Here is a 72,089-nt window from a genome sequence, read left to right on the forward strand (position 1 = left end):
GGTCCAGCGGCAGCACCGCTCCACACCGATCCAGTCCAAGAGTCGCAGGAACGTCTTGGGAATAGTAAGCCTTTACAGCGAGTCTGCCGAGGACATTCTAACGGGGACTGACTTCCAAAGCCCAAATTGTGGAAAGGGCAAATGGATGTCATCAATTCAAGACACTTTCCTCTAATAGATCATTACAGGGAAGTGATTTTTTTAGCACAGCTCCAAAAGAAAATCCACTCAATGATAATGCCTCCAAAACCAATGATGTTTACTTTTGTAATTTAGAATTTTGGAAGGGCCATGTTTTGTAATATAGCTTCTAGCAAGCACACCTCTGTCAACATTGTGACCTTTAATGGTTTGGTGTTAATTTGATTATGTTGTTATTTTATTTATTTATTTTCTCTATGTAAACATGCCTTACACCAGTTTTTTTCAACCTTGGGGTCAGGACCCCATGTGGGGTCGCCTGGAATTCAATTGGGGTCACCTGAAATTTCTAGTAATTGATAAAAAAAAAAAAGTAATAAAAAATATATGGTGAGTTGAGAGAGACAATCCCAATCCATAAAATGACAAACTCTGAAGCTGAAACTGTAGCACTGTGATACTGTTTATCTGTTATCAGTTTCAGATGCTGCAGCTCTTTCATAATTCATAGTTTGAGTTATTGTTTGTTCAGTATTAATTTACAGCCTTGTAAATACAAGCTAAATAATAATAATAAAATTCTCACTTTGTGCAGTAATCTACACCTGGCTTTTCTTCCTCCGTCCATAATAATATACATTATATAGACTAAATGTCGTCTAAAATTAACATTTATTTGCAACATAGTATAGCAAACTATTACGTGATCATAGACAAATTAATTTTAGCAAAAAAAAAAATTCTCCATTTTGAACATGTGGGGTCGCCAGAAATTTGTGATGTTAAAATGGGGTCACGAGCCAAAAAAGGTTGGGAACGACTAACCTGTGGGGAGCAGCCAGAAGAGACACGTTGTTGTTTCCAGGTGATCAGTGCAAGTAAACAAGCGTCAGTCAGTGAGCAAGACTGAGTGGAAAGCACATTTTCACATGATCAAAAACAAATTAATTTTAGCAACCAAAAAAAAGACTCCGTTTTGAATGTCTGGGGTCGCCAGAAATTTGTGATGTTAAAATAGGATCATGAGCCAAAAAAAGGTTGGGAACCACTGCCTTACACTATGCTACACAATTTTTGGGCATGAACATGTGTGTATGTATATATGTCATGTTGCGCTTCATATGTATGTGTGTATACATTTGTATGTATATGTATGTATGTATGTACTAGAGCTGTCAAAATTAACGCACTAACGCAGATTAATCCATCATCATGATCTGATTCAAAATTTTAACGCAATTAACCCATCTACTGACTGAACGACTGAATGACTGAACGTCTCTGGCAACGCATTTTGGGGCAGTTTGTCAAAGTAGAGTTAGCAAATGGGCAGTTGATCCAGTAGTGACAGGCAGAAGAACCAGCCCATAAAGATGGAAGACACTAAACAGTACGTTGGCCCTCTGGATGGAAATATGATCCAATCCAACTTTATTTATAAAGCACTTTAAAACAACTGCAGTGGACCAAAGTGCTGTACAGAAGAATAATTCAAACCAAAATAGAAGAATGAAAATGCAGAATACATTTAAAGACACAGAAACTGTACAAAAAAGAAAAAAAGTGTTATACAGTTGAATAAAGAAAACCCAAATAAAAGAATAAAATACAAGATAGATTAAAAAGCCATACAATTAAAAACAACAAAATAAATAAATAAATAGATAAAATAGAAAAATAAGAACAATAAACCACTATTAAATAAAACAACAGAATAAAGATAGCACCTTCAAACATCTCACATGGTTTCAAAAGCCAAGGAGAAACGATGGGTTTTAAGATGAAGACAAAAACCCAAAAAGGAATAGTTGACGAACATAAAGTATTACACACACCCTACAGGAAGGAGTTTTCTTTTCACCAAAGTACTTCCAGTTTAAAATACCATATTAACGTAAAGCATACGATAGTCGGGGATTCTGCTAGCGCTTCAGGTAACGCTTTGTCCAGCTTGTGACAAACACGTTAAGTGCATTCTTGAGTCTGTTTGCGCATGCAAAATGAAACGTGGTCAATATAGATTAAAAATTAATCATATTTAATCATGATTAATCGAAATTAATCCCCAGCAACCCTGTGATTAATCTGATTAAAAATTTGAATAATTTGACAGCACTAATATATATACATATATATATACTTTTTTTTCCCTGTTCGTGATATTTTGTACCTATGTTTAAGTGTAAGTTTGCGCTTTACGAATTGTCAGTTACATTTGTCCATGGTGATAGGTGGCTTGTTTTTTTTTTTTTTTTTTTTTACCTCCGCCAAGGAGGTTATGTTTTTGTTGGCGTTGGTTTGTCTGTCTGTTTGTCTGTCTGTCTGTGTGCAAGATAACTCAAAACGTTATGTACGGATTTTGATGAAAATTTCAGGAAATGTTGATACTGGCACAAGAAACAAATGATTAAATTTTGGTGGTGATCGGGGGAGGGGGGGCACTGATCTGCCTTGGCCGAGGTCTGCGCTCTACGAGTGCATTTCTGGAAAAGAGAGCGCTGACCTCGGCCAAGGCAGATCAGTGCCCCCCCCCCCCAATCACCACCAAAATTTAATCATTTGTTCCTTGTGCCAGTATCAGCATTTCCTGAAATTTTCATCCAAATCCGTCCATAACTTTTTGAGTTATCTTGCACACAGACAGACAAATAGACAGAGAAACATTGGGGGGGGGGGGGGGGGGTGATCTGCCTTGGCGGAGGTCTGTGCTGTCATAGTGCTTGTAGTATCTTTTTTTTTTTTTTTTGCTGTGTTCTGTTCTGCATAAAAACAACAATTCCTATTGTTTAGGCCTTTTTTTTTGCCACTATTGCAGTCAAAAACTCAATAGAAAATAACCTTGGAAAAAAAGAATATTTTCACCACTGCTCTAATTGTACCCTTTATTTTTTTATATTTATTTATTTTTTGGCTGTGCTCTGACATGTTTAAAGAAAAAAAAAAAAAGCAGAGCAGGCCAAGTGTTGCATCAGTCTAACATCAACACCCTAAAGATAGCACACTGGCACAATGGGAGGATGAGCAAAAAAAGAGAGTATGATCAAAACGCATGTGTAAAAAATATAAGGGAATGGGTGAGAAACATCAAATCTTCTACAAAATAGTTGAAACTCACTGAAGAGTTGCATTGATATGTACAATTTAGCCTTATTTGAGGTATGTTCAAGGTTATATTAACCCATAAAGACCCAAACGGCCACTAGTAACCAAACCCATCTACTGATTTAAAATGTTTAATAACTTCTGAACCACAAAACCTATTAATACATGGAAATAATTGGTGTAAAATACAGTTTTTCATCTTTTCATGTTCATCAGATATGACCCATTTGGACGTTCAGAGGCTCTGTAGTTACCATGGAAACACCATCATCTTCTACAACATTGATTCACCAGTAAAACCCATGGAGTTGGATCAATGGCAGTGGATAGACACACTTGTTTTTACATTCAGTTATTGATATATTTGCTGAGAAAGTCAATTTTTCCTGAGTTTTCTCTGAAAAAATGCCAATTTTGCTCTTTGTTTTAGTGTAAAAAGAAAGTGAAATTAAACAAAAATGTTAACATTTACAGATTAGCCTTTAACAAAAAATGTAAATAACCGGAACAAATATGAACAACCTGAAATATCTTAAGAGAAATAAGTGTAATTTTAACAATATTCTGCCTGTTACTAAATGTTTTGTGTAGTTGTTGATCTGTAAGTTGTGATACACATGTATAAATGATAAATGAAGGCCTAATATTGTTAAAAATGCGTTTATTTTTTTAAGAATGTTCAGGTTGTTCATATTTGTTCATGTTGTGTTCAAGTACAGTTCGTAGATGTAAACATTTTCATTACAAATTGGAAAAAGACAAAAATCCAGGCACTTACTTGGGTAAAAAATTTAAAAAGGCTTTATTTCATGAAGGCCTGGAGTAAAACATTAGGACTGGGCAAGTTAATGCATTATTACCACGTCAACGCATTCATTAAATAACACAGTTTTTTAAAAATCTCACATTAATGCTGTTTTATTATAACTCCTATTCTTCTGCTCCTGCTTGTGCGCGTGTAGTGATTAGCTTGGCAGATAGACAACAGGTTTCCCAAGAAAGGACGGACGCCAAAAACTTCTCTCCAAATTTTTTACTTGAGACTCACTGTAAAACTACAACATACATACAAAATATGTCTCAGTTCTGTTCACAGCTTTAGTACATTTACATGGCATTATACATTTAAATGAATGGGAAAAAGATCACTAGCTCGATGCTAACTTGAATGGGAAAATCCATAGACACGCTAACGATTAGCGTTTACAGATTAATTTAAGATTTACGTCTTTTTATCCAGTAACAAAGGTTCACATCAGAGATATTTATACTATTCATTCTTACAACTGAACATAAAATACTCACAGGCAAACGTTTCTGGGGCCATACAAACAGAGTGAAAGAAACGTGTCTGTTAGTTCCTTCTTATGTCCGAACTGACTACGGGAACACCGCAAGTACAAAAGATACGTTAGTGCAACTTATTCCGACCACTAGAGGGCCTCCTTTGCTTGCTGTGAACAACTGAACATCACATATTATTTTGAAAGTCCGTTGCTCTCGCTCTGTGAATACATGTAAGTAAACCATGGGTCACAGGTAGGGGGGATGTTGATCAGGGTTGGTTTGCCAGTCAGCGTCATCATGCGTTTCAACCAGTGACAGCATTTGGGGTGGGCTTAAGACTCCTGTCAATCACTCAAAACCGGAAATAAACTGGTGGGGACATAAACATAGAGAAAGTACCGGTCTTTTCCATGGACATTTTTATTTTAAATGTCTTCACATGGTGGGGTTGAGAAGGACAAAGTTGTTTGTAAACACTGCAATGTGGAATTATTTTTTTATCACCGGAGTACTTCCAGTCTGAAATATCACTTAACCCTCCGGTATCCCGTCCACCAAGGCCCTTACAAAGCACCAAGTGTGCCTTTTTGGCACACTTGTGGAATAATGTCAAAAAATTTTTTCATACAGTTTGTTTTTAATTCTCTTACACTTTTTTCTATTTCATCAACTTTAGCCATAAATAAAAATACCAACTACTCAATAACTGTCACATTTTTTAACCCTTCAAATGCCGTGTTTGTAATGTAAACAAACCAAATTTTTTTTTGGATGCAAAAAACACAATTAATTTTTTTTTTTCAATATATTACATAAAAAGTGGATCACATATTATTTGATTTTTTCATCCTGACATATGTCAATGATTAACTCGAACATTGGTTAATTTGCATTATTATTTTTGGCGCTAGGTCAAATGTTCAAAAATACTAGCATCTGTCACCAAGTGTGCGTAAAATGCACACCTATAAATCAACCTATTAAATATTATATATTGATTAATTTTTCTGCTCTAATTTGATTTTATTTTTGTAAATCAAGGTCAGCCCTAATCATACATTTCAAGTGGAAGAAATAGTGCGTTTTAGGCACACTTGAGAGACAGATGCTAGTCTTGTAATTTTCTTTTCTTGACAATGTGCAAATTTTAGTTGGTGGCCAGAATTTTAAAGATCATGCAAAAATGAACAACTTTTGAATTCTAACCTTATTTAAATTGTGAAAAATATGAAGTTTTTTAAAACGAAGTGCAAAGTGTGCCTAAAAGGCGCACCTGAATACCGGAGGGTTAAAGGCAATACACGCTGTTGATGCCGGCAACCCCCCCTGCATATAACTATCCGATTAATCATGATTAATCACAGAAATCCACGCGATTAATTGTGATGAAGAATTTCAATTGTTGCCCAGCACTATAAAAAATACATCAACACGGGTCAGCATGCGCCTTCTTCAGGGTCATTTTCATTACGGAATTTTACATTTTTCCCTCAAAAACATAGAGAAAACTTTGGAGTTGACATTATTTATATGGTTTCACTTTATATCATATGAGGCTGTATGTGGCCCCAGAACTAAAATGAGTTTGACATTTGTGTTTTAGATATTCATGATAGATGATGAAACAGTAATGATGTTTTTGGTTTACAGTAGTACCTTCGTGGTTTGAGCAGAAGGTATTTTAGCTGCTGTCACAGAGCAGCTGAGAATGTGCAGGCAGTAGATGAGAGGGGGAGATTGGGATTGTCTTGAAATGAGTTTTTGCTCCAAAACAGAGTATTGGTCATTTTGTGCAGCTGGAGGAAAAAAAAAAAAAAAAAAGGATCCTACTTTCTGAGTGAAAAGTACGTTTTGAAGAAATGCTGATTCTTAAATATACAATTACCTTAAAAATGTATGATTGCGATCTGCCATTATTTTTTAGGAACATCTATTTCCCTCCAGGTTCTGCAGGGAGTATCTGACGCAACAAAACCGCCTTCCTTGATTTACTCCTCCTTCATTTTCCCTCCAGTAATGGTCGACTGGTCCTCATGTCCTCAATAGGACGCTATTGAACATATGACCCATTCATAGAGGTTATTGGATCCTCTTGCACAACAAACTCCAGTAGGGATAATTTGTCCCTCTTCCTGCACCAAAGCCACTGCAATTTATCTTAGAGGAACATTTTTTTTGAAACCTCATTACTGTGTGTTTTGAAATGAGGATCAATAGGGATTTAGTCTTTGTTTTATTCATATAGGTGTGAAGTGGAAACTGACCCGCTGTTGATTTCACGTACTTTTTTGTCATCCCTTTTTTTCTGCACATCTAGTATGTAATCAATGTGACACAGGTCAATTGCCGCATCACAAGAATCCGACAAATTGATATAACCGCGTCCACATACAATGAAGTTAGGAACCGAAAGGTCAGCTCGAAATGGGACAAAGCCCAAAGGAGTTATTTTAAGGGCTAGCAGAATTTAATACGCATCCATCACTTTTTATCATCTAATTAGTCCGCAGCGTGGCAGCCTGGTCAACATTGGAGCGAAGAAGAATTATTGATTAAGTAAAGGATAGTATCTATCATTTCACCTCAGCATCGACACTCCAGCCTTTTGAAACAGGGGGAGACAATAAAGCTGCAGCAAACTGCGATGGGGATCTAGAATGCCATTCAAAACAATGGCCGTTTGTTTGTTTTCCTCAGTTAGGACATCGACTAATAGGCTCGTACTGACTTTGCAGTGCAACAACTACAACTGCAGAGGCGTAGAAAAATGTCATCCGCATTTGGAGTTCGGATTTAAACTGGAACTTCACAGCCAAAATTAATGGTCTCAGGCACAACAAACCCCGCCCCTCGCACGTATTGTATCTTATTTTAGCATCGATCCAGCTGATGTCATCATGTATATGCGTGTTTTGATGTCTGCATATCAATTGCCTCTACATATATGCCAAGTTTGAAGTAAATTGAAACAAAATTGATGTTCTTTATAGACATTTGAAATTTTGCCCATTATAAGTAAATTAAAAAATAAATAAATAAATAAAATTTCATAAAAAATTTTAGCTTTGACCTATTTTTCCCAAAATGTAACCACGTCTATTGTGGGTCACTGGTAATCTATAAACCCAACTTGGTATGAATTCAACCAATAGTTTTGCTACTACAGACATTGGAAATTTCGGCCATTATAAGTAAATGGGAGAAAAAAAAATTCAAAATTCATAAAAACTGGAACTTTGACTTACTTTTCCCAAAATGTTACCACATCTATTCTGGGTCACTGCCAGTCTGTAAACCCAGTTTGGTATGAATTCAACCAATAGTTTTGCTGCTACAGACATTTGAAATTTCAGCCATTATAAGTAAATGGGGGGAAGAAAGATTTTAAAAATTCATAAAAATTTGAACTTTGACCCACTGTTCCCAAAATGTTACCACATCTATTCTTGGTCACTAGCAATCTATAAACCCAATTTGGTATGAATTTAACCAGTAGTTTTGCTGCTACTGACATTTGAAATCTCACCCATTATAAGTGAATGAGAAAAAAAAAGATCTAAAATAATTCATAAAAAATCTAAAGTTTGACCTACTTTTCCCACAGTGTAAAAACGTTTATTTTTGGTCACTGGTAATCTATAAACCAATATGGTATGAATTCAACCAATAGTTTTGCTGCTAGAGTGTTGACAAACAACGAAACAAACAAGTGGTGCCAGGCTCAACAAACCCCACCCCTCGCACATATTGTAGCTTATTTTGGCATCGATCCAGCTGATGTCATCATCAAATTGATGTTTTTATAGATATTTGAAATTTCGACCATTTTAAGTAAATGGGAAAAATATAAAAATTCATAAAAATGTTGCACTTTGACCTACTTTTCCCAAAACATAACCACATGTATTCTGGGTCACTTGTAATCTATAAACCAATTTGGTGTGAATTCAACCAATAGTTTTGCTGCTAAAGTGTTAACAAACAAATAAATAAAACAGGGGGTCCAGGCACAACAAACCCCGCCCCTAACACGTATTGTAGCTTATTTTAGCATCGATCCAGCTGATGTCATCATGTATATGCATGTTTTGATGTCTGCATATCAATTGCCTCTACATATGTGCCAAGTTTGAAGTAAATTGAAACAAAATTGATGTTCTTTATAGACATTTAAAATTTTGCCCATTATAAGTAAATAGGGAAAAAAAAAAAAAAATTCAAAAAATTTTAGCTTTGACCATTTTTCCCAAAATGTACTCATGTCTATTGTGGGTCACTGGCAATCTATAAACCCAATTTGGTATGAATTCAACCAACAGTTTTGCTACTACAGACATTGGAAATTTTGGCCATTATAAGTAAATGGGAGAAAAAAAAATTCAAAATTCATAAAAATTGGAACTTTGACCTACTTTTCTCAAAATGTTACCACATCTATACTGGGTCATTAGCAATCTATAAACCCAGTTTGGTATGAATTCAACCAATAGTTTAGCTGCTGCTGACCTTTGAAATCTCATCCATTATAAGTGAATGAGAAAAAAAAAAGATGTAAAAAAATTCATAAAAAATCTGAAGTTTGACCTACTTTTCCCAAAATGTAATTAGATCTATACTGGGTCACTGGCAATCTATAAACCAAATTTGGTATGAATTCAACCAATATTTTTGCTGCTAAAGTGTTAACAAACAAAGAAACAAACAAGTGGTTCCAGGCACAACAAACCCCGCCCCTCGCAAATATTGTAGTTTATTTTAGCATCAATCCAGCTGATGTCATCATATCTATGCATGTAGTGATGTCAGCGTATCAGTTGCTTCAATATATGTGCCAAGTTTGAAGTAAATTGAAACAAAATTGATATTTTTATAGACATTTTAAATTTCACCCATTTTAAGTAAATGGAAAAAAAAAAAAAGATTTTAAAAATTCATAAAAAATTTGAAGTTTGACCTACTTGTTCCAAAATGTAATGATATCTATTCTGGGTCACTGGCAATTTATTAACCAAATTTGGTGTGAACTCAACCAATAGTTTTGCTGCTAGAGTGTTAACAAACCAAGACACAAACAAACACTCTAACAGCAAAACTATTGGTTGAATTCATACCAAATTGGATTATAAATTGCCAGTGACCCAGAATAGATCTGGTTACATTTTGGGAAAAGTAGGTCAAATTTTAATTTTTTTTATGAATTTTTAAAATCTTTTTATTTTCTCCAATTTACTTATAATGTGCGAAATTTCAAATGTCTCTAAAAACATCCATTTTGTTTCAATTTACTTCAGACTTGGCACATATATAGAGGCAGCTGATATGCTGACATCAGCGCATGTATAGACATGATGACATCAGCTGGATCGATGCCAACATAAACTACAATACATGTGAGGGGCGGGGTTTGTTGTGCCTGGCACCACTTGTTTATACAATAGTAATTTCAAGCTATTATGTTATATTATATTATGATAAGTTTTTATATTTCAAGAATTTTCATTTGTCATTACTAGAGGTGTTACATAGGTAGTACTTGCTAATAATTGCATTATGCTATTACTACATTATTATCTCTTCATTATCAAACAGTATTCCATGATTATATTAATGTTTATTATATTTATTAGAAGCAGAAATAATGCTAAAGGTCTCAGGTGTAATAGGCATGCATATCATAATGAGGCGTTTCTACAGTTCTTTTAATGGTAGAACATGTTTACAGTATAAAAGGGCTCATTTTAAAGTGAACAAGTAAATATTAAAAAAAAAAAAAAAAAGCTGGTTATTTTTTTTTTTTATCTAACATGAATTTAATTGTCACTTGCAACTGTGCATTCTCTCAAAACTAGAAGCAAACAAAAACAAAAAGATGAGAAAATTGGGTAAATATACTATGTAATTTTATTATCTATTAAATATTTGCAGTAGGAAAAGACCAGTGATTTGTTCATGGTGATGAACATGAAAATTCTATATGTTTGTATGTTTGTAATGTATTAATTTGAAGCTATTATGTTATATTATATTATGATACATTTTTATATTCCAAGAATTTTCACTAGTCAGTACTAGAGATATTACATAGGTAGTGCTTGCTAATAATGATAATAACAATGATTATATCAATGTTTATTAGAAGCAGAAATAATGCTAAATGTCTAAGGTGTAATAGGCGTTCATATAATTATAGGGCGTTTCTAGTTGTTTTAATGGTAGAATATGTTTGTAGTAGAAAACAGTTCATTTTAAACTGAACCACTCGTAAATATATTTTTAAAAAATAGCTGGTTATTTTTTTTTATCTAAAATGAATTTATTGTCACTTGCAGCTGCACACTCTCAAAACTAGAAGCAAACAAAAACAAAAAAGATGAGAAAATTGGGTAAATATACTATGTAATGTTATTATCTATTAAATATTTGCAGTAGGAAAAGACCAGTGATTTGTTCATGGTGATGAACATGAAAATTCTATATGTTTGTATGTTTGTAATGTATTAATTTGAAGCTATTATGTTATATTATATTATGATACATTTTTATATTCCAAGAATTTTCACTAGTCAGTACTAGAGATATTACATAGGTAGTGCTTGCTAATAATGATGATAACAATGATTTTATTAATGTGTATTAGAAGCAGAAATAATGCTAAACGTCTAAGGTGTAATAGGCGTTCATATAATTATAGGGCGTTTCTAGTTGTTTTAATGGTAGAATATGTTTGTAGTAGAAAACAGCTCATTTTAAACTGAACCGCTAGTAAATATATTTAAAAAAAAAAAAAATAGCTGGTTATTTTTTTTTTATCTAAAATGAATTTATTGTCACTTGCAGCTGCACACTCTCAAAACTAGGAGCAAACAGAAACAAAAACATGAGAAAATTGGGTAAATACACAGTCTAATGTTATTATCTATTAAATATTTGCTGTAGGAAAAGACCAGTGATTTGATCACTGTGATGAACATGAAAATTCTATATTGCTTTTGCAGCCATATTTATAGAGGATGAGACCAGATGAGACCGTAAGCTGTTTCCAAATTCCCGGCCAACAAATCTGTCTCCTCTGCAGAGCTGAAGGTTTGTGGGCTACATCTGTTCCAAAATCTAAGGTCGGACTTTAACGTCGCCACAAATCCATGTTAAATACGACATATACTAAATATTTCCGGGTTTTATAAGGACGGCCTTGATGCACATTTTAACACCTGACTGGAGTTTCTGGACGTTGATTATTGCAAAAGAACTGTCCTTCAAGTAGAAAATAAATAAATAAATCAAAATTTGGACTGTTTTTTGGAAAAAATGGGACAGTCCTTGTCAACATGTGATGATATATTTGGTCTTGAAATGTGAACTTTGAAGGAGGCAGCTCCTGATCTGGGCCACAGTTACAATCATCTCCATTGAGGTTTGTAATGCTGGAACAAACAAATCAATATTGTCAATCCCAGCATCAATTAGTCATTGTGACAGTTGACCCTGCTGAGTTGTGCCAGCAAGTTCAGCAATTCAAAAACAGCTTTCTACAACAGTAATAGGCTAAAGTGACACATAACTTATCTGGTTTCAAACAGCCCACTCAGGAATTCACACTTTTTGCAGCTAGGCAAGAATCACAACAAGAGGACAGTGTACAAACTATCCAGTCCGGGTGATGTAATATGTGCATGTTCTGCAGAAAACGTTTTCCCAGAACCAGATAATGTGGGGGTTTAGGGAATTGTCAACATGCCAATTATGAAGGTATTTGAGCAATGACCAATGAACGTCTAAAAATAAAACAACTAACAATGATCCAGGCGATAAATCATGTGAAACTGCACATTCCTAATCAACAATACCTGCAAATTTGGCGTTAACCCTTTATCGGGCAAGTGACTATTTTTGGTGATTTTCAACAGACGGTGACAGTAGAGGACGGTGTGTCAACAGTCTCAGGTCCAATGTGGTCTCCAGGGTCTGTAAGGTCCACCTCTGCATGAACAGTGAGTGGACCTGCTTTGTTAGGTACCATGAAGTAATGGTACTAATGTAAGGAATGATGTTCAGAGGAAGAATGTGGATGGATCAGCACTTATGTTGGTCTAATGTTCTAAAATACATGTTCCTTTCAACTTACATGTGTGTTTCTTGTATTTTTTACATATACTTTTTGGATTTTTTTGGTTTTTTCCCCACTATGGGTAAGGAACCAAATATGGTAACTTCATGAACTCTTTAAAGGGCACTCATAGAAGTACTCTGAAATTCACATTTTCAACCGTAGTGTGTTATTGGAGGACATGACAAGACTTTATTATTTTTATGGCATTAAAAAAAAATTGTAGTGTTATGTTAAAAATCCCGGTCAATGACATGACCGTATTTGGTTTCTTACCGGTACGTCGCAAAAATAAATAAATTAAAAGTGATACTGTGGATGTTGACAGGTGTCTGGATCAGCACTTACGTTGTTCTAATGTTCTAAAGCACATATTCCTAGCACCTTACATGTGTTTTTTCTTGTATTTTTTCTATATACCTATTGGAATTTTTTTTTTTTTTTTTTTTTTTTTTTTTTTTGCCACATACAGGCACAGAACCAAATAGGTACCTTCATTGATCTTGATTTTCTACATGACTATAAAAAACATAATGTTCTAAAATATATTTTCCTAGCACCTTACTTGTGTTTTTCTTGTACTTTTATATATATTTCTTGGATTTTGTTTTCCCCAATTGTGGGAAGGAAACCAAATATGGTAACTTCATTGACCTTGATTTTCTACATAACAATAAAAATGTTTAAAAATTTTCATAAAAGTAATAGTCTTATTAGTGCACTGCAAAAAAAAAAAAAAAATCTAAAAAAGTGAAAAAAAAGCCTTATTTCTAGAACATTTGTCTTATTTTTCATCTAAATAGGGAAAAAAGCTTGCCAAGACATTTTTACATAAGAAAAATATTCTTATTAAAAAAGATTAATAAGATTTTCCAGCTAGTATCAAAGTGATTTTATGTCTTGTACTGAGCACTGTTTGCTAAAATTCTAGCATTTTTGTCTAGTGTTAAGAAACATTATGTTTTTGTAGTTGATAGACTTTTTTGCTTGCTTTAAGAATTGTAGCCAATAATTTTTTTTCTAGCCCCACTGGCAGAATTTTTTGCTCAATATAAGGCAATTTGACCAGATTTAGGAATATTAGGCTTATTTCTAGCAGGGCATTTTTTACAGTGTGATAATATGTATGTTGACAGATGTCACTTAAGTTGTTCTAATTTTCTAAAATATATGTTCTTTTCACATCACATGTTTTTCTTTTCCTTTTTTTTTTTAATGTACTTGTTGGAATTTATTTTCCCCCACTTTCAGGTAAGGAACCAAATATGGTAACTTCATTGGCCTTGATTTTCTACATAACAATAAAAATGTTTTAAAAATGTCATAAAAGTAATAATGTCTCATTAGTGCACTGCAAAAAATTATTTCTAAAAAAGTGAAAAACAGCCTTATTTCTAGAACATTTGTCTTATTTTTCATCTAAATATGGAAAAAAGCTTGCCAAGACATTTTTACACAAGAAAAATATTCTTATTAAAAAAAAAAACAAAAACTAACTTTTTCTTAATAAGATTTTCCAGCTAGTATCAAAGTGATTTTATGTCTTGTACTGAGCATTGTTTGCTAAAATTCTAGCATTTTTTGTCTAGTGTTAAGAAACATCATGTTTTTTTAGTTGATAGACTTTTTTTCTTGTTTTAAGAATTGTAGACTAGAATTTTTTTTTTCTTGCCCCACATGCAGAATTTTTTGCTCAATATAAGGCAATTTGACCAGATTTAGGAATATTAGGCTTATTTCTAGCAGGGCATTTTTTACAGTGTGATAATATGTATGTTGACAGATGTCACTTAAGTTGTTCTAATGTTCTAAAATATATGTTCCTTTCACATCACATGTTTTTTTTTTCCTTTTTTTTTTTTTTTAATGTACTTGTCGGAATTTTTTTTCCCCCACTTGCAGGTAAGGAACCAAATATGGTAACTTCATTGACCTTGACCTCTTTGTGACAATAGCAAAAAAAGAAAAATTTCCTAAAAGTAACACAGTCTTTTATATCCTCCAATAACACGCTAAGGTTCTAATGTTGAATTTAAGAGTATTTCTGAGTGAACTATAAAGCATTAATTATATACCTGTATTTCTACTGATACATAATACAGTTTATCTAAAAAAATGTGTAAAAAGTCACCATAATGACATATTAATGAACATACAGTATTCTAAATGTATCAGTTATTTCAATAATAAATTTGTCACCCTGTAAATTAAATACTTTTTCTCTAAAACCTAAAAACAGAGTAATAAAAGTCCACTTTTTTTCCTAATCATTACCATTGTTGCAACATGTTTAAAACCACTGTAGCTCATATTTAGAAATTTAAGATAAAAAAAAAAAAAGAAGTCGTAGTACTAGGTGTAGAATACTATTGACTTCATGTAGGAATAGCGACAAAACAGGCGATGCATCATTAATTGACGCTGAATATAAAACACGTCACAAGAGACATGAGGAGAAAACACAAGCCCTGGCAACTAACAGTGTTTTCGTATCACTTACAGTATTTTGTTCCAAATCTGTAAAGGGAAGGAAAAAAAAAAACCTGTCTTGCCTAGTTTGTATTTCTTTAAATGAGCGTCTCACATCTTGCAACAGCATCTTTGCAAAATACTGTCAGCGTGATGGTTTCGGTGGAAATTTTGCACAAATTGAAGTGAGTGTTGGTATAAAAAAACAAAACAAAATAAGGCTTTTGTTCTTTCAAGCAGTAAAAGACCTTGAAATGATGACATGCAAATAGTGAAAGGGAAGAGAACGCCAACGGAAAGAGTCGCCAAAGAAGAGAATAATCTACAGAAAATGAAGAAAAATGACTTGCACATAGGGGTCTGATGGGTTAGGAGCTGTCACATAGCAGAGAAAAGAAATCCACACACCTTCTGCTAAAGCTAAGACACATTTGCACCATGAGTTCTGACATGAGTCACCATTTTAAACATCTATAATCACTGAGAATCAGTATCATTATCATTAGTAAAAACCTCTGGACTCACAAATTATCTGACATAAATGCATGATTTCAATAGTTAGTGTTTATCATAGGGTTTAGGCTGAGGAGCGTTATATAATATAGATTTATATTATTTATATAGTGTTTTTGTGATTCTAGAAATCTATTTGGACGCACTGTTTACCAATAAGTCACAGATTACACATGTAATATATACAGTAGTAATTAGAGGCTATTATGTTGTTATGTTATATTACGTTGTGTTAAGTTACGTCACATCACATTATATTATGTTACGTCACGTTATATTACGTTATGTTTTGTTATGTCACACCACGTTATATTGGGTTATGTTAAATTATGTTATGTTATATTATGTTATGTCACGTCATATTATATTACATTATGTTATGTTCCGTTATATTATGTTATGTTACATCACATCACATTATATTACGTTATGTTATATTTTGTTATGTTACGTCACGTTATATTACGTTGTGCTACGTTACATCACATCACGTTATATTATGTTATGTCACATTATATTATGTTATGTTACATCATGTTATGTTATGTTTTGTTACGTCACCATGTTACGTTACGTTGTTACATTACGTTATGTTATGTCACGTCATATCACGTTACATTATGTTATGTTATGTTATGTTACGTCACATTATATTATGTTATGTTTTGTTACGTCACACCACATTTTATTACATTACGTTATATTATGTTATATTACGTTAAGTTATATTACGTTATGTTACGTCATATCACGTTATGTTACGTTATGTTACGTCACGTCACGTTATGTTTTGTTACGTCGCACCACATTTTATTACGTTACGTTTAATTGTTATATTATGCTACGTCATGTTATATTACGTTACGTTATGTTACGTTATGTTACGTCACATCACATTATATTATGTTATGTTACGTCACGTTATATTACGTTATGTTTTGTTATGTCACACCACGTTATATTAGGTTATGTTAAATTATGTTATGTTATATTTTGTTATGTTACGTCACATTATATTACGTTGTGCTACGTTACGTCATCATGTTATGTTATGTTTTGTTACATCACCATGTTATGTTACGTTATGCTACATTATGTTATGTTATGTTATGTTATGTTACGTCATATCACATTACATTACATTATGTTATGTTATATTATGTTATGTTACGTCACGTTATATTATGTTTTGTTACGTCACACCACATTTTATTACATTACGTTAAATTATGTTATGTTATATTATGTTACGTTACGTTATGTTACGTTATGTTATGTTACGTTATGTTATGTTACGTTATGTTACATTATGTCACGACATATCATGTTATGTTATGTCACGTCACGTCACGTTATGTTTTGTTACGTCACACCACATTTTATTACGTTACGTTTAATTATGTTATGTTATATTATGTTACGTCATGTTATATCACGTTATGTTATTACCTTTGCCAAGGAGGTTATGTTTTTGCCAGGGTTTGTTTGTTTGTCTGTCCGTTAGTGTGCAACATAACTCAAAAAGTTATGGAGAGATTTTGATGAAATTTTCAGGGTTTGTTGGAAATGGGATAAGGAAGAAATGATTAACTTTTGGGGGTGATCGGGGGTGATCGGGGGTGATCGGGGGTGGGGGGGGCCACGGGGGGGCCCACTGGTCAGCCTTGGCGGACGTCTCTGAGTGCTTCTAGTGTTATGTTATGTTATGTTACATCACATCACATTATGAAGCTCCATCCAGTTTAGTGTTGGAAGAAGAACAGCAATCAGCAGACGCCACAGCATCTAGCATTAACCCTTTATAGATTAGTCATTGAAATACTGTGAAATTCAGCATTATTACATAACAAGACTATATTACTGTTGTGAATTTTTCAAATTTTTTAATTGTCCTGTAGAAAATCTAAAATTGGATGTAAGTATATAGGTGAATGAATAGGCTAATGCCCCTGTGATCATCCTATGTTTATTTCTTTTTTGTTAATGTTTTTGTTTGTTTATGTCATCATTAGGTGTATTTTTTAATTTTTAATTTACAGTGAACAAGTGCTGTATTAATGTTGGCTATTTTATGTCTTGATCTGTCACCTGCCCAGGGACTGCAGAAGAAAAGTAGTTTTTTTTAACTAATTCTGGCATATTCACATAGGTGTATTTTTAATACAACAATGTTCATAAATATGCACGGTCGGTATTCAGTAAACAAACAAAAAAATCAAGGTCAGTGGGGGGAAAAAAAAAAAATATATATATATATATATTTATATATATATATAAAAACACAAGAAGTAGATGTATAAAAAATATAAGAAAAGCATGTTATGTAAAAAGAACATGTCTTGGAACACTGTTGTGTAATGACTGCAGAAATGACCAAAAATAGTCACTTGCCTGATAAAGGGTTAAGCCATATTGCAGTATGTTATTGTAGGACATAACAAGACTTTATTACTTTTGTGATTTTTTTCAAAATTTGTATTATGTAGAAAATCAAGGTCAATGAAAATACCATATTTGGTTCCTTGCCCATATATGGCAAAAAAAAAAATCTAAGAGGTGTGTGTGTGTATGTGTGTATATATATATATATATATATATATATATATATATATATATATATATAAAATACAAGAAAAACACATATAAGGTGAAAGGAACATATATTTTAGAACATTAGAACAACATAAGTGCTCATAAATCCACATTCTCCCTTTGAACATCATTCCTTACATTAGTACCATTACTTCATGGTACCTAACAAAGCAGGTCCACTCACTGTTCATGCAGAGGTGGACCTTACAGACCCTGTAGACCACATTGGACCTGAGATTGTTGACTCACTGGAACTGTTGCTGTCACTGTCTTGTAATGTGTGTGGAAATTACCAAAAAGTCACTTGGCCGATAAAGGAATGACCTTGATTTTTCTCCAGGACAATAAAAAACACTGATAAATTCCACAACAGTAATACAGTCTTGTTCTGTCCTCTAATACAGTTTCAGAGTATTTCTATGAGCGTCCTCTAAAGGGTTAAGTAACAGTACTACGGCCAGAACAGCAAAACCCACTGAGATGGTTTATCTGGCTGGGCCTGGACAGGAGATTACTCAAGCGACAAGAATCTGGCTGAATTTTCCCTTCATCACACATTTAATATCATTTATCAAGATTTATATGAAGCTGAAATTACCTTTTTTGGCTTTAAATTTTAATTAAACACTAATGATGTTATATTGTGTTTCACATCTAATGCATAAACATGGAAACACTGTCATGTAAAATAACTTGCATCTAGTAATACTCCACAGTCTTTGTTGTCTGCATTTAATGAAGATACCAAAATTCATGAGAAAAAATGCCTTGAAGTCATTCTTGCAGGCATTTCTTCATGAATTTATTTGATGAATCTTTGTGCGTGCAACACAGAAAAACAACAATTTCTCATAATATAGCAAAGAAAGGGGGGATATTGTTAAAACTGTTTATAAGATTATATGTTAAAACATTTATGCCAGGCAACCCTGTAGGGCACGGAATGTCAAACTAATGAGTAAAAAAAACAAGGGATTTGTAACCAGCTCACAAACGGAAAAGCCACATTTATTGCAATAAACCACCTTTACATTTGCCCTGTGAGAGATGTTTGACTCCCATGCTTTATTTTAGGGCCTGGCAAATGCATTTGGATCAGTATCACACAAACCTCTGTGGGAAGCATTTGGTTTCGTTAGCATACCAAATATAATCAGGAAAAACTGGTTAACGCATATGCGAAACTGAAAAACAAAACATGCCAAGCAAAGACATGCACTCCATGCATCCAGGGACCTGAAGCCCGAGGCCTCGCATATAAACAAAAACCTGGGATGTATAAACACATACACAAAGCGCAAATATGGGTTCCACTCCACAGCTAGTGGTACTGCATTGGTATGTACTATATCACAGGTGTTAAACATGAGGCCCGGGGGCCAAAACCGGCCCAGCCCACCAAAGGTTCCAATCTGGCCCGCAAGATGAATTTACAAAGTGAAAAATGCAAAAAATTACCCTGAAGATATTAACAGTCAAGGGCATTAAACTCAAAAATAATAGCATAACCTAGAAATTATGACTCCAAATTTTCTTCTTGGTTTAATGTGAGAAAAATAATATGATGTTATGTCTATAAATAATGACAACACTAATTTTTTGTCTTTGATTTATTGCAAAGAACATTAAATTCTGATATCCTTTAACAATAAAATGTCAATAACCTGAACAAATATGAATAACCTGAAATGTCTAAAGAAAAATAAGTGCAATTTTAACATTATTCTGCCTGTTTTGTGTCTTGGTAGGTCTGATTCATAATGCAAATGTATGAATCATAATTTGAGGCATAATATTGATAAAATTGTACTTGTTTTTCCTTCAGATTTTTTTTTTTTTTCGAACATGCAACAACAAAAAAAAAAAAATTTAAAAAAAATTAAAAAAATAAAACAAAATAAAACGTTCAAATGGACATAATCTATCTCCAAGCACATAGAAGTCTGAATTTTGCATGGTCGAAAAGGAGTAGGAAGAAGTATAAACTTATTTAATCCTACCCCTCAGTGCTTTTACACCTTTATCACTAACTTGATACAAGAGTCAAACAATACTATTTTCCTAATTTTAACATCAAACCACAACAAATCCATAATGCAGTAACTGAATTGTTCACAACAATATGATCGTGGCAGTACAGTCATACAAACAGACTCAACAATTCAACCATTTCCTTCAATAATTACAGCAGATTTATCAATACAACATCATCCATAAACAAAAAGGCCTCTGTCATTCTCAAATACTGTACCTCTCAAGAATCTTTTTAAAAAATATATATTTATATCTTTTTTTAAACTGAATTATGTTAGATATTTGTTTTATCTCCACACACAGTTTGTTCCACAGTTTCACTCCACAGATGATGATACAGAAACTTTTAACGTAGTGCATACTTTATGAATCTTTAAATTTAACTTTCCCCTTAAATCATATCCTCCCTCTCTTTCACAAAACATTTCTTGAATATTGCCCGACAGTAAGTTATTCTTTGCTTTATACATTATTTGAATAGTTTTGAATTCTACCAGGTCAATGAGTTTTAAAGTTTTAGATTGGAAAAATAGTTGATTTCTAGTTCTTCACAACTTTTTTTGTTTTGGATAGAAGTAGTTTCATCATTTAATGTTATTTTTTGCACTAAAAAATTTGGAGTTGTCATTATTTATCGGTTATTATGCTTTTATTTTACTGGTTCCGGCCCACTGGAGATCAAACTGGACTGAATGTGGAACCTGAAAGAAAATGAGTTTGACACCCCTGTACTATATATTTAGATGGGATTTCAGGTGAAACTGACAGAATAAAATATGCAAACGTAAACATGCTCATTAATGATAGTATGCTCAATGGGAAAAAAAAAAAAAACACAACATGGGAGTGCAGTAGCAGTAGGAACAGTCAGTGCTCGGAGACCTTAGAGGGAAGTCACAAACATGGATTAAGCTATTTGCTGAGGTCATCACCCTGTTGAAGCACCACTGACAACATGTGGAAAAGGCTTTTGGTACTGTGAAACACTTTTTTTTCTACCGTTGTCGTTGCTATTTTTGACATCAGACATTTCCTGTAACATTGAAAAAAAAAGAAAAAAGAATGCATGCCCACAGCTGAGACAGAAGCACAAATCCACTCTAAGAGAAGTAACGTTTTCATTAACCCTTTCATGCATAGTGGTCACTACAGTGGACAGCTATTCAAGGCTGTTATCTTATACAGACCTGATCAAAATCTTTAGACCAGTTGAAAAATAGCTAGAATTTACCTTTTGCACATTTGGATCTTAATGAGGTTTTAAGTAGAGCTATAATATACAAAAGCAAGGAGGGGGAGTGAGACAAGAAGCACTTTGAAAAAGTAATTTGTTGAAAACAACAAGTAAACTGAAATAGGCTGTTTATCAGCTGATCAAAAGTTTAAGACCGCAGGCTATAAAAGCCCAAATCTGCTCTAAATTCTCATTTTCTATCGGGCATTCACACGGTCATGCCCTCCTGATGGCTAAAGCTCAGAAGCTTTCTCTTCTTGAACGTGGTCGGATCGTCGAGCTGCATAAGCGAGGCCTCTCGCAGCGTGCCATTGCTGCTGAGGTTGGACGCAGTAAGACAGTCATTCTAAATTTTTTGACAGATCCTGAGCATTATGGAACAAAAAAGTCAAGTGGTAGACCCCAAAAAATAGCTAAAATATCAATGGCTGCAATGAGCCTGTTTCCATTGCACATCTCAGAACATTAAAGTGCAAACTGTACAAATTGTGCAAAAACAGAAACATTCCACTTTTTTTTTTCCAGTCCAATCCTTGTCCATTCTCCAAACCTAAACTCTTTGTCTAGTCCAGTGACAGATCACCATGGCAGTCGATTTGTTTGTTGTACATCCCTAAAATGAGTGCAGGGTGCTCCAACACTAAAATATTAGTTCCACCTGCTACATGTTCTAACCTGAAGGAGGAAAAAAAAACAAAAAACAACCACCCAGGGGAGATCCCATTCCCCTCCGGCACGCCTTCACGCCCCCCCTGGGGGGCCCGCCCCACAGTTTGAGAAACACTGCATTAGACCAACATCAGTGCTGATCCAGACCCCTGTCCACATCCACATTCTCCCTTTGAACATCATTCCTTACATTAGTACCATTACTTCATGGTACCTAACAAAGCAGGTACACTCACTGTTCATGCAGAGGTGGACCTTACAGACCCTGTAGACCACATCAGACCTGGGATTGTTGCCTCTATGTCCTCACTGTAACTGTTGATGTCATTGTTTTGTAATGAGTGCAGAACTTACCAAAAATAGTCACTTGCCCGATAAAGGGTTAAATTCTACTCTGAGCTAGGTACCAGCCTTGCCAAACCCTCCTCACAATAGCCATTTGTCTTGGCTCCAGCAGACAGACTCAGGCTGGGGCAGTGAAGTTCAAAATCATGTCATTTCATATAAGAAAACCATAATATCAAGGTGCTGCAGCAGCTTTTGAGCCCAAACTATATCAGGAAACTGCCAGAGGCCTGAGGTATTTTACACTGACAGCACAAAAATGTCATGTGTGGTGCGTCTCAAACATTTGGACAGGAATTGTTTTTTAGAGTCTTTTGCGTTTTGGCATGAAACAGTCTCTTAAGTCATTTTTGTTGTAGCAGACATTGAGGACACTCTTGTCACCGTTTACTATGAGGAATAGTGTGTGTTTTAGAAGATGCTATTTCCCGGAGTGTGTTTGCCGCCTCCAGGCACATCACCGCATATGACTGACCACCACTAACTGATGTACAGCTGTCTGCTTGAGAGTTTAAAGCAGCCAAACACTGGGAGTTTTATTATTTTCATTATCTGTACCTGGTGTCACAAGAATCTGAAATATGTATGAGAATAAAATAGATAATGTACCGGAGTGGAAAATACGGACAGGAAATTACACCGGCTACAGAAACACTTTCCTGTAATGTTTTAAAGGAGTGATATTTGACTTTTTTAAATGGAATTATGCATTTTCAAACATTTCCCTGTGGTCTACAGAAACTGTAAATGCTATGTTTGGGTCTGAATTCTTCATTAATTCAACTCCACAGGTCCATCTTCAACCCTATTTCTGAGTAATGACACCAGAAAGGTCGTTATAAGCGCTGGCCCTTTAAATGCAAACGAGCGACTTTATGCCCCGCCCCTTCCAGGTTGTTGACAGTGCTTTCCGTTCCGTTCTGTTCCGACATATTTTCAGTTTCTGAACAACCAAAAAAAAGTTTTTTTCAAAAATAATTTTCCATGTATGAGTTTCAATTTTGTATCATTTGATTGTATCATTTGATACATCAGGTCTGAATTCTAAATTATTAGTATTTTTGAACAAACAAAAACTAAACTAAAAAAATAATATAACACAAACATATCACCCAATCACCACCAAAATTTAATCATTTGTTCCTTGTGCCAGTATCGACATTTCCTGAAAATTTCATCCAAATCCGTCTATAACTTTTTGAGTTATCTTGCTAACAGACAAACAAACCTCAATGAAAACATAACCTCTGCCATTCCTTGGCAGATGTAACAAATTGGTAATTCCTTTAAAAAAAAAAAAAAAAAAAAAAAAGATGCCACAAAGGAAACAAAAACCCCAAACAAACCAAAAAATAAAATAAAACAAATGGAAAAAAATTAAAGGGTTCTGTATGTAATTAATCTTTATTGGTCCTTCTGAATGCCCCCCCCCCCAAAAAAAAAAAAAAAAAAAAGTTTTTCAAATATCAATTTCCATGTATGAGTTCCAATTTTGTATCATATTAGATACATCAGGTCTCAATGCACAAATATTATTTTTGAAAAAAAAAAACATAATATAATACAAACATGTCTAACAAATTGGTAATTCCTTTTCAAAATTACCAAAGTTCTTCCTCCTTCCTCATTAATGACAGTCTTGTAGTGTCACTGCAAAGGCCTCTGGTGAATGAATTCCTCCCCCCTGGTGGATTATCTGTGTATTGCATGTATCTAATTGTATACATCAGGTTTTTCAAGACAAAAAATATCACGCTGATCATGTAGAGGGCTTCAAATCTCATGTATCAAATATGATTCATTTGGCGTTATAGGGTTAAATATTTTATCCACGTGTATTAACGCCGACATCTGTGCATTGAGACTGTCTTTAAAAAATATACGGACAGGAAACTAACAATGCTACCGCAGTGACAGAGTCCTGTTCTATCTGTATTACAAACAGGTTCTGCAGTAAAATAAAGTCGATGTGGCGCTCCAACCTCCTCTAAAGCCTAAGAGATGATATTTAAAACAGCCTACATGAATCACTCTCAATTCGCTGTGAGTGGATATTGTCAGGATGGAAATGCATAATTACACCAGAGCTACAGACACATTGGATTGCTGCGGCACTCTTTTAATTCCAGGTGTAAATGTAATATGGATAATTCATATCTAAATACCATCTAAACGTGAGGGGAATCTTAATGGGGGCTGGGAGTGCATGTTTTTTATAGCTCGGCGTCTCATGTTGATGAACACAGTCATGAATGTGTGCAGATAATGTGGAAATACGTAGTTTACACCTGATTAACACTTTCAGTGCCATGGACCGATTAAATCGGCTTTACGAAAACAACCTGTAAAGTGCCACGGGCCGATCAGATCGGCTTTGGAGAAAACGCCATATTTGTGTACAAACAAACCATCCACCCCCATTTCTTTCTCACATTTCGATGACGTTCTTTCCGTGTCCCCCTTTTGAGACCAAGCAGACGGGAATTTGAGGTCACGCGACCGAATAATATTTTTATATCTTTTTAATGTTTCTTATTCTCCGGTGTTTCATCAGAGGGAGCCCTCCATGCCGGGGGGCGGCTGTGGACTCCGGGGGCTGTGGCGCCTTCTCTCACTGGGGTCCGCTCATTTCTGGTGGGTGGGGGTCCCAGTTGGCCCTCTCCCACTAGTTGGGATGCGGGGTTGTGTTGCTGGTGCCTGGTCGCCGGGGTCGGCGGCTGCCTCCTGGTGCGGATGGCTCCCTGAGACAGCGCCTCCTAAATTGATGTTTTACTTTTACTTGTACATTTTTGTTCTGGTCTACCCGTGCTCAGTCAGTCTTCTTAAGTATGTGTGAGCTTGTGGGTTTGCATGTATATGTGTGTGTGTGTGCGGGTGAGTGGGTGGGTGTGGGTGGGGGGCGGTACTGATTTTTAAACTGATATGTAAAGCACTTTGTGCTACAGTTTTTAATGTATGAAAAGTGCTATATAAATAAAGATTATTATTATTATTATTATTATTATTATTATGAATTATGCAAATTACGATCAATAATGAATCGGCTGCGTCAGGTGCGTTTTGAATCTAATTAGCAATCGGTCGGATGTTACCGAGCGGTTTCCTGCAGGATTCTTCAAATATTATAAAAACGACGCGAAATACTGAAAAACGGCCAAATTCTGTGGCACTTTTAAGGCGTATTAGCCCCTTAACTGTCTGGCACTTAAAGAGTTAAATCCAACAGGAACATCAGAGGGAAACAGGTTTACCTTGTGCGATAGGTGTAGGTGTATCATAGCAACGGGTGATTGATTTAGAGCAGGGGCGTCAAACTCATTTTAGTTCAGGGGCCACATTCATCACAATGTGATCTCAAGTGGGCCTGACCAGTAAAATCATAACAGTGACAAAAGTCAAATTAAATGATGTCAATGTTTACATCTATAAAGTTTCCTTAAAAATCTGAATAACATGGACAACTTGAAATGTCTTTAAAAAAACAGGTGCAATTTTAACAATATACTGCAGGGGTCTCAAACTCAGTTTCTTTCAGGGGCCACATTCCGCCAGATTTTATCTCAAGTGGGCTGAACCAGTAAAATAATCGCATAATAACCTACGAATAATGGCAACACCAAATTTTTTTCTGTGTTTTAGTGCGAAAAACCCCATTAACCCTTTCATGCATGAATTATAAGAACCTTAGTCAAGATTTTTTTTTTCCTGAGTGTTAGAGTGTTCCTTTTTAGGCACGAAAAAACAATGCAATTGATTTTTTTTAATGAACCTATTTTTCATGGAGTTCCAAAAATTGTCCACTCAGCTGGACACCATGTTTTTAATTTTTGAAGCAAAGAACCATGTATTTAAAACGCAAGATCAGAAAGTGATATACTGTGTGAAAACTATAAAATAAAAACATTTTTAATGCAGCTAATCTGATGTTTTCTCACATTTGATCATATTTCCAATTATTATAGCAATTTATTTACACTCAAAGATGTTACAGCAGATCAGGTTTATTAAGAACAGCAAAGTTTCAGTAATGGTATGAATGTCAGTGTATTATGGGATGGTGCATAAGTGTCCACTGTGCTGGCTGATATGGAACTAAAACAACAAAACCCACAAATATATAAAAGAACAGCTGTAGAATAACTGTCCACTGTGGTGACCACTATGCATGAAAGGGTTAGATTATGAAAATACTTACTTTTATAAAATATCCAAACAAAAAAGATGTGAATAACCTGAAAAAACTGAAAATTCTTAAGAAAAATAAGTGCAATTTTAACAATATTATGCCTCAACTTATCATTTCTACATGTGCATTATGGATCAGATCTACAAAGACACTAAACACTTAGTAACAGGCAGAAAATTGTTCAAATTGTGCTTAATTTTCTTTAGACATTTCAGGTTGTTCATATTTGTTCAGGTTATTCACATGTTATTGTCACAGGATAGTTTGTAAATATAAATATTTTCATAATTTAATGTTATTTTTTGCACTAAAACAAAAACAAAAATTTGAAGTTGTCATTATTTGTAGGCATAGTGTAATATTATTTTTTCACATCAAACCAAGAGGAAAATATGGAGTCATTATTTTTTGTAGGTTATTATTATTTTACTTGAGATCATATTGAACCTAAACTAAAATGAGTTTGACAGCCTTGACTGTGGAATTTTTGCACTTTGCAAATTCATCCCAGGGGCCAGATTGGAACCTTTGGCGGGCCGCATTTGGCCCCCGGGCCGCATGTTTGAGACCCCTGATATACTGCCTCGGTTTATTATTTATGCATGTGCATTACAACTTACTTTACAATTACAAAAACACAAAATATTTACTAACAGGCAAAATATTGGTAAAATTGCTTTTACTTCTCTTAAGACATTTCAGATTGTTCATATTTATTCAGGTTATTCAGAATTTTTCAGAAAAGGAAAGTTTGTCTGTAAACATTTTCATGTAATTTTATCTTTTTTTCCACTAAAACAATGAGAAAATTTGTGGTTGTCATTATTTATAGGTTACTATGATAGTATTTTACTGGACTGCACTTGAGATTATATTTGTCGGCATGTGGAACCTGAATTAAAATGATTTTGACACCATTGATTGTTAATATCTTCAGTGTAGTTTTTGCATTTCACAAATTTGTCCCAAGGGCCGGACTGGACCCTTTGGCGGGCCGGATTTGGTCCCCGGGCCGCATGTTTGACACATGTGATTTAGAGGAAACTTGTCAAATTTTGTGGATACGTTAGATAAACTGTGACTTACCTTAACCCTGTACTGAAATCCTCTGAAATTCAACATTTCAACCTTAGTGTGTTATAGGAGGACATAACAAGACTGTATTACTTTTGTGAAATTTTTCAAATTTTTTATTGTTATGTAGAAAATCAAGGTCAATGAAGTTACCATATTTGGTTCCATACCCATAAGTGGCAAAAAATAGATAAATAAATAAAATAAAATTCCAAGAAGTAAATATAAAATAATACAAGAAAAACACATGTAAGGGGAAAGGAACATGTATTTCAGAATGGTTGCTGTCACAAGTCGCTTTTCCATTGACCCTCAAATTGCGTGAATATAACTTGCGCATAAAAATTTGCCTAATGGAAAAATGACAGTTTCGTCAAAATTCTTGTTTTTCAATTAAATGTTTTTGTGCTGGCAAGAGGTGTTTTTCTTTTTTTTGGGCGTAGCGAAATTGGTATATCGTGCAAAACTGCAATGGAAAGACCTTTTTCCACAGCTAGAGTCAGGTGAATAAAAAAAAAACAAACAAAACAAAAAAAACAGATGTTGACAGACGTTACAATAAGCAAAAAAGAAGAGTTTTAAAAGAAGCATAGTGCTGTATGTGTGGACACACCAGGAAATGGAGTCTTTTTTTTTTTTTTAATTTAATATAGGATAGAGGGGTAATATATAATAATAAAAATAATGAAAATATCTGTAAATCAACACAATATTTACATTTGTCGCCATGTTTATGGAATGACTTCTCATATCATCTCGTGATAATTAATAAACAAATCATTGCATTTGTGATTTAATGGAAAAACTGTCATTACGCACTTGTATTTTTTTGACATTTAGTAAATATCGGTAAAGTTTTGCGCAGATGTCCGATGGAAAAGCAACAACTGAGACATATAACAGAGGTATAAGACGCCACAAAGAAAAAATGAAAAACAAAAACACGCAAACAAACATAAATAAAATAAATAAAAACTTAAAGGGTTCCACTATGTAATTACTCTTTATTGGTTCTTCTGACCCCCCCCATCTCCCCAAAAAAGTTCTCAAATATCAATTTCCATGTATGAGTTTCAATTTTGTGTCATATTTGATACATCAGGTCTTAGTGCTCAAATATCATTACTTTTGAACAAACAAAAACATAATATAACACAAACATGTCTAACAAATTGGTAATTTCTTTTTAAAACTGTTAAAGTTCTGCCTCCTTCCCCTTCCAGGAAACAGAATAATTTTGTAAAATTTAATACGTGATAGAGGGGTAATATATAATAATAATAATGAAAATAACCATAAATCAACATATTTACATTCGTCACCATGTTTATGGAATGACTTCTCGTGCCATCTCATAATAGTAAATAAACAAATGATTGCATTTGTGATTTAATGGAAAAACCGACATTACGCACTTCTGTTTTTTTGACATTTCTTAAATATCGGTAAAGTTTTGCGCCGATGTCCAATAGGAAAGCCACTACTGTTTTCCAATGTATGAGGAAATCAAGGTTATAATAGTTTTGGATTTTTCATGATAGTTTAGTTTTATTTAGTTTTGACTTTTTTTTCTCTAATTCAGTTAGTTTTCATTAGTTTTTAGAGCAGGTTTGCTAGTTTTTATTAGTTTTGGTTATTTTCTAAATGCTTAGTTTTAGTTTGTTTTTTTCATATCTTTTATCTTCTTTGCCGTCATATTCAAATAAATCCCAGACAGGACTCTGCTGCTTTCTCCCAACTTTAGTCTCCATGTTTCCAGGTAGAGTGGGGATGAGAAAACGACTGTAAACAAGTGGTGAGAAGTGCCGGACCGTCAAATATCATATGGTGCCAGCAGCTAAAATTGCTCGAGGGAAATAAATCGCTTTTGTATCAATCCGACATTGACAAAGATGAAAGCGAAGGGAATTTTATCCTGAATTTTTTATATGTTTTAGTTAGTTTTGTAAGCACACAACACTAAGGGTTTTTCTTAACTGGGGAACAGGGGCGCTGCGCCCTCATACTTTCAGCTAGCGCCCCCTTACCGAAATTCCGATTTTTTTTTTTTTTTTTCCCCCGAAGCTCACAGTTACGCTGTACACTTACAGTTACATGCAACACAGTACTTACACAACATGCAGTCTTTCCAAAAACGATCTTTTCCCAGTGAAACTACCACAGTAACAACACATGACAATGTTGATGGTCATCAAAAACGATATAATTATTCCAAAACGATCGTAAACATAGTAGGTAGACCATGTGACGGTTCAAAACAACACAAACTGGCGTCTTTTCAGACCACTAGAGTTACAATATCCCTCTCAGAAAGCCTCAGAATGTTCCATTTTTACCTCAGCTTTTCAAAAGGGAAACCCCCCCTTCCGCACCATCCCCCCCGCTTGGTCCCTTCACTCCTTCGCCTACCTGTGCTCCCTCTTACTAATTTTTTCTAGAAAAACCCCTGTAATACAGTTTCAGTTAGTTATCGTTCTTTTTTATTATAGTTTTTATTTATTTCAGTTAATGAAAATGTTTTTACAATTCTAGTTTTCGTCATTTCATTAGTTTTCGTCATCGATAATAACCTTGGTGGAAATTACCAAAAATAGTTACTTGCCCGATAAAGGGTTAAATCCCTGATAACTGTTGTGCTGAGGTAAAGTAGGAAATACACACATTTTTGGTTTCGAACAGATTGTTGCTGTGTTGTTCAGACCTTTTTTTCTTGTGTAGCTGCTTATTTGCAAATGCAAATTGACACATCCTGAGTCCTGAGCTTCCACTGGGACAGAAGATGTCTGGGCAATTTATGAATGGCTCAGATAACAGAAACAACAAAGGGAAGTTAAAACAGTTCAATATATTTTCTCTTTTGCAATTTATCACCAGCACTGAGTTGTGACAGCTGTCTTAATACCACTTCACTGGGACTGTTAACACTGAATCACCCCGGTGTAACTTCTACACAGCGAGGGTGTCTGAGCATGCTCAGAAATCTCTGCGAAGGTGACTCCTAGACAGGTAGGACGTCTGATAACAGTGGGAATTTGCAAGTGGGGCAGTTCGTGTTAGAGAGCTCTCTGATTCTCCAAGTGGCAATTTACGAGTACAACAATTTGAACAAACCCATTGAGCTTGCCCACGCTCTCTTGACTGACAAATACCCAGGATCCATTGTGCTACAAACTCTTGTCCACGCTTTTTCCCTTCACTGCATCACCTACGATGCACGCCTGCAGACCTGAGGCACATTTCATATCAGAACTCATCAACGTCTACTAAACATGTTCTGTAAATATAATGTACATTGAGCTGTTTTGAAGTGGCCTTGTTCATTTTGATCAGTCTAATTTTCTGTTCTTGTTCTGAAGCCACAACAACAACAACAATCGTAGATTTAGTCACTGAAAAGAAACATTCCCATAAAATAGTCACAGAACCATCTTTAAGTGCAACTTATAGATTGTATTTTCTTTCTGTCCGGGTTCCTTCCATTTTCTTATTGTGTACAATGACACTGGCTGAAAAGAAAGAGCCTCAGTTCTTTTCTTTTGTCCTTTAGTAACATGGCAACACTCTGATGAAATGCATTGTATCACCGCTTATTGTTGTGTGTATCTGACTGGATACAGGTAGTTAGAAAAGATGCATTTGGTTGAGCAATTTACACATACATACATACATACATACATATATAGAGAAACATTTTGTCCATTTCAGATACACAACTTTAACCCTTTCATGCATGAATTATGAGAACCTTAATCAAAACTTTTTTTTTTTGAGTCATTTTATTCCTCTTTAAGGCGGCCATACACTGTGCGATTATTTTGATCGTTGCACCCAACTCCATCTCAAACTGTGCGAATCAATCGTAAAGTCAGGCTCACGATTCATGTTCTCACGCTGATGCTCGTATGCAACCTGACTGCTCACACTGTAGGACCATACGCCAGAGAACCTACGACATGTTCCAGTGTTGTATCCGGAAATACAACGCTAAAATACCAAGGAATCCGAAAGTGCATAGACGATTGTGTATTGGCGTGAGTCACGAAATGGTAGTGCTAAACAAAAACCAACGAGCCGCTTTGGCAATACGTGCCATTATCTGCGAGGACTCAAAAAAGAAGAAAAGACGACAACGTGTTTGGTGCAGGAACTGGTTGTCCAGACGTGGACAGTATGGGCTGTTAATCCTACAGCAAAGGGAACTAGAGGGTGGGGAAGCAAAATTTACAATATTTTGAGGCAGGGATTGAAAGACAGTGTATGACCAATTAGTTTATTGAAAGTCATGAGAATTTATTTGCCACAAGAAAATGGACATAATAGAAAATGTTTTTATTCTATGTGTCCTCCTTCTTTCTCAATAACTGCCTTCACACGCTTCCTGAAACTTGCGCAAGTGTTCCTCAAATATTCGGGTGACAACTTCTCCCATTCTTCTTAATAGTATCTTCCAGACTTTCTCGTAATAGTTTTGCTCATAGTCATTCTCTTCTTTCCATTCTAAACAGTCTTTATGGACACTCCAACTATTTTTGAAATCTCCTTTGGTGTGACGAGTGCATTCAGCAAATCACACACTCTTTGACGTTTGCTTTCCTGATTACTCATATGGGCAAAAGTTTCTGAAAAGGTATGGATAATAGTGTTAGGTATGATTATGACATCAATATATGTTTGGTTTCAAAACAACTGACGTAGTGCCTGCTGAGAAAAAACAACTAAATGTTCATTGTAAATTTTGCTTCCCCACCCTGTAGAGGTAAGCTGCAACAGCTAAACTGCACTAGGCCAATAGCCAGCTACTTGTACGCTAGGGCTGAACGATATGGACAAAATTTCATATCTCGATATTCATGCCAGATATCTTGATGCGATATGATATGACTACGGGTTCGGTGAAAACCAAGCATTTTTCTGAAAAATACTAACATCATAATACAAAAGAATGTGGAAAGTGCAGTTTTATTTATTAGAACTCACTGCCAGTCATCAACATAAAGTACGAATAAATTAAATTTGTTGTAACTTCCTGAGATGTACATGCAGGGCGAGCACGGGGGAAATCTATATCGTTTATATCGTTGCTTTTTTGATATTAATATCTTGAATGTTCATATCTCGATATCGATACAATAACGATATATCTTTCAGCCCTATTGTACGCTACTGTATGCTTCTGTGTTCGCGCATCACAGTCCACCAATCAGCTTCCTGCAAAACAAACAGACACTAAACGGGCACAGCACACCTACAGGACGGGGGAGAACACACACACACTAAACAGAAACATATATACATATATACGTAAATAAACAAATTATGACCCAGGGTCATAACAGATTACAAAAATGTCCATTAAGCTGGACACCATGCATTTAATTTTTGAAGCAAAGAAACATGTATTTACTGATATACTGTGTGAAAACTAGGAAATAAAACCATTTTAATGTTGCTAATCAGATGTTTTCTCACATTTTAACAAACTCTAATACTAGTCATTACTCACTTCATGCAGATAATGTGAAAAAAAACAAACAAACAAACCCTTTTTGTGGTTAATTACAGTCTAATAACAATAACAAGCAATTGATTTACACTCAAAATGTAAGATCAGGTTTGTCAAGAACAGCAAAATTATAGTAATGTTATCAATTGCATTGTGTGGGATGATGCAAAAGTGTCCAATGTGTTGGCAGATATGAAACTAAAATAATAAAATCCATGAATATACAAGAGAACAGCTGTAGAATAACTGTCCACTGTAGTGACCAGTATGCATGAAAAGGGTTAAATAAAATAGAGGTTTTTTTAAATGTCACTCAGCTGTTACAGATTATTTTCTGATGTGTCGGAGGTGTGTGATGAACGAGATCTGTTAATGCAGGGAGACGTTTAAGCTGCATGCAATTTTACATCCTTATATCGTAGCAACAAAGTATACAAGTGAAGGTCTGGTGAATGTTCTCCTCATCAGTAATTACACTCTGCATCCATGTGTAATACATTCAGTGTTATATGCCTAAGCCGCATCCCTGTCCTCAGCAAAATGCACAACACATGCTTGTTTTTTTTTTTTTTTTTTTTTTTTCATGCGCTTGCATCCGGAATTGATGGATTGGAGACTCGACAAAACCTGGAAGTCAGGGGTGTCAAACTCGCAGCCCGCAGGCCAAATCCAACCCGCCAAAGGTTCCAATCTGGCCTGCGGGATGAAAGTGTGAAAATGACACTGAAGATATTAACAGTCAAGGTTGTCAACATCATTTCAGTTCAGGTTCCACGTACAGACCAATGTGATCTCAGGTCAAATATAATAACATAATAACCTATAGTTAATAAAAACTACTAATTCTCATCTTGAAATACTATGTGGAAAAAAATGTATTTGAAAAAACACCATAAAAATATTGACATTTACAAACTATCCTTTCACAATAAATGCAAATACCATAAATAAAAACAAGTAAAAACCTGAAATATGCAATTTTAACAATATTCTGCCTGTTACTAAATGTTTTGTGCATTTATAGATCCACTGTGATCTGTAAGTCGTGTTAATAATAAGCTGAGATGTAATATTGTAGAAATCGTTCTTATTTGAGTTCCAAATTCAAAAAATTTAACAATATTATGCCTGTTACCAAAAGGTTGTGTAACATTCTGTGTAATGTACATAAGTTGAGGCATAATATTGTTAAAATTGCACTAAGTTTTGTAATTAATGTCATTTTTTTCTCAGGTTATTCACATCTTTTTTTGTAAAATGTAAATATTTTTGCAATTTAATATTTTTTTTATATCCCTAAACAAAGAGGAAAAACTTGGAGTTGCCATTATTCAAGATCAAATTGGAACAACTGGTGCCAGGCACAACAAGCCCCGCCCCTTGCAGGTATTGTAGTTTATTTTGGCATTGATCCAGCTGATGTCATCATATCAATTGCTTCTATATATGTGCCAAGTTTGAAGAAAATTGAAACAAAAGTTGTGTTTTTATAGATGTGAAATTTTGCCTGTTATAAGTAAATGGGAGAAAAAAAGATTTTAAAATTAAAAAAAAAAATTGGAACTTTGACCTATTTTTCCTAAAATGTAGTCACATCTATTCTGGGTCACTAGCAATCTATAAACCCAATTTGGTATGAATTCACCCAATAGTTTTGCTGCTAAAGTGTTAACAAACAAAGAAACAAACAAGTGGTGCCAGGCAAAACAAACCCCACCCCTCACACGTATTGTTGCTTATTTTGCACTCTTTCATCCATATTCAATATTTATTAAATTTTAAGATTATATATGTGCCAAATTGGAAGTAAATTGAAACAAAATGGATTTCTTTTAAAAGACATTTTAAATTTTGCCCATTATAAGAAAATTGAGAAAAAAAAAAACATTAAAAAAATTCATAAAAAATTGAAACTTTGACCTATTTTTCCCAAAAGTAATGACATCTAGTAGGGGTTACCTTCAATCTATAAACCCAATTTGGTATGAATTCAACCAATAGTTTTGCTGCTGCAAACGTGAAATTTCACCCATTATAAGAAAATGGAGAAAAAAAAGATTTAAAAAATTCATAAAAAATTGGAACTTTGACCTATTTTTCCCAAAAAGTAATGACATCTAGTCTGGTTTACCTTCAGTCTATAAACCCAATTTGGTGTGAATTCAACCAATACTTTTGCTGCTACAGACATGTGAAATTCCACCCATTACATGTAAATGGGGGGGGAGGTTAGAAAAATCATAAAAAATTGGAACTTTGATCTATTTTTCCCAAAAAGTAATGACATCTAATCTGGGTTATCTTCAATGTGTAAACCCAATTTGGTGTGAATTCAACCTACAGTTTTGCTGCTACCGACATGCGAAATTTCACTCCTTATATGTAAATGGGGGAAAGAAAAAACAAGATTTAAAAAAGTCATAAAAAATTGAAACTTTGACCTATTTTTCCCAAAATGTAATCACATCTATTCTGGGTCACTGGCAATCTATAAACCAAATTTCGTATGAATTCAACCAATAGTTTTGCTTCTACAGACGTGAAATTTCGACCATATATAAGAAAAGGAGAAGAAAAAAAAAGATTTTTAAAAAATCATAAAAAATTAGAACTTTGACCTATTTTTCCCAAAAAGTAATGACACCTAGTCTGGCTTATCTTCAATCTATAAACCCAAGTTGGTTTGAATTCAACCAATAGTTTTCGCTGCTACAGTGTTAACAAACAAACCAAACCAAAAACAATACCCTCTTTCCTGCCTTTTTGGGGGGCAGGGTAATAAATATAGCCCCTGAACCAAACATAACTGTGACACCCCTGCTGTTATCTACATGTACACAGTGGAACACCAGCCACCTTTTATGTGCATCGGTGTAAACTTCCTTCCTCACATCTGTGTTGTAAACTAATTATGTAATGCTCCATAGAAAACCAGCAGGGTGCAGACATGAGCTTTGTGTAAAAATGCAATCTCTATCAAAAAATAATCCTTCAGAGATGGACTTTTATAGTCAACTTTAAACACTATGGAACAATCCACTATGTGTCACAGTGGTACATATCGGTGCTTTATTATTATTATTTCCTTCCTTTCATCCTCAGTATAGGTCCAGGTGGATGAGGAAGAGGCAGTGGTTTTTTTTTTTTTTTTTTTTTTTTTTCCCGCACAGAACTGTCTAAAGATGAGGAAATCTGACGTTTATAGCCTACTTGTGCACGGATTGAGGGGGGGGGGGGGGGGTAAAAAAAAAAAAAAAGTGGGTGTACACACACTAGTTGTGCTGTGTGGCTCTACAGTGCTTCAGTTCAGATGAGCTCACCCAGCCGATACGCACGTCGGAGGATGCTGGCAGTCTGAAAAGGCGCGGGGACGTGCGAGCAGCAGCGCTACTACTCAGTGGGAAGAGTCAATATAATAAAAAAAAAAAAAAAAAAAAAGGAAAGACAAGAACAGCTGGGGACTTTTTTTTTTTTTTTTTTCCCAAAGTAAACAAGACAAACCCCGGAGAGGAGTGAGGAGTAAGGAGTGTGCGTCCGATCGTCTCCTGTTGGATTTGTATCCGTTGCTTTTGGATGGATGTGGATCCGGATCGGACTTTGAACCACTCTTCTTTTTCCTTCTTCTTCTTCTTTTTAATCGTTCATTTATTTTGTGAATAAAATGCCAGGATTTCGTCCATCAATCCACCTGCCTATTTGGAAGGACGCCAGACCTCCAGTCTTTCAAATCTGCAAGTTCAGTCCAATAAATTGTGACATGTCTGTCAGCCCTTTGGAATAAAAATAAATAAATAAATAAAAATCGATAGTGAAGAAAAGAGGACGCGATATTCTTCCGGAATTTTAACGATCTGTCCCCCCCCCCCCCTCCTTCTTATAAATATGCTATACGCTTGGACTAGGTTGGTTTGGTCCAGCTTCAGGCTTTTTTTTTTAAAGCTGGAGCTGCTGTGAGATAGATAGTGGACTGATTATTTTTTTATTTATTTTTTTTTTTTGCCGTTGATTTTTTCTTGTCCATGCAAGAGTCGGGGGTGGAAACATGTGCTGGCCACTTCTTTGAGAGGATCACTGCTATCAGAGATGGCATTTTGGTCCCGCACTTCGGTTTTCACCTCTAAGTGCCCCGGAAAACTTATTCATGTTCACCCTCTCCTCTCTGTCAACCTACTTGTTCTATAGCTTGATGAGCTGCTATAACTCGCTGCAGTTCCCCCTGCAAGAAAACTACGTGTACCAAGGCAGGCTGGTGACGGAGGAGCCAACTTTTGTGACATTGAGGGAAAAACTTTATTCCGCTTCCCAGGGCTTTAACCAATTCACCGAATCTGGAGAGAACCACTGCGATTTTTTCCAAGGAGCTCATCATGCTGAGGCCGACAAAGGACAGTGGAGTGGATTAGGACTCAGGCGTCTCCAACTAACGCGGTGGCGGTGGCGGTGGCGCATCACAGCAGCACCGCACCGCCGCCGGCTACCGGAGAAAGAGCAGACCAGGAATTCAGCACCACGGACAGCGACCTCAGGGTGAACTGCACCTCGGATTATGGAGAGAAGAAACTTCCCCAAGCCATCATCATAGGAGTGAAAAAAGAGGAACCAGAGCCCTGCTAGAGGCTTTAAGGGTCCACCCGGACGTCAGAGCCGTTGGAATGAACCCCATTTCTTTGACAGGAACTATGAGAAAGGACTGGACTGGTACAGGGAGTTGACAACTGAGCTCCACGCTCAATGGTTTAACCTCCTTGAGATCCAGAAATGCATTTTTTTTATCCTATGTAGGGGATAAAAGTGTGACAGTTTTGTGTAAAAAAAAAAAAAAAAAAAATGCCAAAAGGACACAGTGGGATAGTTGTTGCAGTGGTTTTTCTAAATTTAACCATTTATTGTAATATTATTATAATATTGTTGGGTATTTTCCAACATGTAATGTTTAGTTTAGTTTAGATAATTGTTTATTGTGGACAAATACATTAATCTCAAAGACAAGAGATAGATAGATAGATAGATAGATAGATAGATAGATAGATAGATAGATAGATAGATAGATAGATAGATAGATAGATAGATAGATAGATAGATACCCAGAAATGAATTTTTTATCCTATGTAGGGATAAAAGTGTGACAGTTTTGTGTAAAAAAAATGTCAAAAGGACCCAGTGGGATAGTTGTTGCAGTGGTTTTTCTATATTTAACCAATTATTCTAATATTTTTTATAATATTTGTTGGGTTTCTTCTGTGAAAATCAGGTATTTTTAAACATTTAATAGTTTAATTCAGTTTAGATAATTGTTTGTTATGTACAAATACATTAATCTCAAAGACAAGAGATAGATAGATAGATAGATAGATAGATAGATAGATAGATAGATAGATAGATAGATAGATAGATAGATTTGAATCATCCCTTATGGTCCAACTAAAGCAAAAATGAATTTAAAAGTAAAAATGTGCATCATTTAGTAACACTAATCTGTCAAATTGTCTCTAAAATGTCCCGTCAGAGAGATTTCAAATACTGTGTTTTGACCCATAGATAGATAGATAGATAGATAGATAGATAGATACCCAGAAATGAATTTTTTTATCCTATGTAGGGGATAAAAGTGTGACAGTTTTGCTTAAAAAATGCCAAAAGGATCCAGTGTGACATTTGTTGCAGTGGTTTTTCTGCATTTACCTATTTATTGTAATATTATTATAACATTGTTGGGTATTTTCCAACATTTAATGTTTACTTTAGTTTAGATAATTGTTTATTGTGTACAAATGCATTAATCTCAAAGACAAGAGATAGATAGATAGATAGATAGATAGATAGATAGATAGATAGATAGATAGATAGATAGATTTATTGTCTGCTCCAAAAATGAATTTAAAAGTAAAAATACGTGTCATTCAGCAACACTAATCTGTCAAATTGTCTCTAAAATGTCCCGTCAGAGAGATACCACGTTTTGACCCATAGATAGATAGATAGATAGACAGAGGTGTGACAGTTTTGTGTAAAAATTGCCAAAAGGACCCAATGTGACATTTGTTGCAGTAGTTTCTCTACATTTAACCATTTATTTATGTATTTGGTTCATTTGATAGGGACAGATACAAAAGACAGACCAACTGTAACACAGCAATCCCATGCATGCATCATAGTGCTTATAGCAAAAGTTAATTTGCAGCACCGGTCCCTAGATGGGCTTTTATGAAAAGTTAAAATACAGAAAGGAATGGAGAGACAATGACCTTTTACATACAAAACTGTGGTATAGGAAAGAAAATAATCTGGTTAAAGCAAAGAAACAGATAAACATTATACAAGCATTAAACATGAGTACACGGCTGTTTCTGGCACATCCTTTTTTTTTTGGGTACGTTTTTTGAATAAACCTAAGCTTGTCAAAGATTTAATTTTAATGGAGAGTAGGTTCCACAGATTAGCTTATTATTACAGTGTTGGGTATTTTGCAACGTTTAATGTTTAGTTTGGGTAATTGTTTATTATGGACAAATACATGAATCTGAAAGACGAGAGAGAGAGAGAGAGAGAGAGAGAGAGAGAGATAGATAGATAGATAGATCGTTTTCACAGTCTTTAACCCTTTAACCCATAAGGACCCAGTATTATCCTTTGAATGTAGCATTTTTTCCAGTGAAAATCATCTATTTTTCTATGTTTAATTGACTGATCATGTAAATGTTCATAAAAGCTGAGGGTAAAGTCAAAGATTATTGTATCAAAACAGAGAAACTCAAGAAAAGGTGACTTTTTCAGTCAAATCTATCATTAACTGAACATAAACCAAGATAGATAGATAGATAGATAGATAGATAGATAGATAGATAGGGGTCAAAACACAATAATGTCCCATCAGAGAGCGAAGTTTAATTGATTGTCATTCCAACATTTATTTCAATACAAAGTAGCTCCTTGTTTTGAAAAATTGCTTATGGTCCAACTAAAGCAAAACTGAATTTAAAGTAAAATTGTGGGTCATTTAGTAACACTAATCTGTCAAATTGTCTCTAAAATGTCCCGTCAGAAAGATTTCGAATACCACGTTTTGACCCATAGATAGATAGATAGATAGATAGATAGATAGACAGTCCTTAACCCATAAGGACCCAGTATTATTCTCTGAATGTAGCATTTTTTCCAGTGAAAATCATCTATTTTTCTACATTTAATTGACTGATCATGTAAATGTTCATAAAAGCTGAGGGTAAAGTCAAAGATTATTGTATCAAAACAGAGAAAAACTCAAGAAAAGTTGACTTTATCAGTAAAAATCTATCATTAACTGAACATAAACCAAGATAGATAGATAGATAGATAAGGGTCAAAACACAATAATGTCCCATCAGAGAGCGAAGTTTAATTGATTGTCATTCCAACATTTATTTCAATACAAAGTAGCTCCTTGTTTTGAAAAATTACTTATGGTCCAACTAAAGCAAAACTGAATTTAAAAGTAAAATTGTGGGTCATTTAGTAACACTAATCTGTCAAATTGTCTCTAAAATGTCCCGTCAGAGAGATTTCGAATACCACGTTTTGACCCATAGATAGATAGATAGATCGTTTTCACAGTCTTAACGCATAAGGACCCAGTATTATCCTCTGAATGTAGCATTTTTTTCCAGTGAAAATCATCTATTTTTCTACATTTAATTGACTGATCATGTAAATGTTCATAAAAGCTGAGGGTAAAGTCAAAGATTATTGTATCAGAACAGAAAAACTCAAGAAAAGGTGACTTTTTCAGTCAAATCTATCATTAACTGAACATAAACCAAGATAGATAGATAGATAGATAGATAGATAGATAAGGGTCAAAACACAATAATGTCCCATCAGAGAGCGAACTTTAATTGATTGTCATTCCAACATTTATTTCAATACAAAGTAGCTCCTTGTTTTGAAAAATTGCTTATGGTCCAACTAAAGCAAAAATGAATTTAAAAGTAAAAATGTGGGTCATTTAGTAACACTAATCTGTCAAATTGTCTCTAAAATGTCCCGTCAGAGAGATTTCGAATACCACGTTTTGACCCATAGACAGATAGATAGATAGATAGATAGATAGATAGATAGATAGATAGATAGATAGATAGATAGATAGATAGATAGACCTTAACCCATAAGGACCCAGTATTATCCTCTGAATGTAGCATTTTTTCCAGTGAAAATCATCTATTTTTCTATAGTTAATTGACTGATCATGTAAATGTTCATAAAAGCTGAGGGTAAAGTCAAAGATTATTGTATCAAAACAGAGAAAAACTCAAGAAAAGGTGACTTTTTCAGTCAAATCTATCATTAACTGAACATAAACCAAGATAGATAGATAGATAGATAAGGGTCAAAACACAATAATGTCCCATCAGAGAGCGAAGTTTAATTGATTGTCATTCCAACATTTATTTCAATACAAAGTAGCTCCTTGTTTTGAAAAATTGCTTATGGTCCAACTAAAGCAAAACTGAATTTAAAAGTAAAATTGTGGGTCATTTAGTAACACTAATCTGTCAAATTGTCTCTAAAATGTCCCGTCAGAAAGATTTCGAATACCACGTTTTGACCCATAGATAGATAGATAGACAGTCCTTAACCCATAAGGACCCACTATTATCCTCTGAATGTAGCATTTTTTCCAGTGAAAATCATCTATTTTTCTACATTTAATTGACTGATCATGTAAATGTTCATAAAAGCTGAGGGTAAAGTCAAAGATTATTGTATCAAAACAGAGAAAAACTCAAGAAAAGTTGACTTTATCAGTAAAAATCTATCATTAACTGAACATAAACCAAGATAGATAGATAGATAGATAAGGGTCAAAACACAATAATGTCCCATCAGAGAGCGAACTTTAATTGATTGTCATTCCAACATTTATTTCAATACAAAGTAGCTCCTTGTTTTGAAAAATTACTTATGGTCCAACTAAAGCAAAACTGAATTTAAAAGTAAAATTGTGGGTCATTTAGTAACACTAATCTGTCAAATTGTCTCTAAAATGTCCCATCAGAGAGATTTCGAATACCACGTTTTGACCCATAGATAGATAGATAGATCGTTTTCACAGTCTTAACGCATAAGGACCCAGTATTATCCTCTGAATGTAGCATTTTTTTCCAGTGAAAATCATCTATTTTTCTACATTTAATTGACTGATCATGTAAATGTTCATAAAAGCTGAGGGTAAAGTCAAAGATTATTGTATCAGAACAGAGAAAAACTCAAGAAAAGGTGACTTTTTCAGTCAAATCTATCATTAACTGAACATAAACCAAGATAGATAGATAGATAGATAGATAGATAGATAAGGGTCAAAACACAATAATGTCCCATCAGAGAGCGAACTTTAATTGATTGTCATTCCAACATTTATTTCAATACAAAGTAGCTCCTTGTTTTGAAAAATTGCTTATGGTCCAACTAAAGCAAAAATGAATTTAAAAGTAAAAATGTGGGTCATTTAGTAACACTAATCTGTCAAATTGTCTCTAAAATGTCCCGTCAGAGAGATTTCGAATACCACGTTTTGACCCATAGACAGATAGATAGATAGATAGATAGATAGATAGATAGATAGATAGATAGATAGATAGATAGATAGATAGATAGATAGATAGATAGATAGATAGATAGATAGATAGATAGATAGATAGATAGATAGATAGATAGATAGATAGACCTTAACCCATAAGGACCCAGTATTATCCTCTGAATGTAGCATTTTTTCCAGTGAAAATCATCTATTTTTCTATAGTTAATTGACTGATCATGTAAATGTTCATAAAAGCTGAGGGTAAAGTCAAAGATTATTGTATCAAAACAGAGAAAAACTCAAGAAAAGGTGACTTTTTCAGTCAAATCTATCATTAACTGAACATAAACCAAGATAGATAGATAGATAGATAGATAGATAAGGGTCAAAACACAATAATGTCCCATCAGAGAGCGAAGTTTAATTGATTGTCATTCCAACATTTATTTCAATACAAAGTAGCTCCTTGTTTTGAAAAATTGCTTATGGTCCAACTAAAGCAAAACTGAATTTAAAAGTAAAATTGTGGGTCATTTAGTAACACTAATCTGTCAAATTGTCTCTAAAATGTCCCGTCAGAAAGATTTCGAATACCACGTTTTGACCCACAGATAGATAGATAGACAGTCCTTAACCCATAAGGACCCAGTATTATTCTCTGAATGTAGCATTTTTTCCAGTGAAAATCATCTATTTTTCTATAGTTAATTGACTGATCATGTAAATGTTCATAAAAGCTGAGGGTAAAGTCAAAGATTATTGTATCAGAACAGAGAAAAACTCAAGAAAAGGTGACTTTTTCAGTCAAATCTATCATTAACTGAACATAAACCAAGATAGATAGATAGATAAGGGTCAAAACACAATAATGTCCCATCAGAGAGCGAAGTTTAATTGATTGTCATTCCAACATTTATTTCAATACAAAGTAGCTCCTTGTTTTGAAAAATTGCTTATGGTCCAACTAAAGCAAAACTGAATTTAAAAGTAAAATTGTGGGTCATTTAGTAACACTAATCTGTCAAATTGTCTCTAAAATGTCCCGTCAGAGAGATTTCGAATACCATGTTTTGACCCATAGATAGATAGATAGATAGACTGATTTATTGTCTGTTCCAAGTCAAAACAGAAATTCATTTTATTATTATTACTACTTTATTTTACCAGGTAAAATCAATTGAGAACAGCGTCTCATTTTCAATAATGACCTGGTGAGAGGCCCCAACAGACAAAAACAAAGACAAAACAAACCAAATTCCTCTTCTGTCATGGCTGTAAGACAAAGTTTCTAAACCACACTCAGGCATTAAAAACACCCCAACATAATCAGAAGCACAATACGATGGATAAAAACAAGAAAAACACATAAAATGACTGAAAACCACTAAAACCACAGCGCAGTTTATGTTGTGTTGTTAAAATGCACAGCTCTAGACACTGAAATAACACCTTGCCCACTTATTGCCATTTTTGGAGTCCCCCTGAATTATCCTAAGTTCACCACACATACACACGTAGATGCATCCTCCGTTTTTGGAAGTCACCTAAACCTCCTGGATAACGGACATAATGTCTGTCTTGAAACTGGAAAAGATGAAATTTTCTCTCAGAGGATCAACTGAGAAATTTGACGTTACAAGGAAACACTGATAAAACATTTATAGAAAACATAACAGAAAAGAACAGCTATAACACTCGGAATTAACCCTTTCATGCATGAATTATGAGAACCTTAGTCAAGATTTTTTTTTCTTGAGTGTTTTTATTCCTCCTTAGGCATAAAAAAAGCAATGTGACTGAGTTTTTTTTTCTATAGAGTTACAAAAATATCCATGCATTTAATTTTTGAAGTGTGTTTAAAACTCAATATCAGAAAGTGAAATGAAAACAATGAAATAAAAACATTTTTAATGCTGCTAATCTGATGTCTTCTCACATTTTAACATATTCTAATGCTAGTAATTATTCATTTCATGGAGATAATATGCAAAAAAAAAAAAACTTTTTGTCTAACAAATAACAATTGATTTACACTAAAACATGTTAGTGCAGATCATGTTTATCAAGAACAGCAAAGTGACAGTAATGGTCTGAATGTCAGGATATGAGATGTAAGTGTTCACTGTGTTGGCTGATACGGAAGTAAAACAACAAAACCCATGAATATACAAGAGAACAGCTGGAGAAGAACTGTCCATTGGAGTGACTTATGCATGAAAGGGTTAAGTGAATGTGGTAGAATGTGGGTGGGGGGGCGACTTTTCATTTTTTTAGTTTAAGTTTTTGTTTGTTGTTGGTTGTTTTTTGGAAAATTGGAAAACTGGACATGTTTATACCTGTGCTGAGAGGATAAATATACTGAAAATGTGTCCTAATAAAAAGATTATTACAAAAAAAAAAGAAAGAGAAGACATGCTTTGCACCAGAGTTAGCTACAAGCTACTTTCCATCTGCTGTCCCTGGGAAGGTGAACACACAATCACAATCACAATCAGAATCACATCACTTTATTGTCACTCAGGCAAATTACATCAAAGATGCACTGCAGAATGAAATGATGCAGGGTCAACACAAAAAAAAAAACATATAGTTAAAAAAAACAAACACCTGAGATTAGAGCTGCAACCGATTAATCGACTCAAAGTTATCCCAAAAAAAATCATTCAACCACAATTCTCCTGATTCAGAGCTTTGTTTCCTTCATTTCTCTGCTGTTAACCCTTTCATGCATAGTGGTCACTACAGTGGACAGTTATTCTACAGCTGTTCTCTTGTATATTCAGGAGTTTTTGTTGTTTTAGTTTCATTTCAGCCAACACAGTGGATGATTATGCATCATCCCATACACTGCAATTCATATCATTACTGTCTTTTTGCATATTAACTGCATGAAGTTAGTAATAACTAGTATTAGAGTGTGTTAAATTGTGAGAAAATATCAGATTAGCTGCATGAAAATTTTTTTTATTCATAGTTTTCACACAGTATCTCATTTTCTAATGATAGGTTTTAAATGTTTGTTGTTGTTTTTTTTTTCTTCAAAAATGAACCCTTTCATGCACAGTGGTCACTCCCATGGACAGTTATTCTACAGCTGTTCTCTTGTACAGGGTGGGGAAGCAAAATTTACAATGAACATTTAGTTGTTTTTTCTGAGCAGGCACTACGTCAATTGTTTTGAAACCAAACATATATTGATGTCATAATCATACCTAACACTATTATCCATACCTTTTCAGAAACTTTTGCCCATATGAGTAATCAGGAAAGCAAACGTCAAAGAGTGTGTGATTTGCTGAATGCACTTGTCACACCAAAGGAGATTTCAAAAGTAGTTGGAGTGTCCATAAAGACTGTTTAGAATGTAAAGAAGAGAATGACTATGAGCAAAACTATTACGAGAAAGTCTGGAAGTGGAGGAAGCAACAAAAAACGTACCAAAGCTTTTATTAAAGCTCTCAAATCCAAAATCCTAAAGGATCCAACCAAATCCATGAGAAAAATGGCAATTGAACTTGAGGTAGACAACAAGACCGTTAGAAATGCAGTAAAATATGATTTGAAGATTTAAATTCCCATAACTTTCAATAAACTAATTGGTCAAACACTGTCTTTCAATCCCTGCCTCAAAATATTGTAAATTTTGCTTCCCCACCCTGTATATTCATGGATTTTGTTGTTTTAGCTTCATATCATCCAACACAGCACCATCACATACACTGCAATTCAGACCATTACTGTAACTTTGCTGTTCTTGATAAACCTGATCTGCACTAGCGTGTTTGAGTGTAAATAAATTGCTAATTGTTATTAGACTGTAATTTAAAAGTTTTCTCAATCAAAAAAACCATTTTTTATTGTATGTTTTCTCCATGAAGTGAGTAATAACTAGTATTAGAGTATGTTAAAATGTTAGAAAATATCTGATTAACTGCATGAAAAATGTTTTCATTTCATAGTTTTCACATTCTGATGATGGGTTTTAAATACATGTTTTTTGGGGGGTTTTTTGCTTCAAAAATTAAACACATGGTGTCCAGCTGAGTGAACATTTTTGTAACTCCATGAAAAATAAGTTCATAAAAAAATTTCAATCGCATTGTTTTTTCATGCCTAAAGAGGAATTAAAAACTCAGGAAAAAAAATCTCAGCTAAGGTTCTCATAATTCATGCATGAATTATGAGAGGGTTAAACATTGGTTCCACTGTTGTGTTTAAATCAAAATATTAAAAAAAAAAAAGTATTTGTAAAAACGGTCGCATTATATAGTTTCCGATCAAACCAATTGTTTAATGTAAAAAAAGCTGAAACTGTCACTTTTCTGGGTCTCAGGAGGTTAACGCCCCACCTCCTCCTCTTCTTCCTCCTCCTCTTCCTCTTTCTTCACCTCACAATTCATCTCAGTAAGGCTTGGAAATTAACTTCCGAGAGACCTGAAACTTGCTTGATGTAGGTAATCCATCACTGTGAACATCATTTAGGCGTTCATGGTTGTCAGACTGAATGTATTGTTGCGTGGTAATGTAAGCTTTCATTTGCAAAACAACTTGCACCCTCCCTCTCTCTTTCTGTCATTGTCTGTCTTTTTTTTTTTTCCTTCTTTTTAAATCGGACACATTTGAGTTTTTTTTGGAAGTTTCCCCCCAAAAGCAATGTTTATAAAGTTGGAAAACAATATCAGCTAAAACTATCGAAAACGGCTCGTGTTGGGAAAAAAAAAATCGGTGCAGCCTAATGCACACAGTCTTTGTCAAATGTTTAAACTATGAAATGGCTCTTCAACGGAGGTAAATCTGAGGGATTGTTTCACTCAGGTTATAAAATGGTATGCAGTGGGTGGACAGGTTTCACTTAAACCTACAGTTTCTAATGTGAAACCATATCAAACATTACCGCTATTCAGTCATGTACAAAAAAAACACATTATACTACTGCTCTTCAACTTCAATCACTCATGTATGTTTTATTGTGTGCGACTATTGTGTTATTTCTTCATTTTAATACAGTCTGACTTCAGGCTGTGGAGCTGGAAAAAAAAAAAAATTATTTAGCCCGAATTAACATTTTATATTATGTAATTCGTAATTGCATATTCATATTCTGTTTGTGCTTTGACTCGAAATACACAAATCTATTGCTCATAGTATGAGAGGGAATGTGGTCATTTTTGGATGATTTTTGTTTTGGTTGTTTTTGTTTTTTTTTAACCCCTTTAGCCCGATCAGCCCGCGGGCTAAAAATTATATTAATATCATCTACTATAAAAATAAAATAAATCAGGACAATGGATGTTTTTTTTTTTTTCAACTTTTGCTCAGAGTTGTCGTGGAAATGTACCGTTCAACTGATAACCCACACACAAAGAGGAGGAGAGAAAGTTAGAGTTAAAATAAATAAATGCATTTATTGAGAAGTCAATCACAGAGCAACTCTGTAAGTGAAGTCTGATTAAACAACAGAAACTAAAGATTATATAGAACCAAATCCAACCCCCTCAAACTATGATGTCATTCCTTACGTACATCGTACCACTCCATACTACTCCTTCTCTGCTCTGTGAAGAGTTTATTTGACCTCTTCACTCTAACCTTGCTTGGATCCTATCTGGAGTGCAGGCGCCATCCTCTATCTACACATTCAGAGATTTAGGTGTTTGGGTTTTAACTCAAGGCAAGAAAGAGCTCCGTTCCTGGGTCGGGGGTGTTACAGAGTGGTAAACATCACACATAACAATGACTCAGCATGTACTAACAGTATGAACATATTAAAAGAGTATAAAATATAAAAAGTAATTTTTTCCACCACAGAGTTTAGACCATAATGTTAATAAAGTACATCAAAAGTGTATTTTAGTGCAAACTTTAATGTTCAAACAGGATTTTTAATCTTTGTGGGGTGAAATATAAGCTATTAAAAATCTTCGACACAAACAATTAATTTGTGCATATCATCGTCAATCCAGCCGAAAAAAAAAACAGGCGAGGATAAAAAAATTCTAATTTCTCTTTTAGTTTGTACAGTTTACTCAGGCATAGTAATAGATACAATATTTTAGACAATGGGAATAGATTCTGTGAGGTCTGTAAATGTCCATAGACACCAAGAACATCCATATGAACCTTATTATTGTGAAGTAATTCTTCATTTACTTGGGGTATGTCTTTTTAGGCGTTTTTCCCTGAAAATATGGTCAGGGTTAAATAACCCTGCAAAAGCCTGAATCATTTAATCATCGACAGAAAATTCCAGTTCTTTGAAACCCTTTTTTGGTCTTTCTTTTTTTTTTTTTTTTTTAAGCAATATATTTTTATTTTCTTTCAACATACAAAAAAAAGTAAGACCAAACACTAGTCGCTTTTCCAGTAACCCTCAAATTGCACAAATAATAAAATAATAATATATAAATAATGTCAACTCCAAACTTTTCTCTATGTTTTAGAGCGAAAAAAAGTAATTTACATGATGAAAAGTTTTACATTTACAAACTCTCCTTTCAAAGTATAATTTTAACCATATTCTGCCTCAGTTTATCATTTCCACATGTACATTATAACTTACAGATCACAGTGGATCTACAAACACACAAAACATTTAATAATAGACAGAATATTGTTAAAATTGCACTTCTCTTAAGACATTTCAGGTTATTCACATTTTTTTGCTAAATTGTACTTTGTTTTAGTGTAAATACATGAAAATATTTACATTTAGAGCTGCGACTGATTAATCGACTCAAAGTGATTAAAAAAAAAAAAAAAAAATCCTTCAACAACAATTTTCCTGAATCAAAGCTTTGTTTACGTCATTTCTCTGCTGTTAAACATTGGTTCCACTGTTGTGTTTCACACGGACGCTTACTGTGACGCACAAAGAAGCTTCAATTCAGGAAAACTGCAATAAAATATTTCCCTTTAATCGATTCGAGTCGATTAATCGAATCGTGAATTTTTCCATTCACTTCAAGCACCTAATGGATTCATCGGTGGCAGCTCTATTTACATTTACGTAGAGAAACATTAGAAGTTGACATTTATATGTTATCATGATTGTATTTTTCTGGTCCTGCCGACTTGATATTGAATTGGTCTGAATGTGGACTTAATTAAGCTTGTAGAGTAAAAAGCAAATCATGTTGTTTTTACTAAAGTAATAGTTTACCTAACTGGCATTTAAGCAATTATGGCCAAGTTGAAATAACTTAAAAAGATTAATGGAAATTGTTACATCAGTTTTTTACGTGAGCCAACTTATCATTTTTTAAGAGTGTACTACAGCAGGGGTGTCAAACTCATTTTAGTTCATGGGCCAAATTCAGCTAAATTGATCTGCAGTGGACCGAACTAGTAAAATAATAATATATAATATAGAAATAATGTCAATTCCAAACTTTTCTCTATGTTTTAGAGCGAAACAAGTAAATTTACATTACGAAAAAGTTCAACATCTGCAAACTATCCTTTCAAAAGATGTAAATAACATGAACAAACTGAAAAAATCAGTGTAATTTTAACAATATTCTGCCCTCAGTTTATCATTTACACATTGTACATTATAATTTACAGATCACAGTGGATCTACCGATACATAAAATATTTAACAACAGACAGAATATTGGTAAAGTTGCACTTCAGACGTTTCAAAATGTCATATTTGTTCAGGTTATTCAGATTTTTTGTGAAATTATACTTTGTTTTAGTGTAAATACATGCAAATATTTACATTTACAAAGAGAAAAATTTAGAGTTGTCAGTACTTATATGTTATTATGATCATATTTTACTGATCTGACCCACTTTAAGTTGAATTGGTCTGAATGTGGAACCTGAACTAAAAGGATTGTTAATATCTTAGTGTAATTTTTGCATTTGACAAATTCATCCCCAGGGCCGGACTGGACCCTTTGGCGGGCCAAATTTGGCCCCCGGGCCGCATGTTTGACACCTGTGGATTAATGGTTCAGGCTTTACAGGCTAACTATTTGTAATAATTTGTAATAAAATGATTGATTGACATTTTACATCAGGGGTGTCAAACTCCTTTTAGTTCAAGGGTCACATTCGGCTAAATTTGATTTGAAGTGGGGCCGAACCAGTAAAATAACATAACATATGTAACATAATAATAACATAATAATACATAAATAATGTCAACTTCAGAGCAAAAAAAAGTAAATTTACAATATGAAAAGGTTTACATCTACCAACTATCCTTTCAAACAATGTGAATACCATGAACAAGATGAAAAAATAAGAGTAATTTTAACAATATTCTGCCTCAGTTTATCATTTACACATGTACATTATAACTTACAATACACAACACATTTCATTCACAGACAGACTATTGTTAAATTGTACTTACTTCTCTTAAGACATTCAAGTTGTTCATATTTGTTCGATTATTCACATTTTTTTTTGCAAAATTATACTTTGTTTTAGTGTAAAATACATGAAAATATTTACATTTTGAAAGTGAAAAATTTGGAGTTGTCATTATTAATATGTTATTATGATAGTATTTTACTGGTCCTGCCCACTTTAAGTTGAATTGGTCTGAATGTGGAACCTGAACTAAAAGGATTGTTCATATTTTAGTGTAATTTTTTTGCATTTCAAAAATTCATCCCCAGGGCCGGACTGGCCCCTTTGGTGGGCCAAATTTGGCCCCGGGCCGCATGTTTGACACCTGTGGATTAATGGTTCAGTCTTTACAGGCTTAACTATTTGTAATAATTTTGTAATAAAATTGATTGATTGACATTTTACCTGGATTCTATTTGTAAAAAACACCTTACTTATTTAGCACATTCGCATATCCTGAAATAACTTTATCTACCCTTCATAGCGCACGTAAAGGACTGAAGATTTACAAATGTGGCATTCGCTTCTCATCCATCGAGGAACCTGTTCATCACGGCCGTGTTTATAGGAGAAAAATCAATTAGCCGGCTCATTCACGGTCAGTCGGTCGTGGCTCAGTTAGGCGTTGTTTTCGCATAATGCTGTTTGACCAGGGGAATTCAAGATTTTCTAATGGAGTCAATGAGCTGATGAGAATGGTCGCTGACTCCCAGTCCCTTATGTTTTCGGGTAAGAAGCGAGTCTGTTATGCCGCTGTTTGGGCTGCGGAGCATCTGCTTTCATCTTGCTGCATAGACTCGGGAGCTCTCGGCTGTTCATTTAGCCTGCGTTAATGCAAGCTGTTTCATTACGCTTACAGTGAAAGGTTCATTAGACAGGAAGATGACATGCTTACATAAATAATAATAATGCGTTTGTGTGTTTTAGTGCCTCTAACCCCGAGAAAATCTTTATTTCATGTTGTCCTGCTATCATTTTGACCTTGAGTGGTGCATTCAGGGAGGAATAATAATAAAATAAAAAACAACAACAACAACAACAAAAAAAACAGTATGTCTAATATAGGTTTAGCACCATCTGCGACCAACACAAGGCAAAGTTCTGCATAAAGAACAGATATTTATACATAAATAGCTAAAGAAATAATTGCCACAATTTCAGATACCCCACTGTTATCAAATCCATCCAACCCTCATTAGTTTGTTTGTTTTTTAATGATGCATTCTGCTTCACCTCTGTCTTCTTTGTCTCTATCGGTCTTGGTCATGGCTCACTTCGACTCTGGTTAATATGGACTTAATGGTGCATATTCGCTTTGGCTTAAAGTAGAATTATACTCAGTTTGCAGATGTTTGCGTATGTTTGACATTGGCGTTTGTTGAATGCGGACCGCTAATCTCATAAAGCGCCAAGCCCGTCTAAGTAACACCTGTTTCAGATTTTAATGGATATGATGACTAACCATGGGGAATATAACCCAACGGCATCATGGAACTGTTTACGTGTAGATACCCCGAGAGACTGACAGTCAGTTAATGATGTCTATATGCTGGTGCTTGTCCTTTTTTTAATTTCTCCTACAGATGAGTGTTCAGCGATCTTTAGAACAATATGTGTTGTTTAGGGTGGAAGAAAATATCGGTTGTGCAATATTTATTCGCAATATTTAATTTCACAATACTGTATCGATATTAAAAACTTTTTTTTTGGTTCAGAAAGACCAATAAAGATTAATTACATAGTGGAACCCTTTAAGTTGTTATTTATTTTTATTCATTTTTTGTTTCATTGTTTTTTACTTTTTTTTTTCTTTGTGGCGTCTTATGCCTCTGCTATATATTACAAACAAAAAGTCAAGGATATTTCTTTTTTTGGTCATTTTTTTGGTCATTTTTGCCATTTGTAAATAATTTAGAAAATTGTTTTTATTCAATTCACACTCAAAAATGTAAAAAGCACTGTGCAAGAATGTAGATACCCCTGAGAGACTGACAGTCAATTTAATGATGTCTATATGCTGCTACTTGTCCTTTTTTTAATTTCTCCTACAGATGAGTGTTCAGCGATCTTTAGAACAATATGTGTTTGTTTAGGGTGGAAGAAAATATCGGTTCTGCAATATTTATTTGCAATATTTAATTTCACAATACTGTATCGATATTAAAACTTTTTTTTTTTTTGTTCAGAAAGACCAATAAAGATTAATTACATAGTGGAACCCTTTAAGTTGTTATTTATTTTTATTCATTTTTTGTTTCTTTGTTTTTTTACTTTTTTTTTTCTTTGTGGCGTCTTATGCCTCTGCTATATATTACAAACAAAAAGTCAAGGATATTTCTTTTTTTGGTCATTTTTTTGGTCATTTTTGCCATTTGTAAATAATTTAGAAAATTGTTTTTATTCAATTCACACTCAAAAAGTAAAAAGCCGCTGTGCAAGAATGTAGATACCCAAGAGAGACTGACAGTCAATTTAATGATGTCTATATGCTGCTACTTGTCCTTTTTTAAATTTCTCCTACAGATGAGTGTTCAGCGATCTTTAGAACAATATGTGTTTGTTTAGGGTGGAAGAAAATATCGGTTCTGCAATATTTATTTGCAGTATTTCATTTCTCAATGCTGTATCGATATTAAAAAGTACTGTATGGATATTTTTAAGTATTTATTCAAATGCAGATATTGCAGGGGTTCATTTTTGTTTTTCTTTTTTGTTTATATCTTATTTCTTATTATTTATGCATTTTTCGGACACTTGTGGAATATGTCAAAAAAAAATTTTCATACAGTTTGTTTTTAATTCTTTTACACTTTTTTCTATTTCATCAACTTGAGCCATAAATAAAAAATACCAAATACTCAATAATTGTCATATTTTTAACCCTTTAAATGCCGTGTTTGTAATGTAAACAAACCATTTTTTTGGATGCAAAAAACACAAAAAAATATTATTTTTTTCAATATACTACATAAAAAGTGGATCATATATTATTTGATTTTCTCATCCTGGCATATGTCAATGGATTAACTCCAACATTGGGTTAATTTGCATTATTGTTTTTGGCGCTAGGTCAAATGTTCAAAAATACTAGCATCTGTCACCAAGTGTGCCAAAAATGCACACCTATAGATCAAACTATTAATATATAATATTGATTTATTTTTCTGCTCTAATTTGATTTTATTTTTGTAAATCAAGGTCAGCCCTAATCATACAGATCAAATGGAAGAAATAGTGCGTTTTAGGCACACCTGGGAGACAGATGTTAGTCTTGTAATTTTCTTTTGTTTACAATGTGCACATTTTAGTTGGTGGCCAGAATTTTAAATATCATGCAAAATGAACAACTTTTGAATTCAAACCTTATTAAATGTGAAAAATAATATGAAGTTTTTTAACATGCCTAAAAGGAGCACCTGGATACCAGAGGGTTAACACTGTTTTATTAAATAATGGTTATTTCAATCATCCTAGAAGCACTTTTTACTGTCTGAGAGGCAGATGTTAGTTCCTTTACTGGGATTGCACAAAAATAAAGTTATGATGTTAGTTCTTAAGTAATAGAATATGAACATTTGAAGAGGATCTTAAACTGTAATGTCTGTAAAACAGAATTTAAGTTTGAACACAGGAACATTTTTTGATATAGCATTAGGTCCTGTTGTTATCAAACACAAATGTGTTTAGTTTTTGTGCAGATTTGTTATGTAATTCAACTCTTCAAGGAAATAACACTGGTCAACAACAAATTTATTGTTGAAGTTTTTGGAGCTGATTTAGGATAATTTTGGTGTGCTGAATCCAAAAATCACATTAATTTTGCTCAATCAGGTCAACTTTCTGAAATATGCTACATATTGGCTTTTTAACATTTTTGCTTACATTTATGGGTATTTTCACATCATATGATACAAAATTCTTTCATATTTCTTGCAATAAACGAGTTCTGAAGATTTTACTTTTGCCAATTTATGATTTAATGGGTTTTTTAATATTACAGGTGAATGAATGGCTTCGACTAGAAGATCTTGCAAAATAAGCCTGACGTATTCTGCTACATCGCGGTGAATACACCATTGTACCTAACAGGAATCCTGTTAGAAAATGATTTTTTTCTCTTAAAACCTATTTTGGGTGAGAACAATAAAAAAAAAAAAAAATCAACTGATAAAGTCACAAAAATGTACTGAATTTTGTGAGAAGATCAAATTTTTTCAAAATCAAATTAGCAAAAAAAACCTGATCTGATTGAGAAAAACAGATGTCATTTTTGGATTTAGCGCTGCAAAATGGTCCTAATTCAGTTGAAAAAAACCTAGACAACTTGCAACAAACATTTTTTTTGTAACCCAGTGCAATCATTTAAAAAACAAAGAAACAAAACAAAAAATTGCCTTTTTTAACAGTGTCATGATATATCGTGATATATCGTATCGTGACCCTAGTATTGTGATTTGTATCGTATCACCAGATTCTTGCCAATACACAGCCCTAGTGTTTGGTGTCTCTTTTTTGGGGGTGGGATTACTTTTCTGATACCTGTGTGATGCTCTGGAGGAGAGAAAACAGGGTGAAAGAGAGGTTCCCTGGGTTTTTTCCATGTGAATTAACTAACCTGCCATGAAGCGAGAATCTACAGTGGAGATGCACTGGGGCTTCTGCCTGAAGCTTTTCCCACTGCACTGCTGTGTGGTTCACGGCAGGTTAACAAGGTAAACCCCTCTGAATGAGAAAAGAGAACGGCCAGCAGATTTTAATTAGAATTAAGGACATGCACTTGGACAAGACAAAAAGAATGTGCAGCATCATACTATGGAAATGGGATATTAACCTTGATGTGTATTGTTTCACTGATAGATTATTATCCTGGACCCCACAGGGGAGGAGAGGGGGATTGTTTTTGGTTCGGTTTGTTTGTTTGATTAACACTCTAACAGCAAAACTATTGGTTGAATTCAGACCAAATTTGGTTTATAGATTACCAGTGACCCAGAATAGATCTCATTACATTTTTGGAAAAGTAGGTCAAAGTTTCAATTTTTTATGAATTTTTTACATCTTTTTTTTCCCCATTTAGTTATAATGGGTGAAAATTCACATGTCTATAGCAGCAAAACTATAGGTTGAATTCATACCAAATTGGGTTTGTAGATTGCCAGTGACCCAGAATAGATCTGAGTACATTTCGGGAACAGTAGGCCAAAGTTACAGTTTTTTGAATGAATTTTTAAAATCTTTTTTTTCCCCCCTTTTACTTATAATGGACACAATTTCAAATGTCTCTAACCGTAAAACTATTGGTTGAATTCATACAAAATTTGGTTTATAGATTGCCAGTGACCCAGAATACATGTCATTATATTTTGGGAAAAGTAGATGAAAGTTCAAATTGTTTATTATTATTATTATTATTATTATTATCAACCCATAAAGACCCAGCGCTACTTTGTGTCAGTTCCCAAATGAATTTTTCTCTACATCTAACCTTCCTTAAGTGATTAATCGTCATTTACTGTAATATGATCCTCTGTATTTTGCATTTTATTCATATAAATCATGTATTTTCCTGTATTTAATTCACTGATCATGTAGATTTTCATAAAAAGTCAGATTAAAGTAGAGGGTTATTATGTCAAAACAGAGGAAACTGATGAAAAAGTGATTTTTTTCATTATTATTATTATCATTATTATTATTATTATTATTATTATTATTATTGCTGTTATTATTATTATTATTATTATTATTATTATTAGTAGTAGTAGTAGTAGTAGTAGTAGTAGTATCAACCAACAAAGACCCAGTGCCACATTAGTATCAGTTTCCAAATGAATTTTTCTCTATATTTAACCTTTCTTAAATGTTTTTTTCACCATTTACTGTAATATTATCCTCTGTATTTTGCCAGTATGAATCATGTATTTTCCTGTATTTAATTCACTGATCATGTAGATTTTCATAAAAAGTCAGATTACAGTAGAGGGTTATTATGTCAAAAACAGAGAAAACTGATGAAAAAGTGATTTTTTTTTCATTATTATTATTATTATTGTTATTATTATTATTATTATTATTATTATTATTATTATCCCATAAAGACCCAGTGCTACCTTTGTGTCAGTTCCCAAATGAATCTTTCTCTATATTTAACCCTTCATAAATCTTTTTTCACCATTTACTGTAATATTACCCTCTGTATTTTGCATTTTATCAGTATAAATCATGTGTTTTCCTGCATTTAATTCACCGATGATGAAGATGCTCATAAAAACTCAGATTAAAGTTCAAGATTATTTTCTCAAAAACAGAGAAAAGTGCAGAAAAAGTGACTTTTTCTGCAAAATATGTTATTAATTAAACATAAACAAGTGTCTCCATCCATTGTCATTGATCCAACTCATGGGTTTTACTGGTGACGTTCAACGTTGTAGAAGATGACGATGTTTCCACGGTAACTACTGAGCCTCTGAACATCCAAATGGGTCATATGTGATGACCATGAAAGACGACAAACTGCATTTTACACCAATAATTCACATGTATTGATAGAATTAGTGGAATTAACAGATATGAAACATTTTAGCTTATGATTGTTCTCTACTTTATTCTCTCTGCATCGTCTTTTCGTGCCGGTGTTGGACATGTTTTGGTGTGGTTCAACCCGCTGTCATTCCTGAATAGGGTTAAAAACTCTGTGGGTTGTTTGTGTCTTTTGTACTTTGAATGGTCACACTTGTCTTGGATGATGCTAAATGCAGGATGCAGTGACAGCACCTCTACAAAACAGTGTCAGGAGAGAAGAAGTTGTTTTGGTGGGAAAGCAAACTGTGGTATTAAAACCATCCCAGCAAAAAAGAAAAAACACATGTAAAAATCCTGTTTGTCTCGTCAAAACAGGCCACTTTCAGCGTATTGTTGCAACCTAAAGGGGGACTTTGCTGACTGAAATAGTTGGATTCTTCCAACATCCTGAAAGCTAGTGTTGTACATATATTATCATATCCTGATGTTGCATTGTTCTGTTCGGCTGCAGTTTATTCTATTGGATTTGGATCATGTTGTATTTTTTTTTGCTTATGCAGCCACGCATAGTACTACTGTGTAAGGCAAAATTCACTGAGGGGACAGTACAGAATATCTTATCTTATCTTATCTTGTCATATGTTGTCTTATGTTGTCTTATCTTATATTATCTTATGCTGTCTTATGTTGTTTTTGTTGTCTTATCTTGTCATATGTTGTTTTCGTTGTCTTATGTTGCCTTATCTTGTCTCATATTATCTTATGTTGTCTTGTCTTGTCTTATGTTGTTTTTGTTGTCTTATGTTGTCTTATCTTATCTTTTCATATGTTGTTTTTGTTGTCTTATCTTATCTTGTCTTATGTTGTCTTATCTTATCTTGTCATATATTGTTTTTGCTGTCTTATGTTGTCTTATCTTATCTTATGTTGTCTTATCTTATATTATCTTATGTTGTCTTGTCTTGTCTTATGTTGTTTTTGTTGTCTTATGTTGTCTTATCTTTTCATATGTTGTTTTTGTTGTCTTATGTTGTCTTATCTTATCTTTTGTTGTCTTATGTTGTCTTACGTTGTCTTAACTTGTCATATCTTATCTTATCTTGTCATATGTTGTCTTATGTTGTCTTATATTATGTTGTCTTGTCATATGTTGTTTTTGTTGTCTTATGTTGTCTTATCTTATATTATCTTATGTTGTCTTATCTTATATTATCTTATGTTGTCTTATGTTGTTTTTGTTGTCTTGTCTTATCTTGTCATATGTTGTTTTCGTTGTCTTATGTTGTCTTATGTTGTCTTATCTTATCTTGTCTTATCTTATCTTATCTTATGTTGTCTTGTCTTATCTTATCTTATGTTGTCTTATGTTGTCTTATCTTATCTTATGTTGTCTTATCTTGTCTTGTCTTATGTTGTTTTTGTTGTCTTATGTTGTCTTATATTATCTTATGTTGTCTTGTCTTGTCTTATGTTGTCTTATCTTATTGTATCTTATCGTATCGTATCTTATCTTATGTTGTCTTACGTTGTCTTATCTTATCTATCTTATCTTCAGTCTGACGATACATATTTATTGGACACTTTTCCATTTGCAGTTTACTTGACAAAGAATCGATATTAGATGTGGTCGTTTGGATCGACCGTAGACGGGTCGTCTCATATCCAACAGAAAGTGTGGCTTTCATTTTGTTATCCAGTATTTATTCCAAGACTTTTTGCTCGGATGGAAGTTGGCAAAATTCTCCCATTATAATAAATACAGTAACTTGAAGTTCTCATTGTGTAAAGAGGGTGTGAAAGTGATGGAACTGATAGTTTTCTGTATTTTGATTTGATTCATCTTTGCTCTGAAAACATTGAAATACATCATCTTTGGAGTGTTTTCTTGGATTTTTCTTTCAGTTTATCGGCACTTATTTAATAAAAAAACAAAAAACACTTGTACTTTGCGACATTTCCTTGGTTATCTACATGTACTTTAAGTCTCTTCCAGTACTTACTGATGGAAGTATCTGAACTATTTGCTCGGTTAAATCCAGTGAATGTCTCCTGGAATTAAACCCAAAGGTGAAATATTGCATGTGCAACTTTTTTTTTTTGTTTTTTTTTTGTCCGGGCAGTAAATCTAATATGCACATCAGGATTCCATGTTTAGTGCGGTTTTAATATGAGCCACCAAAGGCGTCCCAGATTGGTTATTGGTGCTGTTTTCCTGTTTTTAGCACTCTTGGACAGTTCCTCCAGTGTGTTTTGGGCTTACTTGAACAAGCAATTAGCAATGTAGTGCCATCATTACCGTACACAGAGGACTCTCATCGGCCAATTGGCGCTTCTAATGTTGCCTCTATTTTTGAGTAAAGAGGATGAGCCACCACCACAAGGATTGAACTTATCTGTCCTCTTGAGCATGCCTCAACCTGGTGCGAACGCCCGTCTTGGAACGGGAAGTGCTTGACGCTTGACGACCGATCCTGCAAATGTTATTTTGCTCTGCGCCAGCGCTTCTGCTGAGAACAAATTATGCCTCATAAATTTTGCTAAATAATATCATTGATTATTGATTATACAAGAAGATTAGGCCTGCTGTGCATGAGCCTTCTCAGCAGGAATTCACCCTAGTTAGGTGCAGGCCTAATGAGGGCTTATTAGCGAGGTTGACTGCTTGGTATTTTCAGCAATTTTGCCAAATGCCAAACAAATAGTGTTTACATTAGTGTTAACAAATAGGGGTTTGAGGGAGAATGACCACGAGAGCAAGAATCTATTGTGGGAGAGAAAAAAAAAAATACATAAAACATCAGGGTTGTTCATAATAAGTACAAGGGTGTAATGTTTCGGGGATAAACCTGCCATTCAACAAAAAATTGTATCAGGTAAAAAGTCGCAGAGAAAGAGAGAATGTTTTCGACGTAGCAGTTATTACGGTGATTAACGAATGGGTTAAAATCCGAGACGTGAAATAAGTATTCATCGTTATAACAAACAAACCAAAGATCATTTACAAGAACTGAACGAATATTGTGAAATTTCAATGTATATTTCTCGCTAGAAATGTCACCAAAATGCTTTTTTATGTCCAAACTATCTTGAAATACTACATTTTCCACTGAGAATGAAAGCAGTGACCGCCATGTTTGTATTTTTGAGAACCCTAGCTGCATGCGGTCATGTGACCCATCTGCAGGCCAATGGAAAAGAATGGGATAAAAAAAAACAAAAACGTGAACATTTTACAATTTTCCGGCCCTAATTGTGAAACTGATACATTTTGCTCTGTGGATAAACGTAGGTATTTCACATTTTGATATGAGACTGGGTTGTGACTTGCAAAGCTAAAAAAAAAACAAAACAAAAAACAAAACATACATTCTCATTGAAATGTTCCGAAGACTCACATTTCATTTGTGATAATATTTTGGGCTGATAGTTACTTTTATTGTCAGTCATCTTGTTTAAGTTTTGGTAACATTATAAGAGCATTTCTATTTTGTATTATTCAAAATGAGTTTATTTGAGTAATTAGTTTTAGTTGATGAAAGGTTCATTTATTCATTAATGAGCAATTGATTTATTTTTCTTATCAATGAAAGAGGGCCATTTTCAGTTTATATTTTGTGCACAAAATTTACTTGAGAAGACTTTTTTTTTTTCCTCCAAATGTTTTTTATTGAGCCAAGATATCTTCTTGCTAATTTCAAAGCTAATTTCTGCTATACCCCCCCCCCCCCCACACCACCACCACCACCACCACCATCGCCACCACCACAAAAATGAATAAATAATAAACACATAAATACATAAATAAATTTAAAAAAAAAAGAAGAAGAAAATTAAATAAAATTACAGAGGTATTGGACTTGTCTTTCACCCAAATATTTGACATATATAAGCAGGGCAGTATTACCTCCTAAGACTTGGAACATTGTCAGGGCTGATATTTCTTAGAAAAAGAGGGTACATAAAAATAAAGGAAACAAGTGCACAAAACAAAAACACACTGCAGGTAAGAACACTAGCCCTTCATCCTATTTTCCCACTAACCTTCCCCCTTGTCTTAACCCTCTCCCATAAGATTTGACATTCTTAATATATTAAAGGTAAATACATGTTGTTTGTTTACCTTTGGAACAGGAACAAATTTTTCCCATTTTTTCAATCAAAAATACTGAAGTGAGAGTTGATAGTTGGCTAAAAAAATTATATATTAGGCCTGTAACAGTACACAAAATTTTCGGTTCGGTACATTTTCTTTTTTCAAAGCCACGGTTCGTTTTTTTTTTTTTTTTTTTTTTTTTTTTTCAGTTCACTACGGGAAGAAAGAAAACTCCTCAAAATGTCTTTAATACATTTATGAATTTTTGAAAATTTTTCCCCAATTTTTGGAGACAATAGAATATAGAAAAACAGGAATATAATTCTGCCGCTATAAATCAAAATAAAATAAATAAATTATTAATATTACTATGTGTTTTAAACATTAGTATTGCACTTTTCCTTGACAGTTAGTTTTGAACAAACAACAAAAATCAAATCACAGTTCTGTCAGTTCACATTCTGCAGAAAAATAACCAAAAAAATTCCACATGAAGTACAACATGAACAAGAGGACAAACTGGTATTCTCTTTAAACAATCTGAAGAGAAACATTGACAACAAAAAATTAACCAAATTATCTATTTTAGGACAGATAAACTGTTTAGGACACTTTGAGTAGGTGCGTGTGCAGAGTGCGATTTGTCGGGGGGATGTTTTTTTTCTTTTTTTTTGGTTGGCGCCGGGGGTGGGGGTGTCTGTTATACAGCGTGCGTGAGAGAGAGAGAGAGAGAGACAGAGCTAGTGTAAGTGTTTTAGAACTACCGTGGTTCATAGGCGGTAAACAACGTCCATCTTATTAACATCTCTTTCCCCGTTGTTGTCTTTCACTGGGACCTGAACTGATCCAAACTGAACTGTAATGATGGTGGAGGGTCTTCAAACTCTTCCTTCCAGGTTCCCCGACCAGGTGTGTACCGAAACGGTTCAGTTCGGTACGTGTACCGTTACAGGCCTACTATACATACATACATATATATATATATATATATATATATATATATATATATATATATATACAGGGTGGGGAAGCAAAATTTACAATATTTTGAGGCAGGGATTGAAAGACAGTGTATGACCAGTTAGTTTATTGAAAGTCATGAGAATTTATTTGCCACAAGAAAATTGACATAATAGAAAATATTTTTTATTCCATGTGTCCTCCTTCTTTCTCAATAACTGCCTTCACACGCTTCCTGAAACTTTTGCAAGTGTTCCTCAAATATTCGGGTGACAACTTCTCCCATTCTTCTTTAATAGAATCTTCCAGACTTTCTCGTAATAGTTTTGCTCATAGTCATTCTCTTCTTTCCATTATAAACAGTCTTTATGGACACTCCAACTATTTTTGAAATCTCCTTTGGTGTGACGAGTGCATTCAGCAAATCACACACTCTTTGACGTTTGCTTTCCTGATTACTCATATGGGCAAAAGTTTCTGAAAAGGTATGGATAATAGTGTTAGGTATGATTATGACCTCAATATATGTTTGGTTTCAAAACAATTGACGTAGTGCCTGCTGAGAAAAAACAACTAAATGTTCATTGTAAATGTTGCTTCCCCACCCTGGATATATATATATATATATATATATATATATATATATATAAGGGGGTACTTTACTGTAAAAATCTTGAGAATCACTGGCTTAGATTTAAAAAAAAAAAAAAAAAAGAAAAAAAAGAAAAAGCTGATGTTTTGGGCTTCAACTGGAGGATAAGCAGCGGTCTACCACTTTGTTAAAAATAACACCATTCTCAGAGTGTCAGATTGTCCATTTTTGATTAATTCCAGTTGAAAATCATGTGTGACCAGATGGAATAATACGGCAGGAGGCTGTGGGTTTCTCATCTATTGAAGCTCAGTGGAATTCTGCTCTGCATTGATGTGTGAACCGGACAGTAGGAGCTGTTATATCAGCCTTTTCATGAACAGTAAGATTGGCTTTCTTCCCAATGAAAGAACCTGCTGGGACCGTATTGTACTGAGACATATGCAGAATGATAAAGGTATTATGTCATAAATATGTAATTAGGAAAATTGCACTGTTCGGGCGTGACTGTATCTTCACGTATCACTACGATTCATATGCAAAGGTTGTGGTATTAATTCCGAGTAATGAAAAGTGAGCTGTGGTGTATGGTATCTATATCTGCCAGGTGTGCAAAGTTGAACTAAAATTGAAAAAAAATCAATGCTAGAGTCATCGTATGGCCACACTGTCAAAGACTCACTGATCCAAACCAAATTCTGTGTGAAATTTATCAACAATCGATGTGGCTGTGAAATCCCGATCTTCTTAAAAAAAAAAAAAGAAGTAACTCTGTCTCTGTGTCCTTGTGCTTTTTTTGTGTGTCGATGCTACACATACTTCTCTAAAGCTACAGAGCAAAATATAGAATCTACTTTGAGCTATTCACGTCCTGAAAACAATCCCAGATGGAGGCGAGTCAAGCAAAGATTCACAATGAGATGAAACCATTTTGGGATGATGTGAACGGGTCTGTCTAAGCCACCTGCGACTCTAACGCTAAAAAGTCTGAACTGTAGTGAAACACACACACAAACACACACAAGACTGAGTAAAGAGAGATGTTTGCATGGAAATGATAGGCCATCCCATTGTACTGGTGTGAACACACAGCAATATTTACATGTTGAGGCTCATTTTGTGCCTGTTTAGTCTGAACTGGACTTCAGACCACACGACCAATGCTTTCACATCAGTTGGAATTAATAACACTGGTCAACAACAAATTTATTGTTGAAGTTTTTGGAGCTGATTTAGGATCATTTTGGTGTGCTGAATCCAAAAATCACATTAATTTTGCTCAATCAGGTCAACTTTCTGAACTAGGCTACATATTTGCTTTTTAACATTTTTGCTTACATTTATGGGTATTTTCACATCATATGATACAAAATTCTTTCATATTTCTTGCAATAAACGAGTTCTGAAGATTTTGCTTTTTGCCAATTTATGATTAATGTTTTTTTTTTAATATTACAGGTGAATGAAATGGCTTCGACTAGAAGATCTTGCAAAAATTAGACGTATTCTGCTACATCTGCGGTGAATACATAATAAATAATAAATACATCCTCTTAGAAAATGATTTTTTTTTCTCTCAAAACCTATTTTGGGTGAGAACTATATAAAAAATCAACTGATAAAGTCACAAAAATGTAATCAATTTTGTGAGAAGATCAAATTTTTTAAAATCAAATTAGCAAAAAAACCTGACCTGATTGAGAAAAACAGATGTCATTTTTGGATTTAGCGGTGCAAAATGGTCCTAATTCAGTTGAAAAAACCTAGACAACTTGCAAAAAACATTTTTTTGTAACCCAGTGTTATTAGGGGTGTAAGAAAATATCGGTTCTGCAATATATCGCGATATTTCATTTCACAATACTGTATCGATATTAACCCTTTCATCCATAGCTGTCACTCCAGTGGACAGTTTTTCTCCAGCTGTTCTCTTGTATATTCATGGGTTTTGTTGTTTTAGTTCCATATCAGCCAACACAGTGGACACTTATGCATCATCCCATACACTGACATTCATACCATTACTGTAACTTTGCTGTTCTTTCATCTAAATCAATTGTTAATTGTTATTAGACTGTAATTAACAGAGTTTTGTTTTTTAACAAAAATGTTTTTTTTTTTTTTTGGTTTTTTTTTTGCATATTATTTGACTGAGTAATAACTAGTGTTATAGTATGTTCAAATGTGAGAAAACATCAGATTCGCAGCATTAACCTCCTGACACCCAGGAAAGTGAAATTTTTACCTTTTCTTCCATTAAACAATTGTCTTGATTGGAAATTACATAATACAACAGTTGTTTTTTTTTTGTTAGTTTTTTTTTTTCCGAGACATTTTTTAAAAATTATTTTTATTTATTTATTTTTTTTAATGGAATGTCCTTTACAATGGACAGCATTTTTTAAGTAAAACTGTCAAACTTTTGTCCCCTACAGAGGACAAAAATGCATTGCTGGGTCTCAGGAGGTTAAAAATGTTTTTATCTAATAGTTTTCACACAGTATGTCAGTAAATGCATGTTTCTGAGCTTCAAAAATTAAACACATGGTGTCCAGCTGAGTGGACATTTTTGTAACTCCATAGTGTCATGAAAAAAAAAAAAAAAAAAACAGAAAAATCAATCGCATTGTTTTTTTTTCATGCCTAAAGAGGAATAAAAACACTCAGGAAAAAAATCTTGATTAAAGTTCTCATAATTCATGCATGAAAGGGTTAAAAAAAAGTACTGTATTGATAATTTTTGGTGTTTATTCAAATGCAGATATGGTGAAGGTTCATTTTTATTTTTGTTTTTCTTTTTTGTTTATATTTTATTTATTATTATTTAACACTCTTTTATTAAATAATGTTCGTTCCTTTGTTGGGATTGAAATAAAATATTGTTCTAATGTTAGTTCTGAACTAATATGAACATTTGAACAGGATCTGAAACTGTAATGTCTTTAAAATATAATTTCAGTTTGAACACAGGAACATTTTGTGATATAACATTAGATCCTGTTGGGATAAAAAAAAAAAAAAATGTTTAGTATTTGTGCAGATTTCTGGTGTAATTCAATTCTTCAAGGAAATAATCATTAAAAAAAGAAACAAACAAAAAAAAAATTATCGCCTTTTAACAGTATCGTGATATATTGTATCGTGATCCTAGTATTGGGATTTGTATCGTATCGCCAGATTCTTGCCAATACACAGCCCTATTAATAATAATAAAATAATATTTAAAAAATAATAATAACAATAATAAATGCCATATCATTATTTCTTTAAATGTTAAAAATTCACAGATGCACAGTGACCAAATATGTTCCCTATACAATTAAACTCTTGCTTTGCTGTCCACAGAATGCAAAAGACATAAAAACAAGTATATATTGATTTAAAAAAAAGATAAAATAGTGAAAAAAAAAAAAAAATACACAGTGTTAATGTAAAGGCTGATGTATAAGTGAAAGTTGAAGAAAACAGAAATTGATTTAAGGTATTTATGGAACTTCTTTTTCGTTTCAGAAATCTACAGGTAAAACATTAAGTAATTAAAACGATAAAATGTTTGCTGGGCATCAAAACATGCAGTGAAATGATGTAAAAATACAAAATATTAAAACACCTACTGATATTATACTATTATCTGTTAATCTGTAAAGAAAATGATCATTAGATTAAATGAAATTATACTGGTGCTGTCTGTCCGTCCGTCCGTCCGTCCGTCCATCCGTGCAGACTCAGGGAGAACATGCAGAATACACTTGAACATTTTAATTAATAGAGACATCTGATTATTATCTTTGTCTCCAGGTAGTGTAACCTTTGTCATTAATTTCAGGATTATGATGTGGAAAAATATCATCATCATCATCATCATCATCATCATCGACTGTTTAATTCCACCTTATAACCACATAATTATAATTTACAAACAACCATATCTCTGCACACTTATTGAGTATATTTCTTTAATGATCATATTGATAATATGTTGTTCTAATGTTGTGTTTTAATATGTATATTTGGTATATTTTAGGGCTGTCAAACGCAGATGGTTGACGCAGATTAATCGATCATCATGATTAATCTGATTAAAAATTTTAACGCAATTAATCCATCTGCAGCACAGAATGACTCTGACGTCTCTGACTGCCAACGCATTTGGGTCAGATTGTCCAAGTAGAGTTCGCATCATGCATGTGCAGATGGGCAGCTGATCCGATAGTGACAGGAAGCAGAACCAACTCAGAAAGATTGGAACGCTGGTCCTCTGGATGGAAATATGAGAACAAAAAACCCAAGACGGAACAGCTGTTTACATTTGTTTTGTTGAAACTGTTGGTGTTTCATAAACACGTTAAGTTCATATATATTCCCTTCTTTCTTGAGTCTGTTTGCTCATGCGAAATGAAATGCGATTAATATAAATTAAAAATGAATGATATTTAATTGTGATTAATCGAAATTAATCCACAGCAACCCTGCGATTAATCTGATTAAAATTTGTAATCATTTGACAGCACATATATTCCGAGCTGTATATATGTTTGTATATTTGCAGATTTATATATGTATATATATCTCTATTTACATTTTTCTGTTGTATTGATAATTTCTTTCTTGATGATGATGACGATCATCATCATTATCATATGATCATTATTGACTGTTTAACTCCACCTTATAACCACATAATTATAATTATACACAATGTGTTCTAATTTTGTGTATTAATAAGGTGTTTATGTATATATATGTATGTCATATCATCCTCATCATCGACTGTTTAACTCCATCTTATAACCACATAATTATAATTACACACAACTTGTTCTAATTTTGTGTATTAATAAGGTGTTTTAATATTTTCTATATATGTGTGTGTATATATATATATATATATATATATATATATATATATATATATTCAGAGCTATATATATGTCGTATCATCATCATTATTGACTGTTTAAATCCATCTTATAACCACATAATTATAATTACACACAACTTGTTCTAATTTTGTGTATTAGGGTATTTTAATATGTATATGTTCGATATATATATTCAGAGTTTTATATATATGTTGTATCATCATCATCATTATTGACTGTGTACTTCCACCTTATAACCATGTAATTATAATTATACACAACTTGTTCTAATTTTGTGTATTAATAAGGTGTCTTAGTATATCATGATCATAATCATCATCCTCATCCTTTCAAATACACAAACATCAGGTGTGTGTCTGTCCGTCTGTGTGTGCCCTTACACTCACACTGATCCCTACAGTAATGCCAAAACCCACAAATTATCCTTAACTCATAAAGTTCCTCAGTAGAAGACCTAATAGGATATAAAAATCGATTTATGTGCTGTACTTCATCAAATAAATGCCATTAACAGAAGCTGTGAATTGTCGGATCTCCAAGGTAACGGCGACGGTGAGCAGAACATACAGTCAGGTGTGAGGAGGAGCCTTTTCTTGGTGTCTGTAACAGGAGCGTCGCCTCTGCATATAAAACCACAGGTATCTATCCTGAATAACTTAGCGCTCTGTCAGCCCGGCGCTAACACTCTGCGGCTAACACCTCCTGTGACTTCACAGAGTTTGGCCACAGACGCTGGCTTTGACCCCACCTAAAGGGATCAGATTTACTGCCGAGCTCATCTATTTCTGAATATATCATTTATCAAAATCACTGTCCTACGGTGAGGACTTGACAGCATGGAATTAAAATAAAAAGACAAAGAACAGCAAATCATAACCTTAACAACAGCTTTAGAGGCTCATGAAATGACACAAAAGACAATTCTTAACCCATAAAGACCCAGCGCTACTTTTATATCCATTCCCAGATGAAATTGTCTCTACATTTCACCTTTATTAAGTGATTTATTGTAATATTGTCCTCTGTATTTTGCGTTTTTTTTTTAAATTTTTTATTTATAGAGCACTTACAAATGGCAATGCCACCATCTGTTACATTCTTCCTCATACATATATATATATAAATATATATATACATATATTTATACCATAACATTTACAGATGAACAGTCACAGATCATCTGAGTATTTCTCCATGTAGCTCTTTCAGATGTTTTTTTAGACCTTTAGGTAAACATTGGTTAGAACAATTTTCAACAAGAACATTGGAAGCTTTCACAATGGAAGGTTTTTCAAAGACAAAATTCCTGTGTAGCAGTATAATGAAATAAAAAAGGTTCAGGTTAAAGGTCATAGGCAAAAGAGAGAAAAAATAAAAATGTCTAGATCAATAAGACACTGTTTCCTGATCCTTTTCCAAAAATTCAAAAGAAGTCTGGTCTTATAGGTTTGACATACTCAGTCCATTTACTCCAGATTTTGTAAAATTTCTCTTTCTGGACTCTAAGGGAATATGACAGCTGTTCCATCATGTAAATTTCATGGATAATATCGATCCATTCATCTATAGCGGGTAGATGGGGTTTGAGCCAATTTCTCGTAATAACTTTTTTACTTCCAGCCAGGAGAATTTGGACCAGCTTTTTATCGTTATTTCTCCATCCGTCAAACTGAATATCTCCCATATAAACTGTATCAAAAGTAAAAGGGATATTCACTCCTATTATATTGTTAATATGTTTGTGGATTTCCTGCCAGTAAGGGATGATGACTGGGCAACTCCAGAAAATATGGTAATGATTGGTGTTGACCATCCCACATCGTCTCCAACAGCTGGAAGCCCCTCCCCTGTGTCCCTTTTGTAAAGGTGTGATAAAAAACCTAGCAACATTTTTCCAACAAAATTCGCGCCAAGTAGTCGAGCAGGTTGAAGTCCATTGTATGAGACATATTCTTTTCCAAGCATCCTCTGTTATAACCAAATTGCCCTCTTTTTCCCACTTTTCTGTATTTTGCGTTTTATCAGTATAATTCATGTATTTTCCTGTATTTAATTCACCGATCATGTAGATGTTCATCAAAACTCAGATTAAAGTTGAGGGTTATTCTGTCAAAAACTGAGAAAACTGCAGAAAAACAGACTTGTTCACTAAAATATATCATTAACTGAACATAAACCAACCATTTTTAAGTGATTTATCACCATTTTTGGCAATGTTATGGCTCTGTGTTTCGCATTTTTCAGTGTAAATCATGTATTTTCTTGTATTTAATTCACTGATCATGTAGATGTTTATAAAACTCAGAGTTAATTTAAAGGTTATTACATCAAAATAGAGAAAAACTGAAGAAAAAGTGACTTTTTCAACATCATTTCATTCGTTTTTTGTTCATTTTGTTATTTTTTTCTTCTTTTCTTCAGTTTGTGTCTTATTTAATTAATATTACTTATTTTGTTGACGTATTGCAATTATTTGTTGATTTTTTTAATTACTTTAATTTTTTGGTGTATTTTTTATTCTTTTGTTGTTTTATTTTATTTTATTACTTATTTTTCACAATATGCATTATTTGTTTAGCTTATTTTATTATACGTTTTTCTTCATTTAATTTATTATTTAAGTGTCTCCATCCAAACTCCATGAATTTTACTGGTGAATTGAAGATGATGGTGTTTCCACGTTCACTACAGAGCCTCCCAAATTATTTTTTCTTTCTATTTAACCATTTTTAAGGGATTTATCACCACTTATGGTAATATTATGGCTCTGTGTTTAGCATTTTTCAGTGTAAATCATGTATTTTCCAATATTTAATTCACTGATCATGTAGATGTTCATAAAACTCAGAGTCAATTTAAAGGTTATTACATGAAAATAGAGAAAAACTGAAGAAAAAGTGACTTTTTCAACATCATTTCATTAGTTTTTGCAAATTTTGTTGCCCATTTTGTTATTTTTTTTCTTCTTTTCTTCAGTTTGTGTCTTATTTAATTAATATTACTTATTTTGTGGACATATTACAGTTTTTTGTTCATTTTATTAATTAATTTTTGGTGTATTTTTTATTCTTTTGTTATTGTATTTTATTTTATTACTTATTTTTCACAATATGCATTATTTGTTTAGCTTATTTTATTATACGTTTTTCTTCATTTAATTTATTATTTAAGTGTCTCCATCCAAACTCCATGAATTTTACTGGTGAATTGAAGATGATGGTGTTTCCACGTTCACTACAGAGCCTCCCAAATTATTTTTTCTTTCTATTTAACCATTTTTAAGGGATTTATCACCACTTATGGAAATATTATGGCTTTGTGTTTAGCATTTTTCAGTGTAAATCATGTATTTTCCAATATTTAATTCACTGATCATGTAGATGTTCATAAAACTCAGAGTCAATTTAAAGGTTATTACATGAAAATAGAGAAAAACTGAAGAAAAAGTGACTTTTTCAACATCATTTCATTAGTTTTTTGCAAATTTTGTTGCCCATTTTGTTATTTTTTTTCTTCTTTTCTTCAGTTTGTGTCTTATTTAATTAATATTACTTATTTTGTGGACATATTACAGTTTTTGTTCATTTTATTAATTAATTTTTGGTGTATTTTTTATTCTTTTGTTATTGTATTTTATTTTATTACTTATTTTTCACAATATGCATTATTTGTTTAGCTTATTTTATTATACGTTTTTCTCATTTAATTTATTATTTAAGTGTCTCCATCCAAACTCCATGAATTTTACTGGTGAATTGAAGATGATGGTGTTTCCACGTTCACTACAGAGCCTCCCAAATTATTTTTTCTTTCTATTTAACCATTTTTAAGGGATTTATCACCATTTATGGTAATATTATGGCTCCGTG

The 72,089-nt window shown here is 33.7% G+C and overlaps 1 pseudogene; it reads left to right on the forward strand.

The window, feature by feature from the left end:
* The first annotated feature begins 37,339 nt into the window (after window positions 1-37,339).
* LOC115424782 (heparan sulfate glucosamine 3-O-sulfotransferase 4-like) lies at window positions 37,340-38,045 on the forward strand (annotated as a pseudogene).
* Window positions 38,046-72,089: the final 34,044 nt, after the last annotated feature.

This window comes from Sphaeramia orbicularis, chromosome 8, assembly GCF_902148855.1.
Source record: "Sphaeramia orbicularis chromosome 8, fSphaOr1.1, whole genome shotgun sequence".
NCBI classification, from domain to species: domain Eukaryota; kingdom Metazoa; phylum Chordata; class Actinopteri; order Kurtiformes; family Apogonidae; genus Sphaeramia; species Sphaeramia orbicularis.